At 43.2% G+C, this 60948-nt stretch overlaps 1 protein-coding gene across 1 annotated transcript; it reads right to left on the reverse strand.

The window, feature by feature from the left end:
- Window positions 1-20339: 20339 nt before the first annotated feature.
- KLHL8 (kelch like family member 8) lies at window positions 20340-60689 on the reverse strand. The gene is made up of 10 exons (XM_063425352.1): window positions 60596-60689; window positions 52387-52666; window positions 36888-37436; window positions 36015-36201; window positions 28245-28388; window positions 26822-26933; window positions 25937-26105; window positions 24873-25032; window positions 23809-24010; window positions 20340-21067 (listed from the first exon to the last, which is right to left on the reverse strand). The coding sequence occupies exons 2-10, from the start codon at window positions 52588-52590 to the stop codon at window positions 20944-20946; spliced, it is 1851 nt and encodes a 616-aa protein (XP_063281422.1). The 5' UTR covers window positions 52591-52666; window positions 60596-60689; the 3' UTR covers window positions 20340-20943.
- Between the last annotated feature and the right edge of the window lie 259 nt (window positions 60690-60948).

Below are 60948 nucleotides of genomic sequence, written 5' to 3' on the forward strand. Positions count from 1 at the left end.
ACTATACACACCACATTCAGTCCCGCATCATTGTCAGCGGACTAGGTAGGGCGTGGGCGGGCCCGGGAGGGAGGGGTCGGGGGGGCCCAGACCTTGTGCTTTGTCAGGGGCCCCAAAATTTCTGATGGCAGCCCTGACTGCATGCATGCTATAGAGACGCTACTCTCATACAATCTGCTACTGAAATCTAGGAAAACGTCTAAGTTTCATAATGGGTCATAAGCTTACTTAATAATATAATCAACAGGCTATGCTATCCTTGTTAAATTATAACTACTGTGGTATCAAAAGTTACTGAGTCAAATATAAGGTTTGCGTTTCAGTTTTTTCACATTAAAATTTGCCAGGTTGCCTTTGAGACCGTATGGTAGCCCAGGAATGAAAATTATCCCCATGATGGCATACCATTTGCAATAGTAGACAACCCAGGGTATTGCAAATAGGGTATGTTCAGTTTTTTTTAGTAGCCACTTAGTCACAAACACTGGCCAAAATTTGCGTTCAAATTAGTTTTTTGCATTTTCAAATATTAACACTAACTTTGGCCAGTGTTTGTGACCAAGTGGCTACTAAAAAAGACTGGACATACTCCATTTGCAATACCTGGGGTTGTCTACTTTTGCAAATGGTATGCCATCATGGGGGCAATTCTTATTCCTGGGCTACCATATGGTCTCAAAGGCAACATAACCAATCTGGCGAATTTCAATGTGAAAAAAACTGAAAATATGTAGCAAGCTATATTTGACCCTGTGACTTCCCAAAACACCATAAAACCTGTACATAGGGGGTACTGTTTTACACGTGAGACATCGCTGAATACAAATATGAGTATTGTATTATTGTATTGCAGTAAAAGCAAACAGTATTTTGACATTCAGTTAAAATGTCACGTAGAACTAAAACAATTTAAAAAATTCTTATTTTCTCCCATTTTTTTTTATATTCTTTTCATATTAAATTATGTTCCATACCTAAATATTTGATGTTAAACGAAAGCCCTGTTTCCCCTGAATAAAACGATATATAATAAGTGTGGGTGCATTTAATATGAAAGAGGTGAATTACGGTTGGACAGACATATAGCGCAAATGCCAGGTTTTGTTTACGTTTTTTTGGGATCACAACTTGTACATTTGGCCGCGGTCTTAAGGGGTTAAAAACAAAAAACAAAACAGTGGATATGAGATTTATGTTTTGAAAATGCCCAATGATTTTTAAACACTTCAAATCATTTAGTCAGATTACTGTTTCCTCCCCCCATGCAGACCACCCTACCCTAGTTGATTGGGGAATGCAAATGGGACTGAGAGACTTTGTCTCGTGTCATATCTGTCCTCAGTTTGCCAGTGCTATCTATGTCCCCAAACAGCTTGACGACGGTGTGGCGGTGCCTTCTCTGTCCCCAAACAGCAGGCAGGTTATGAATGAGGAGCAAATATAAAGCCCTAAGTCCTTTTTTATTTGTGTCCAGTATATGAACGGTGTGTTTTTCAATTGTGTTTAAAATGCAATTTCCCTGTTCAGAAATAATAATAGTGCAGTGCTATGGGCGGCCTTGCATAATGATGATTTAACGTGCAGCTTAAATTTATCATTAAAGTGGGCCCTGGCTTTGAAGCCACAGCACAGACGAAAGATGAAAAAGCCCTGACAGCTGCTTATCTGGTTAACCTTGTCATCAATTTAAGAGGTATGAGGGGCTGAAATTCAGAATAGTATTTTTAGTTTTATATGTTTTGTTTTTCTATTTGAAATTGAAATCTGGTTGCAGGGGCAGGTTCTGTGGGTGCAGTTTAGTTTAGGTGCTCATGATCTTTATATATATATATATATATACAGTGGCGTACATACCAGGGTCGCAGGGGTCGCAGCTGCGACCGGGCCCGGCCCACCAGGGGGCCCGGCCGCCCCTGCGACCCGGTATGTACCCACAGGGCCAGCCTCTTCTGCTGGGGGGCCCAGGAGCCGGCCACCTCCGGGCCCCCCGAGGCTGGCCCTGCTGTCACCCGGCTGGCGGGCGCGCGAGGGAGCACTGTCCCCTGGGTGCTCCCTCTTCAGCTCCCTCGCGCACCTCACTGAAACCGGAGCCGGAAGATGACGTCATCTTCCGGCTCCGGTATCAGTACGCGGCGCGCGAGGGAGCTGAAGAGGGAGCACCCAGGGGACAGTGCTCCCTCGCGCGCCCGCCAGCCGGGTGACCAGCAACACCACTGGACCCCAGGGAATCCCCCCAGCTCTCACACAGGTAAGGAGGCTGGGGGGATTAAATAAAAAAAAAAAACAGAAAAAACGTGTGTGTGTGTTTAGTGAGTGTGTTAGTGAGTGTGTGTGTGTGTGTTAGTGAGTGTGTTAGTGAGAGTGGTAGTGAGTGAGTGTGTTAGTGAGAGTGTTAGTGAGAGTGTTAGTGAGAGTGTTAGTGAGTGTGTTAGTGTTAGTGAGTGTGTTAGTGAGTGTGTTAGTGAGTGTGTTAGTGAGTGTGTTAGTGAGTGTGTGAGTGAGTGTGTGAGTGAGAGTGTGAGTGATTGTGTTAGTGAGTGTGTTAGTGTTAGTGAGTGTGTTAGTGTTAGTGAGTGTGTTAATGTGAGTGTGTTAGTGAGTGTGTGAGTGTTAGTGAGTGAGTGAGTGTGTGTGTTAGTGAGTGTGTTAATGTGAGTGTGTTAGTGAGTGTGTTAGTGTTAGTGAGTGTGTTAGTGTTAGTTTGTGTTAGTGTGTTTGTGTGTGTGTTAGTGAGAGAGTGTGTTAGTGAGTGTGTTAGTGTTAATGTGAGTGTGTTAGTGAGTGTGTTAATGTGAGTGTGTTAGTGTTAGTGAGTGTGTTAGTGAGTGTGTTAGTGAGTGTGTGAGTGTTAGTGAGTGAGTGAGTGTGTGTGTTAGTGAGTGTGTTAATGTGAGTGTGTTAGTGTTAGTGAGTGTGTTAGTGAGTGTGTTAGTGTTAGTGAGTGTGTTAGTGTTAGTTTGTGTTAGTGTGTGTGTGTTAGTGAGAGAGTGTGTTAGTGAGTGTGTTAGTGTTAATGTGAGTGTGTTAGTGTTAATGTGAGTGTGTTAGTGTTAGTGAGTGTGTTAGTGAGTGTGTTAGTGAGTGTGTTAATGTGAGTGTGTTAGTGAGTGTGTGAGTGTTAGTGAGTGTGTGAGTGTTAGTGAGTGAGTGTGTTAGTGTTAGTGAGTGTGTTAGTGAGTGTGTTAGTGTGTGTTAGTGAGAGAGTGTGTTAGTGTGAGTGTGTTAGTGTGAGTGTGTTAGTGAGTGTGTTAGTGAGTGTGTTAGTGAGTGTGTTAGTGAGTGTGTTAGTGTGAGTGATTGTGTTAGTGACTGTGAGTGATTGTGTTAGTGAGTGTGTTAGTGAGTGTGTTAGTGTGTGTTAGTGAGTGTGTTAGTGTTAATTTGTGTTAGTTTGTGTGTGTGTTAGTGAGTGAGTGAGTGTGTGTTAGTGAGTGTGTGTTAGTGAGTGTGTGTTAGTGAGTGTGTGTTAGTGAGTGTGTTAGTGTGAGTGATTGTGTTAGTGAGTGTGTTAGTTTTAGAGTGTGTTAGTGTGTGTGTCTGTTACTGAGTATGTCAGTAAATGTGTGCGTCTGTTCATGAGAGTGTGTGTGTGTGTGTCTAAAGCACTTGCCTTTCTCCAGCGCCGGGCTCCCTTGGCGCTGGGGATCTCTCCGTCCCGATCCGCCTCTCAGCTCCGAATGCACATGCGTGGCAAGAGCCACGCGCGCATTCAAACCGCCCATATAGGAAAGCATTACTCAATGCTTTCCTATGGACGTTCAGCGTCTTCTCACTGTGATTTTCACAGTGAGAATCGCAGAAAATCCTCTAGCGGCTGTCAATGAGACAGCCACTAGAGATGGATTAACCCTCAGTGAAACATAGCAGTTTCTCTGAAACTGCTGTTTTCAGCTGCAGGGTTAAAACTAGAGAGACCTGGCACCCAGACCACTTCATTGAGCTGATTTGATCTGGGTGTCTGTAGTGGTCCTTTAAGTGTATGTGTTTATGCATGCACTGGCGTACATACCGCGGTCGCACGGGTCGCAGCCCTGCGACCAGGTGCCCGCCCGCCATGTGTTGCGGCCCCAGCCCGCGCAGAGTAAGCGGGGGGGGCCACAGATCAGTTTTCGCACCGGGGCCCCATGGGTTGTGTGTACGCCACTGTATATATATATATATATATATATATATATATATATATATATATATACATACATACACACACACAAAAACACTTTATAATTACTCCTCCCTCCCACACTTTTGTCACTGGCCCCCCATAAATATGAATGCACTGCTCACCTCCATGTGTAGTGTGGCTGAGTGAACCGTGGTACTCGATCGGTGTGCCTTGTGCTCCGGCCCTGAAATTATGCCTGCCCCCCGGGAAATTTCACAGTATCCCACTGGGCAAGTCCGGCCCTGCGCATCAGCAGGGGTTTATAGGGCTGTGACCTCCATGACCATGGTAGTTCTGCCACTGCTACCACATATTTAATATGGTGATATATATATATATATATATATATATTATATATAGTACTCTAATGCAGTGTGCTGTGTGTTCCAGCACATGGTTTCTGAGAGCAGTGCCGGATGTGCTGCCCTTGCCACGTCCCAACCTGTATGTATGTTTGTTTTTAACAGTCTTGTGCTGCTCCATTGCTCCACCCTCACTCCCTCAGCAGCAATACATTGTTGGGGGAGGTGGGGGGCTGTGGAATCGAGACACATTGGGGGATGTGCTGCGGGACTGAGACACATTGGGGGGTGGGAACTGGGGGATTGAGACACATTGGGGAGGGCAGCTGGGGGGGATTGAGTCATTGGGAAGGGGCACTGGGGGAATGAGACACATTGGGGAGGGGAGCTGGGGGAGTGAGAGACACATTGGAGAGGGGAGCTGGGGGTATGAGAATATAGGGTAATGAGCTGGGGGAATGAGACATATAGGGGGAGGAGCTGGGGGAATGAGGGGAATTTGTAAAAGACAGACATTAGCTAGGTGTGACAAAGAAACAGAGGGGCGGCCGCGGTAGGGAGAAAAATAATTAATAGGGAATTAATAGGGAAGGGGAAAAAGACACAAAAAGGAGTAAGAAATTCAAGAGAGGGATTAAAAAACACACAAGTGAAGATGCATTTTTTTTGAGGGGGGTGCAAAATGCATCTTTTCCTGTTTAGCCAAAAATCCTTGCACTGGCCCCGGACTCTCCAGTGTTAAAAAAACAAAAAAGGGGGCGTGGCCTGACCGCACATGGAGTAGGACGCACGAGACTCGAGCTCCTAGGCCCCAACCCGCAAAAGCCTCGCCACATAGCGATAACTGCCGAAAATCATGGGGAAAATTAAACGCCCAGCCACCCCAGGCCTGACCCCGGCTACACAGCCCAGGCAACAACCCGGCCCTATGGACGATTTCGTCTCCACACCCCGCGGCCTACACGGTACCCGTGACCGCGGCAGCCCGGCGCCTACCTCCCCCGGCACCGAGAGCATGGCAGGCTCGACGCCGGACCCCAGAGAAGCAGGGGCACTCACCCAAATCTCAGCGGAACTGGCTGCCATCTCCACGGCCATGCTCACCCGCAAAGACAAGGCCGAAATGGTGACTGAACTTCGGGCGGCCATCAGGGGGGAAGTAGCCGCGGTGAGGAGCGACCTCGCGGCCCTGGAACAGCGAGTAGACGACCTAGAAGTCGACCGTATGCAGGCTGAGCAACACCGCCAAGCAACGGAGCTGGCAGCCACGAGACAGGGCAATCTCACCCTAGACCTCAGGAGACAGGTGGAAGATCTTGAAAACAGGGGACGCCGAAACAACATTCGAATCCGAGGCATCCCAGAAACGGACGGAGAGAACCCTCATGAAATACTAACAAACCTGTTCTCCCAGCTCTTAGGTGCTGAAGCACCGCCAGATTATGGCATTGAGCGAGCACACCGAGCCCTGCGCACCCCTAGGCGAGATGGCCTAACCAGGGATGTGATATGCTGCCTCCGCTCTTTCACGCTCAAGGAATCCATCATGAGAGCAGCCAGAGCACAGCACGACATCTCGTACATGGATACCAGGGTGTCGCTGTACCAAGATCTCTCCACACTAACACTGGACGCCTGCCGAGCCCTACGGCCAATTACGCGCCTCCTTCAAGAGAAGCGGATCCTTTACAAATGGGGGTTCCCGTTCAGTTTGCAAGCAAAGATAGATAACCACTGGCATATCATCCGCTGGCCCAACGACATACCGCATTTCCTACGAGCAACTGGCCTCCCGAACGTCACCGTTCCGAACTGGATATTCGAAGGCCCTCCAGCAAGAGCAACAGGCCCTAACGTGCCCAACCGCAACTTCCAAGAGACACAAGGCCGAGAAACGCAACGGCTCAGAGGCGGCCCGGTAGGCCCGGAAGAATAGAAGCAACCGTTAACCCGCAGCCCACCTGCTAGAACACCGACCCGGCCCAAGACCATACAACAACTACACGAGACTCCGGTGGTATGTACTTTTTGTTGGCACACACTCATAGCCCCCACTCTGACACCACACGGTCACAGGGCCGCGGGACTATGAAACCAGGCCGCGATAAGATACAATGGGACCCGCAGACCGCATCCATGCCCAGGGGTTGCAGGGGTGGGGGACTTGAACCGAGACCCCGGATGAGTTTCCTGATCGTTACACCTGCCGGATCGAACCGGGCCCAGATAGACACACTGAGGGCCAAGGGGTCGGTACACACTTGCCTGTCACATACGCGGGGGGAACGTAATTTTTGGGAGGGGGACGGGTGGACAACCAGGCGGGGATGTACAACTAGCTTTGGGTGGAGGGACCGGGGGATGGGGCCTCACGCCCAACACGGCCTGGGCTGCCGGACTGCGACCATACACAGGCCAACAACGAGGGGACTGGGCGGGTGGAAGGGTGGGATGAGTTAAATCACAGATAGGCTGAAATGTTTTACCACACGAATCACACTGAGAGTTATTGCCTATGATATGCAATGATAAACGTGCGGTGGGCATGGGCTGATCCAGCGCACAGATGGCGCCCCTCGCCCGCAGCAGCCGCGACCGCCCGACCAGACCCCTAAAAGGGCGGTGGGGGGGACGGTTGGGGCGATTGAGGGGCGTAATAGGATGCAACGTGGGGAACGGTGGGTGGGTTTCGCTACTAGTGTACTGTGTATTTACTATGTATTATATAGATCAAGTTGATGCCGCACTGAGATACGCCACAGCGATACAGGCTACAGAGGCCGAGATCGGCCTAAAATGTTTCACGACACTAATTAAGCAATGGCTGAAGGATGTAAACAAAAGGTAGACGTTGGAAAGCCTGACACATGAGAGACGCCCCGCGCCCGCCACAGCCGACGCCACCCGGCCGTTCCTCCAAGGAGCGGGGGGGTGGCGGGCTGGGGCGACCGGGGGGCGGAATTGGTAGCAGCAGGGAGAATGTTGGTTATGTATTGCTATTGATGTACTGTATGCTTACAATGAATCATGCAAATCACACAACTGCAGCTTTGCGACACGCTAAAGTGAAGCACGCCCATGTAGGCCGAGACTAGACCGAAATGTAATGCCGCACATATTTAGTTGCAAATCCCCACCTGCGACAAAAGAAAGTAGTAGCTGGCGGAATACTGGCAGACCCTACACATAGTGGGCGCCCCCCGCTATCAACAGCCGATACCACACGACCGCCTGACCGTACCATCAGGGGGACGGGAGAGTGGTCGGTTGGGGCAATCGGGGGCGGCCGGGGAAACGGTGGTGGAAATGTCAGTAGAGCAATGCTAGTGGTTTACTGCTTATTGCATAAGTACTACGCAGGTCACGAAACCAAAGCTCCCCGACACATTGCAGTGTCGCATGACCATACCCACCCACGTAGGACACCACCCACCCACATAAAACCAACTTTGGCTAGGACATAACCCACATGAGGCAGGACACGCACCAAAGGCATCACCCTGCCCCTGAACACCCGACATGCAGACGCGGCGAGCGCCCACCCCACGCTGCCATCCGCATTTGGCGACACCTGAAGAAAACACGCCTGACTTATGCACCCTCCCCGACTACGCATGCTGTACTCCGACTTGGCACCTCCCCCAGGGCCCACAGTGACCACCCTACGACCAGACCGTGCCCGACTGGCGAGGAGGAGGCCACGGACAATACAATAGGGAAACAGTCAGAACCCAGACCCCCTCCTGAATCCCACTCGTCAGAACCAGCCATGAAGGGTAATACACAAACCCCAGACTGACCGGACCCCCCCCCCGAGCAGGGCGACCCCACGCAACACCCTCCTACAGAAGGAGGTAGCGCAATCCCCTCCAAAACACACCCCAGCCACAAACAGGGACATGACCCGCGGGTTGGGAGCCAATGGAGGCAGAGACACAAACACTCACAACAGTACCTACCTTATTGTGACGGGAAGCCACTTGGCACCCCTCGCAACAGATCTCCCCTGTAGATAAGAGCGGGGTTCACTGGACAAGGACACCAATACCCAGTTGAACATACACACCCACTCCGAGATCGTAATTGCCTGTAAAAAACACCTACCCAATTACACCCCCCCCTTTTTCTCAGTTCTATCCCCTAACCAACCCCCCCTTTTAAATTTTTTTCCCCCTACCCACTCCTGGCCTCGGGCCGCGTCTCCACCCCCCCCCCGTGTGAACAAAATGGATCTTCGACCGGCAAGTCTTAAGTACTGGACCAATAACATCCGCGGTCTAAACTCCCCTGAAAGAAGAGCGCACCTTCTTAGAAGACTGTGGTCAGAGAGGGTAAGCATAGCGTTCCTGCAGGAGACGCACCTCAAGGGCGTGGGGGCCCCGAAAATAGGGAACAATCGCTTTCCCCAAACCTACTACTCGAACCACCCAGACGCGAAGAAGGCCGGCGTTGCGATTCTTATCTCTCAAACAGTCCCGTTCCGCTGCACTGCGCAACAATCAGACCCAGGAGGAAGGTACCTGTTTCTCAAAGGCACCATAGCTGACCACGCATACACATTCGCTACTCTTTATAGCCCAAACAAAAAACAACATACGTTCCTGAGCAAGACGCTGGCCAAGCTAGAAAAGTTCAGGGAGGGACTTCTCGTGGTGGCTGGGGACCTTAACACCCCGTTAGACCCAAGCCTAGACACCTCAAGGGGAACCAGCACACTCCCCTCGCATTGCATCAGAGCGTCACTGCGCTTGCTACACAGGCTAGGTTTGGTAGACTGCTGGAGAGCGATACACCCAGATGTCCGAGACTACTCTTATTACTCGGCTGTACACAATCTTTACAGCCGTATAGATTATATTTTTATTTCCCAAGGCTATTTGGCAACCCTATTAGAATCGCAAATAGGACTGATTGATCACACGGACCATGCACCGGTATGTGCCATTACGACTTCCCCGCTCTGGAAGCCGGGCGAACGCCACTGGAAACTAAATGAAAGCCTGCTGAACGACACAAGATTCGTTGAAAAAGCTGCCCACACACTCCGACGCTACTTTGACACGAACGACACACCTGACATTGACCCACTGACTCTTTGGGAGGCCCACAAGTGTGTCATACGCGGACATTTTATATCAGAATGCACCCAACTCAAGAGGGACAGGACGAAACACATGACCGAACTAACTACACGCATTGCCACACTGGAACAAACACACAAACGCACACTAGAAGATGCCACATACTTACAACTCACGGAGACTCGTAGGGAGCTAAGTGACATCCTAACAAAGGGGCTCCACCTCACCTTTCGGAAGTCAGCCCGATTTTACTACGAACACTCGAATAAAAGTGGGCGCCTGCTAGCCAAACTGCTGAAGGAAAAACGTCTAAGGCAACATATCCATATGATACGAAACAAGAACCAAGTCGTCACTAGGCTCCCAGTGGGCATCCAGGAAGCCTTCCGCGACTACTACGCCGACCTCTATGATCAAACCCAAAATAAGGAAGGAACGGCGGCCTCACGACACCGGAAAAACATTGCGGACTATCTGAACCAGCATGTAGCCCGTAAGATACCCCTTGAGCTGGCAACCAAACTAGAGCAACCCCTGACACTGGAGGAACTGGCAGCGGCCTTGAAACAATCTAAACCCCACAAGGCGCCAGGCCCGGATGGTCTCTCGCTTACATATATCACTACCTTTAAAGACATCCTGCTCCCAAGGATCCTGACGGGGCTCAATTCCATAAGCTCGGGCGGACATTTCCCCACCGACACTCTCGCCGCAACAGTGACGGTCATCCCAAAAGAAGGCAAGGACCCGGCCTGTTGCGCCAGCTATCAACCAATCTCACTCCTGAATGCAGATCTGAAGCTCTTCGCGAAGGCGCTAGCTCTTCGGCTCATGCAGACCCTCCCGGACCTGGTCCATCCTGACCAGGTGGGTTTCATACCGGGCCGCGAAGCAAGGGACAATACCATCAGAGCCCTCAACATCATACATCAAGCGCGGCATACCGGGAGGGAGGTGATGCTCCTGTCCACCGATGCCGAAAAGGCTTTTGACCGGGTGGACTGGACATATCTAGCAGAAGTCCTACGACACATGGGCTTCGGCCCTACCTTGCGGACCTGGATCGCAGCGCTCTATACCAATCCAACGGCGCGCATATGCATCAACGGGGCCCTGACAAAACCGTTCCCTATCCACAACGGCACCAGACAGGGCTGCCCCCTATCCCCCCTTCTGTTTGCCCTCTCTCTCGAACCCTTTCTGGAGGCGGTCAGACGGGATGGGGGAATCACGGGGCACTCCCTGGGGGGAGCCGACCACCGTGTAGCAGCCTATGCAGACGACATGCTGTTTTTTATAGAACAACCGCGAACCTCCATTCCGAACCTACTAGAAGCCTTCCGAACATATAACACGGTGTCCAATCTAAAACTCAATTTAAGCAAATCCGAAGCTATGCCGGTGACGACCTCCCCCACGCAGCTACGCCAACTTATCACACAATTCCCGTTTAAACTCTGCGAAGACAAGCTCCGATACCTCAGAGTCTGGCTAACGAACGACCTCACCCACCTGTACCGAACGAACTACCTCCCGCTTCTAACAACGCTGCAAAAGGACCTTCACAAATGGACAACGCAATACCTATCATGGTTCGGCCGCATCAGTGCGGTCAAGATGAACCTCCTACCCCGCCTCTTATATCTGTTCCAAACTATCCCGGCCCCAATACCTAAAGCATACTTCCAATCAACAAACACGGCGATCAGGAAATTTGTATGGAACCATAAACCAACTAGAATCCGCAGATCGACCCTAGAGCAACCCAAAGGCGAAGGGGGAGCAGGACTCCCCTCACTACACTCATACTATCAAGCCACCCATCTCCAACGACTAGTTGACTGGCACGCCAAACCGAGCCCAAAACTGTGGGTGCAAATGGAAACATTCCAGGCCCAAGGGAAAATTCCATCCAGACTGTGGCACGGGAGCTCAACTTACGCTGAGATCCGGACGAGCAACCCGATGATAGACGCCACTCTACGCGTGTGGTGCTCCATAAGATTCACCAGACGACTAACGACCTCACCTAGCCCACTCACCCCCATCACACACAATCCTGATCTAGCAGGAGGACTACACCCCGCCTCCCTGAAGAACTTTCAAGCCTCGGACTGGGAATATATGCACAAGTGGAGCACCGCACACACACTCAGACCACTAGCAGAACTGCTCAACCATCGCAGAGCAACCCAGTTGGACAACTTCCACTACCACCAGATCAAAAGCTACTACACGACACTTACAGGAAAAGGACATATACACAGACCACTGACGAGCTTGGAACACACATGCACAACCAGACAGCACCTCCCCCATGGGGTGTCACAACTATATGCAACTCTCCAAACTAACGACGGCAGATCCCCATTGGGTTTCACGACTAAATGGGAGCGGGACACAGGGACCACACTTACAGACCAGGAATGGGGCAAAATATTCCTGCTCACGCACAAGGGATCCATTTCCTCAAAGTACCAAGAGACTAATTACAAACTACTAACGCACTGGTACAGGACCCCTGACACTCTACGACACATACATGACTCAATCTCCGGCAGCTGCTGGAGATGCGAGGGGGACGTCGGCACCGGAATTCATATCTGGTGGTCGTGCCCGCTCATAGCTCCATACTGGCGGATGATACACAGTAAGGTCAATGACATAACTGGAGCCGACATACCATTCCAGCCACTGGCGATGCTCCTTAACCACACAACACTTCCCATTACAGTCTTCAAGAGAAGTCTAACGATACAACTGCTCACGGCTGCGAAATCACTCATCCCGACCCTCTGGAAGCAGACGAGCACGCCTACCTTCCAGCAATGGGTGGCCAGAGTAGAAGAAATATACAATTTGGAAATTATGACTGCTTCCCTGCAGGGACGCTCTGACAAATGCGCTCAAACATGGTACCCTTGGATGGAGTTTGTCAACAGGGGGGCTGGAGACGGGCCCGGGTCCACACAATGACCCAACCTAGCTACCACCGTGACCGACAGTAGTCACGACCATCTTGTTCTAACAATTCACACCCCACAGACCTAACGTAGCCACTCACCCTTCACGAACGTACCCACCTCCCAACACCTGATACCACTGGAAAACATACAGGAGTACGTGAATTACCCTCTACAAGATTAAGACACCAGACATAACACTGACACTACCGAAAGACTCAGTGATACCGGAGCGCAAGAGAGACGCTAAACCACATACGTGCACTCCGACCAACTGAATCTAAGACAAGCAGGGACAGGTAGTAGGGGGCAACGAACACAACCATGGGGGGGAATAGAGCCCGATCTAGAGGCCAAACGGCCCCAAATCACCAAGCACAATCACTAGACATAAGCATTAATGACGAAAGGACCGCCCCGCACAACAGGCAGACTAATATAAGCGCATAGGCAGACAGCGAGGGCGGACGCCCCTAAGATAACCGAGCAGGGAGACACCCAAGACGCATCCAAAGCCACCTAGAACCGCAAAGACCACAACCGACTTGCCCATACACTAGAACAAAAGCATAGACCCACACGCCCACGCGCAAGAAACTGCAAGGCAAGCAGCCCACACGCTGCAACCTACTTAGATTGAGAGCAATGCAACTGCTAAGATGGGCAGACAGCTGCATTCCAGCTTAAAGATGCATAGAGCTACATAGCCAGAAGGCCAACCTGACCCCGGTAAAACGGGCTGATTACCCCCCCCCCCAATAAAAAAATATCAGCGTGAGAATAGCCACACAACGCCCATGCAACCTAACGCACTATGTCACTGCCTGTCCCCTGCGGACACAGTACCTGTTCAGACGAAAGTTCGAGTGAAAAGTTCCAATTTACTATATACCTGTATTCGATTGTTTAGACAGAAAATACTTAAAATGTATCAATGCAATATTTACAGTTTGACTTTGTTACCTTGTATCGTTGCTGGGGAAGCGTAAATGTACAACATAAAAAGATAAATTGAAGATAAAGTTTGTCAAAGAAATAACAGATGAACGAAGAATGTTAAAAACAAACAATAAGAATAGGAGTGGGAAAAATGAAAGCAAACGTAAGGTGGGCTGTATTTCACAGTTGTTTTATAGATAGAACTGTGTCATAAATGCGATTTTTATATGGTTCTTGAATGTACCCTGTTACATGTCACTAACACAAAGCTACCATAATCTTCTTTCTGTAACTTCCTTTTTTCCTGTTTTTGAAAATGCAAAATAAAGATTGTCAAAAAAAAACAAAAAAACATTTTGCTCCCCCCCTAAATATAGCAAAATCTTACCTATATTGCAATCATCTGCTGCTGGCTCTGCCCCTATCTCCCTGCTTGGCTGGCATAATCAGAAGTGGTGTTCTGAGCAAATACCAATGGTTTCACATTGGAGTGGCTGAGCTGGTCAAGAAGGCAGATCACGGGCAGACCCAGCACACGGCAAATACCACCCTGGCCAAACAGGATCTCCTCATAGATATACAGTGGAACCTCGGTTAACGAATGCCTCGGTAAACGAAAAATTCGGTTTACGTATAAAAATCCATTTAAAAAAATGCCTCGGTTTACGTATTTTTTTCGCAATACGAAACAAGTGTCCCAGTTTATAGCTCCGCCCCCTGCATACTGAAGTGTGGGTAGCACGTGAGTGTGTAGTGTGGAGGTGTTGGAGAGGTTTTGGAGCCATTTGCAGCAAGTTGAGGAGCCTTGTGGAGCCTTTTGGAGCCATTTTCAGCAAGTTGTGGAGCCTTTTGAAGCCACTTGCAGCAAGTTGTGGAGCCTTTTGGAGCCATTTGCAGCAAGTTGTGGAGCCTTTTGGAGCCATTTGCAGCAAGTTGTGGAGCCTTGTGGAGCCATTTTCAGCAAGTTTTGGAGCCTTTTGGAGCAATTTGCAGCAGGTTTTGGAGCCTTTTTGGTGCATCTCAAGAAGTGGAAAGGTAGGGAGCTGAGCTTAGTTGTTTGCATGCCTTTTACTGTGTGTTGATGTGTGATGTTTTAAAACATAAAGTTGGATGTTTGAAATGTTATTGCTTGATTAATCATGTCCCTGTACAGTATTTATGCCTTTAAAGTGCACTTTATAAAGAGTTTTGAACAGATAAAATACTTTATTTGACTTTTTTCTCACCTCCGGAACGCATTAATTGGTTTTCAATGCATTCCTATGGGAAACCGTGTTTCGATTTACGAATTTTTCGCAATACGAAACGTCCCGGAGAACGCATTAAATTCGTAAACCGAGGTCCCACTGTATATTGAATAAATTAATATCTTTGAGGAAAGTTTAGTGTCTGCATGCAGAGGGAGGAGATACTGAATGGCAGTGTTGCAGTTATACTCACCAGAACAACTACATTAAGCTGTAGTGTTTAATGGTTCACACCATCCAGTAATACATTCAAAATCTTCAGAGCAAGCGATATATCGGTACAGAAATACATATCGCTGGCTCTGAGGATTGGGAGTATATTACTGTACTGTGTGAAGCATTTGAGAGATACATATTACGCTATGAGATGTGTTTTTTCTTATAGACATAATGTTACCCTCCAGACATAAACAGGTGTAATATTTGGAGTTGTGTGTAGAGTTGAGCGGACACCTGGATGTTCGGGTCCGGCGGAACTTCGAAAAAAAGTCCAGGTTCGGGCTCGAACCCAAACTTTTGTGCATTCTTTCCTAATCTGTCCCTGAAAGCGGCAGCATCCTCTCCCTACACTAATAAGAGCTCATGTGACGTGCGACGCTACTTGACTCCAGTTTATATATATATATATATATATATATTATATGCGCTGGGTCACATGCTGCACTGGCCAAGCACAGCCATGCCATTAGTAGGCATGGCTGTGATGGCTTCAAAGGGCACACAAGTCAAACGCTTGTTGATTGGCTGCCCAGCAGCCTTTCAAAACGCGCCATTAAATCGCCGAACACCAAACTCCAACCCAAACATACAGTGATATGTCCGTGTTCGGGTCCGGGGTCCAAAAAACTTAATGTTCGGTGCAGTCTGGGTTTGCTCAACTCTAGTTGTGTGTGCTTTCCCTTCAGTTTTAGTATTTATTTTTTTAGTTTAAATAATATTTAATCTTTAATTTTCTTAATTTTATGTACGTAGACAGCAATAATCAAACACAAAAGTGTGCATAGCAACCAAATTTCGCAAAAACAATTCCAGTCAAAGTACAAAATATACAAAAAGACAATCAACAAACTGACATAAGACATACCTAACACCACAAGATGAACAAACTGTATCTTCTATTACTTATTATAGTGCTGGGCTGAACCCTAAAATGGGGATCCTGGAGAACATTCAATCTTGAAGTCACTGCTCGATAAGATAATACCTCAAACAATGTTTCCATGCATGAAGGAGAGAGTGATGAGACAGAAAATTCTCTATACCGGTTGTATTTGGGTTAGCCATACACTCATCAAATCATGGGGCGGAGCCAGCGCCAGAGACCGCAAGACGCACACTACCACAGCTCCGTCTGCTTAACCCGCAATTGACCGAAATTGGACACGAAAACGGCATATTGCCCGACTATAAACAGCTCCACAGGAGCCTTAAAGCATGGGGAAGAAAACCAAAAAGTCTCGAGCGGACCCCGGCCCGGGCTCCCAGGATATTGGGACTGTCATGTGCTCGGCCATGCGGCCTGACATCCCCAAGATGGCGCGAGCTGAGGCCTACTCCTCTCCCTCGTCGGACGACGACGGCCTGATGAGCGACTTACCTGCTCCTACTCGGATGAAGCCCACGGCACACATGGATCTGGGGGACACTGCCCCGGCCACAAAAGCCGACATAAAGCACCTGATGAAGGACATTCAAGCTATGTTCCAGGCCGATATGGCGCAGGTACGTGGGGAGGTCTCCACACTTACAAACAAAGTAAACGCGGTAGAAGCAACTGTCCAAACCATTGGAACAACACAAATGGCCGCAGATACTGCCATGCATTCCCTGCAGCAGCAATGTACCTTACTAACGGCACAAGTAGCAGACATAGAAGACAGGTCTAAAGCACGCAATTTGAGAATCCGGGGAATCCCCGAAAATATCACTGAGGCTGAGCTGCCACATTACTGCAGACGGCTCATAGCCACCCTCCTCTTGCCTAAACAAGTAAAACAGCTGGGAATTGACTCCTGCTTTCGTCTACCCAAAGCCAGCAAAGCACCAAAAGACACCCCGAGCGATGTCTTACTTAAACTTGTGAGAGACTCTGACCGAGGGGTGATCATGGGGGCGGCTAGAGGCTCTCCAACAATCCCCTTTGAAGGGGCTCACCTGGCATTCTTCAGGGATTACTCCAGACACACACTTACATGGAGGAGATCCTTTAAACAAATCACGCAGCAGCTCCGGGACAACTCCATACCATACAAGTGGGGACCCCATCGCCTGATAGCGGAGAAAGGAGGCAAGAAGCACCCTCTTTTTCACGTCTCGGATGCTCTGACTTTCCTCGAAGCTCTCGGGGTGCCGACTACAGCTCCACAAGCAGCTCCACAAGCAGCGCAAAGCCAAACCTGGAATATGGCCGATAGACCTTTTTGTACCAAGGGGACTTAAACCGAACACTTCCGAACCTCCTGCCTGAAGCTGATGGCAGTTGCTCAACTGGGACTCTGTGGTTATACATTTATGTTTAGTTTATATTACTCGGTATCTATAGTTACACTGCCGGGATGTCCATTTAATTTTACGTTTGCATTTACTTTGTGTTTTATGATTTGTATATATCTTTCAACTGGCTCCGTAAGCGTAAAACCAGACACCTAGCCTAAATTGCACCCCCCCACACCATTTAACGGGTCGTACGAAGCTCCCATCCATGCTGGTGCAAACCATTACTAGCACGCCCCGAGGCAGACCTAATACAGCCTGCTTTTATACCAGCTATCATGACACACATCTTAGGTCACTGACCGCTCCTTAGGCTGAGCAACACCTCTTAAATACAAGCGCCTTAGGTAACTATTCTAAAAGCCCTACACCGCCAGAAATCAGGGCGCATCCCGCTCTTACCAAGCACCCTCCAGTACTAGTAACACGCGCTGTGGCGCAGACATGAGGGAATTTAGCAAACGAACCCCAAAATACTCACAAAAAAGGGGTTAACATGATGCATGTGTTGTTGTACTATAACCTGAAACCGTATTATTGTCTGTTCAACGTCTCTTTAACTTCAACTGAAATGCTTTGTTAATATCAACCCGCAAAAATAAAGAATTTAAAAAAAAAAAAAATCATAATGCCCTCTCCCATTTTTAGTTGGTAATAAAATTGTTCCTTAACCATAGGCCAGATGGGAGTGACCGCTAATTTCCAGTATCTTGCCATCATGATCTTTGCCGCTAATATTATATGCGTAACTAATGGTGTCAAACTTACAAAAAATTTTTGACTATAGCTGTAATAAAGCAAGGTCCGCACCCAAAACAAAGTAGATATTAGTTAAAGGATCACTATAGAGTCAGGAACACAACATGTTTAAAACCACCATCGAAATCCCCGCCTATGTAAAAAGTCCTTAATCCTTAAAGATTTTTGTCTAGATTATATTCTTCATTCAATATAGAAAAATATTTTACCTTGTCAATATTCATTAGATTATTTATATCTACAAGGCCAGTTTAAGTCCAATTTTTTATATTTAAATGTTCCATATTTTTAGATATGCAACCGAGTGGCAGGCACTGGATTAGTTTATTTTGAATCAGTAAACCTTTTTTACATTTCCCCCATTGTGTTTTCAAGAGCTATACTCTCAATTTTCGTTTTCGGGGCGCCTTTCTGTTTGCTCATTATTTGCCAGAAAAGCACTCAAGTTTATTTTGTCTTGTTCTGTCTGGATCAGAGATTGTTTGATCTTATACCATAAGTTTGTGAATTGCACAGTGATTTATTCATGGTCGAGATAGCAGCACCACATATTGTACTGTTGAGCACCGTTATTTATATTCAGTTGTTTTTTTTTGTGTTTGTGAACAATGCCCAGTTTGAGAGAACCTCAGATGCTCATGATGCTCCAACAAATGATTTCTGAAATACCCCATGTAACCCCTAGCAAAGCATCTGAATAAAACATCCTGTGTATTATAGTCTTACAATCTCATACATACATGCTCAGCTTGCTTCGTGTAGCCTACTTGTAACGCAAAGGATAAAAATTCAATTCCTGCAAGGAAAGGGTTTTTCCACTGCTTATTTTTCCAGCATTGCGTATCTGCTGAAAATGTGTTTCACAATTCCATCAGTGTATATCTGCTAACAGAGTGTCCCTCAATACCAGCACTAAGTGGGACTGTTTAAGCATTCAGACAATTGACTGGCTTCCAGCTAGAGTTTATATATTTTCATGCCCTGTATCCACAAGCCTTTTTTCAAATTGGATTTTTTCTTTGCCAACAATTTTAATTATTTCATATTTTAGCATAAATGTTTCAGAACAGTTATTGCTTGCAGAAACAGTAACAGAGTAGCAGATTAGTGCATAGTGAGCAATACATAATTATTTAATCCTTCAGTGACAAATGCATGCCATTCATATTGTTTTGCAACAAGCTGGTCATATCTGTGGCATTAAAAGGGGTAAACCAAAAAGTTTTTTTTTAAAAATGTTATTCTTACTTTGCTGCAAACGGTTCATCGGTAAGACTGGGGCCCCAAGGAGAGCGTGATACCTGGGTCTCTCTGGTATCAGCAGGGGTCTGATGTTGCATGCTATTTGTAGGTCTAAAAACCATGCATGCTATATATTCATACACAAAAAAAAAACCACACCACTTGCATAGGAGATTACACTAAACCTTTAATTAAAATGAAAAAACCTCAAGCACTCACTGTGAATTTCAGGCAGATTTAATGGACACAGCAACGTTTCGACCTGTTCCCAGGTCTTTATCAAGCTTGATCAAGACCTGGGAACAGGTTGAAACGTTGCTGTGTGAGTGAGGTTTTTTTCATGTTGACATCTGTTTTATGCGGTATGCTGACCCATAATCAGTAAGCACCCTTTTTTTTATTTGAGTGCAACCCTCTTTTCTTCTTCTGGTAAACCTTTAATTTAGACAGATTAGAATCACGGTCATGTCCCAATAATTTTATTATTATTTTTAGTTACCCTTTATATTCAACGTGCATATATTTAATTGAGAACCGAGGGACAAGTTTAAATTCACGCTGTTGCATTTAGTACTGACCTGAAATGCATCCATCTTTGTTCCCTGTCAATCAATGTTGTATGCTCCGCCTTTTGCATGGGTCAGTCAGTATAAAGAGAGGACAACAAACAACAACGTTTCAGTTTCTCCTCTTTCAGGCCTGGATTAAACTGGATTGAGACATTAGATGCAAGATCTTTTATAATTACATTTTCAATGTTTTGTTTTTTTAATGGTGAAATATTTAGAGGAATGGCGGTTCCCCTTTAAGCTCCTATTTTTGTACAGTTTTGGGATCTTTATATTCAGTCATGTAGCAATCACATCTGGAAAGGAAAATGTACTAAAATTATTCTGAAAACAAGACTCTTCCACTCCAGTTCGGTGTATAAATACTTTGTATTTTTATTTGTTAAACAGACATTTTATTAAAATTTAAACTTCAAAAAGTAAAACATTGTGGTTTGTATAGCAATTTTCTAAACATGATACAGAATTTCACATAAACGAGATAGGAATCAACAATAAATACAACCTATATACATTTTTAAATCTCAAACATATGGATTTACAGACTGACAAAAAAAATATATACACATTTTAAGCATCAATTGTGAAGCTTTATGCAAAAACATTTGGCACTTCAATAAATTAAAACAAAACAAAAAAACAACAACTTAAAATTAGGTTTATACTTCCTATGAACAGAAAACAAATTCATTTTACAAATATGCACCAATAATGCTATGTGAACACATAATATCCACGCATTATCACAAAAGAACATGTGTCAAGAGAGCAACCTTCATTTAGCTTTTTAAACAACAAGGTCTCCAGATGGAAAAATATAGATTATAAATTATTTGACGCTTACTTAGTGATACGATAAGGATGGTCTTTCCTACCCCCTGCAAGCTAAATTCAGTAAAATACCAAAATAGCAGATCTGTGATGCTTAAAATATGTCTGTATCTTTCCTCATGTTCTTTTAACTGTTTAAATCCCAAAGGCAATTTCAGGCAGGAGGAGGGTTAGAAGCAGTCATAGACCCAATATGACCAACAATTCCCCTTTCAGCTCCAAAAACAAACAAGAAAACTTGTATTAGATTGTTTTTTGTCAAGGCAAACCAAAACACAAAACCCATTGACCTTGATTTTCAGTTCCATGTACAGCATCTTCACTGGAGGATCAGTTAGTGGTTTGGGAGTGTGGATCACATACAGTCGGCAACATTGCTGGATCCCTGGCCAACATCTCTAATTTGTGTACATATGCAAGCGCACACAGAGACACCAGCCCCAGCTCTGCAATGAGCTACGGAACCCACAATTTCCCATCTGCACAAAAAAGGAAGAAAAAGTGAGTAGACAGGGTAAATCAAACAACTGGTTGTATACACACTAAACTTGGAAAGCAATAAAGATGCATCCCTCAGATAAAATATGCAAGCAATCCATACTTTTACAGAATGTTTTATTAATTATCACTACTTGTTTTACATGGTTAAAGAGTCTCTGCAAATTATGTAATTTACTCCAGATGGTGACAAAGCCCCCCAGCAGTGACTTTGCCATTCGATTTCTGGTTGCTGAGGGGTGCAGGGGAAGGAGAGTTATACTTGCTTAAAGCGGTTTCATGTGGCTGCTGCTATAAGCCCACATCAGTATTGTATTCTCACGCATGTGCGAGAGTACAACACGGTTTATGGAAGAACCTGCAGTCTCATGGGATCCACCATAGACCACAGTATTTGTATCCCCTCAGCCATCCCTGGTGACACTTCGGGCTTAAACAAAAAAAAAAAAAAAAGATAGTTCCACTTTTTGTCAGATGTTGGGAAAAAACTAAGTATTAGTCTCAGTATGCTTTTCTTTTGAATGTGTTGGAATTTCAGTGAAATTACTTCACAGTCAATGTGAGTACTGTATTCCATAAATATTTTATCTTAAAGGGACACTGTAGGCACCCATATCACGTCAGCTAATTGAAGTGGTCTGGGTGCAGTGTCCCTTTTGCACTTAGTTTACAAAGCAGCACTAAGTCTGCCTACAGTGGCTGTCTACCAGACAACAACTAGAGGGCTTTTTGAATCGAAACAGACCCAGCATCAGATTTTTCCCCCATAGGAAAGTATTGATTCAATGCTTTCCCATGGTAAGGTCTAATGCGCCCTTTGCGCCTGCTCATTGTGGGACGCTCATGCGGTTTAATTATCCTTTGTTTTAAGACACCAGACTGAGTTAAACTGCTAGGCCTGCAGTGAGGAGAAGACAGCTCAGGCAGTAGCAATACAAGCAGAATACTGCATGTCTGGAGTTATAGCTGTGCGGTAAAGCCAAATACAGCTTGTACAGTGACATTAGAGCACCCCTTCATACTAAATGAATAAAATAAAAAAATTTAATTACTGAATTTCCTTCAAAAACATGACAGGGTACTGTATATTACTGACAGTATTTATCCTAGTGACAACAGACAACTGTACATATCTATACTCTTTAAATTGCTCTGTGACCATTCTCATAATACTTCCCAGCATTTCACCTTTAAAATCGGTACTAGATCAAGTCAAAACTACAATATACAATTTCCTGTGTTACTAATGCCCTCATCTATGGGAACTAGGGAATCGACCGATTATCTGTTTTTCCGATATCGGAACGATATTCCGATTTTTTTGGTAAGTATCGGGCGATAAAACCGATAATGAGGTGCGCCAGCGCATCCGTAAGGCGGCACAAGCGGCCGCCTTAGGGCGCGCTAGATTGGAGTGACCGGCAGGTGGTGGGTGCACAGCACTACCTCCTGACAGGCACACTGTGTAGCGTGGCCGAGCGGAGCAGTGTGTACCGCGGTACAGGAACTTATGTTTCCTGTACCTGGCCGGACTGAAAGGAAGTGCTCACTGAGAGAGCACTTCCAGTCAGTCCGGCCGGGTACAGGAGACAAGACAGGGGGAAGTTACACTTTGGGAGGGGGAGGATGAAAGAATGCTATAGGACATGGGAGGAAAGAAAGCAATGGGGGAGAACACTAAGGGACAGTGGAGGGGGCGGACGACGGGATATTAAGGTACAGGGAAGGAAAAAGGAACACTGGGGTGGGGAGGGGCACTAAAAGATAAGGGAGAGGAACATTAAGGGGAATGGGGGGGGAGGGGTCGGAGGTGGGAGTTCCTACCATACATATTTACACAAAAACACACTGCATCTACTACCCACACTGCATCCACTGCACACATGCATAAATGTTTTGAAAACAATAAAAAAAAAATCAACAAAAAATCTGACTGACAGATTTGTATTTTGGGCATTTACCACTAAATAAAAATAAATAATTTTTCTCAAAACGGTAAATGTACAGAATATCGGTAAGCTATCGACCTGAAAGTTCACAGATTATCGGTATCGGCTCTAAAAAATCAATATCGGTCGATCCATCCCTAAGGTGAGCCCCTGTTTACGCTGCTCACAGCTTAGGGCAATTAGGTAATATTGCCATCACCCGTTCATAATTATGTCTGCCCTTTTTTAAGGATGTTAATCACGGAGTATATCTGATTGCATTGTGCTAGGAGCAGGAATTCTCTGTTCTCAAAATTTCATCAGACATAAATATAGATATATTTATATTTTATTGCCTGAGGACCCTGTGAGTTGTTGTTGGGTGTTGGTTAAAGGGGTACTCTTTGTAAAGATACACTCCAAGCACTAGAACAACTTTTTTTACAACCAGATTCCTCTGCTTCACTATGGGCGGCAGAGGTGGACTAGCCAGGAGAAATTTCACAAAAACTGACACAGATTAGTTGATGGTACCCTTAGTCTTTACACTGTAAACTAAACAACTCATTGTAGCGATTATGATGCAGAATGCTCCTTGAAGTAAGAGAATTTAGCATATAGTGAGTAGTAGTAGTTTGTTTCAGATTCTGTGTATCTGCAATAAGATTGAGAAAATTGCTCTAGCATCATGTATCAAAACATCCAAGCACCCCTGCAGAGAGGAAACCTGCAGCATTGCTTTTCAGTATATTTCAGAAGAACAAACATGTATAATAGGTACAGTGCACAATTACCTGTTCATTGAGGGGTCGTAAGATTCTACTGTGTTCAGATAAGCATTTCCATTATGACCACCTACTGAATAGATTTTCCCCATTAGTGTTGCTATGCCAACTCCGCCCCTAGGGGTAGTGAGCTCTGCAACATATTCCCACTTGTTCGTGCGAGGATCGTATCGTTCTACAGAACTCAGTGGAGAATTGTCATCAAAGCCCCCTGCGTGGAAACACAAACAACTGTCAAACAATCCAACATGAAACAACGGAGATTCTGTCCTCAAGAAAATAAAAAAATTCAAAACTATTACCAGTGAGATTCCCAAGTCAAACAACATGACGGAAAACATGGGTTTTTATTTTTGACATTTTGTTTTATGCATGGTAGTTAACTAATCAGACAATTTTAGGCCCAAGTACAAGTGACAGCAGAAAGCCTTAGGCTTAGTATATTTTGAATATACGTGGGAGAGAAGTGCTAAACAAGTTACTATTCACAATCGAGGTATTTAAATGCAACAATAAGGCTATGTACTCCAAATTTTCATCAGCTTGCACCATGATGGGGGCCCTTTATCTCTTATTGGCAAACTAAGAGGACATTGCTTTCCACGTTTGAAGCTGGAATAGCAGGCACAGTAATCCTCCCACCCAGGTACTCTGTAAAATGCGGATCTTTGGAAAAGGGAATACAGACACAATGGCTCTTACAAAAATTTGAACTAATGATCGCTAGCATTTTGCACTACAGTCGTTGTAGAATCTTCTATGACTCTTGGCCAGGCTGAATGTTACAAACAGCAGCAGTAGAATAAGATTTTGCTGCACACAATGCTCCATCTGTTCCTTACAGATGCACCAAGGTGCAGCATTACATGCAAGAGTCATGACTTGACCAGTGCATATATTTTAATGTTTCCTATATTTTAAGTTTGATGGCTGACAGGGATTCATTCTTCATTAACAACTTGGAGTCTGAAGTTCTACTACCCTGTGATAGTGGGTGTAAATCTGTGAATGCAAAGACTAGGCACCAGTTAAGGGTGCTTGGAGCATACCGTACACACAACTTCTTTACTTACCTACTACATAGAGGCAGCCGTGTAGTTCACTCACTCCATTTCCAGCCCTCCTCTGGCCCATTTCCTTGACGTGAATCCACTTGTCTAGATGTGGGTCATACTTCTCCACACTCGAGAGGGAAGCAACTCCATCATTTCCTCCCACAGCATACACATGGTTCTGAAATACAAAAATCTGCAAAATAAGAGCCCCCAGCCATTCCACCAGTAGCTAACCATAAATATTATAGACCGCTGAAAGAAATGGTTTACATTAAATAATTCAGTTTGCCACTGACTGGAAGAACTTTTTACCTGCCCACATACATTCAGAGATACATCTGGGTGATTGATTTGGATCTCTATACATTTGTGCTGTTCAATGAATTCCTGAACAACTGGACACATTAATAAGACATAGTATCTGATTGGCAATATTGTTCACAACCCTGGAGACACTTCTGTAGTGAATGATACTGCATGTAATCATGGTGCTAAGAAAAATAGCAATAAAACAAAAAGGTGACTCTCCCCCCCCCCCCCCCCCCATCTTCCTAGTCTTTGTTGCTATACTGCAAATGGCTGCTGCCTTCTAAAAATAAATCCGTTTGACATGATTGGTTTGTGAAATCATTAGGATGTGTATGGAAGGTACAGCAACAATTATGGATGCTCAGTCATTGTAACCTAAATCTACATGAACACAATTTTGCCAACCAGGTATTGCAGGCCAAGGATCGAATTGCACCGTTCTCGGCTTCCCTTTATGTAACGAGTCACGCACACTATAATTGTTTGTTTAAAGAAGAAAATCCGGATACCTGAAACCCGTAAGAAGGTTTGCATTCTGGTAAAACACGGACTACATTTCCATTAAATCTAACACTACGTTTCTAGAGATACACATATGAAAAGGGTCAGACTGTGTGTGCTCAGGGAGGCAAAATGGTCGTCCCCCATAAAGTCTAGCATAGGTTCGGTATTTACTGTATAAACACACAAAAAAAAAAAAAACATCAGGAAGGCCTGGTACAACTAAAAGTAAAAAAACATTACCACAATGGAAGTTATGTTGAATAACTTACCACAAGAGCAATTGACCCAACTCCCCCTCGAGGAGTGATCATTGGAGCCACTGTACCCCAGCGATCAGACTCTATGTCGTATCGCTCCACGTCATTGAAGCATGTGTTATCATCCAGACCACCAATTGCATAAATTGGGCCACCAAGTGATGACAGTGCAATTCCTCTCCTAATTAGAGTCAGAAGATTTATAAAGAAATATAATTGAGTACTTAACCTAAACTTTTAATTCCTAAAGAATATTTAATTTCGGAGGTCTTTTGATATACCGCATATAACAGCAATACCTTATTTATATTTGCAAAGTTTCCAATGCCACATATTCTGAAATGAACAGTGAGCACATTCTTAAAGTAATACAGTGTTTACAGTGTAGTTTACAGTGTAGTTTACAGTGTAGTTTACAGTGTAAGTTTACAGTGTTCTTTCCCTAAATTAGAGTTGTGCACATAACGATCATCAAGGGTTTGGGTACTGCACCAGCTTGTTTTAAATGCCGTAGCATTAAAAAGGCTACTTACTACTGCTCTAGAATAAATGGGGAGTGACCGAGCTAAAACATATTTTTCGCAACTGAATATAACTCATCATGAGTAGGCGAGAGGGTGGCAGACAAAATGCTATGATTAATAAATAGAAAGACTTTCAGTACAGCTACAGGAAAATTGCACAGTCTAAATCACAGAGCACTATTAGTGTGATAGTAACAATATCCAAAACAGACAAATTAACGTCCATATATGTTAAATGGATTAGAGCCGGCATGTATAAATGATACTAAAAATCGTATAAAGTGACAAAAGGGACACGACAGTCTCCTAAAGCACTTGAAATGTGTTATTTTTCAAGATACTACTGACAATTTGAACACACTGCTTTAATTACCTCTTTGTATTCATTGACGCCTTCATCATCCATTTATTAGTAAGAGGATCAAACACCTCCATGCTACCTAAATGCTCATTTCCATCATGGCCTCCTACAGCGTAGACTTTACCTAAATATATAAAAAAAAAAAAAAATTAATAATAATGAAAACAATAAATGTTACTTTGGAAAAGCTAGTATCACATTGGTTATTCCTTTCATGGAAATTTTATGTGAAAAAAACAAAACACCAAAACAGCTTTACTGTACATCAATCACCCAATAGGCTTGCATACAGATTAAGTCAATCAGATTACACATTTTCAAATGCAGTACCCATTGCATTGCTGCATGCTAGGTACCAGAAGGTCTACAGACTACAACCCTTCTGATCACATGGTCAATCATAAATAAATGCAAGGATATGCATTTGGGAAATTAAAATAAACAGCTAATTTATCCAATAAATAATTTAGATGGGTATTGGTAATTTAATTGGACTTCCCATAAACCCAAGTTAAAGAATTGGCGTCATTGTCTGGGTGACTCATGTTGATTTAACTCTGGGAGAACCATATTTAAAAAATAAATTTAAAAAAAAAAAGCCACATTGAAGAATAACATTTGATAGATAGGCATCTTGTTTTGTGAACCACAGACTGACAATTTGTCCTCTTAACTATGTTCAAGAATATTAGAATGATGTGGTTCTCGCCAGTTTCAACAGGAACTGTAGACAGCTTTGTTCTGAAAAGATGGAGGCACCACAGAGGGAGGTATTTTGTATGTTTGTTTCTTACTTCTTTCCCTCTCTTTAAGTGGCATGTCACCTTAAAGGACCACTCTAGTGCCAGGAAAACACTCGTTTTCCTGGCACTAGAGTGCCCTGAGGGTGCCCCCACCCTCAGGGACCCACTCCCGCCAGGCTCTGGGGGGAGGAAGGGGTTAAACTTACCTCTTTCTCCAGCGGCGGGCGGGGAGCTTTCCTCCTCCTCTCCTTCTTCCTTGCGACGTCATCGCTGAATGCGCATGCGCGGCAAGAGCCACGCTCGCATTCAGCCGGTCGCATAGGAAAGCATTTACAATGCTTTCCTATGGATGCTTGCGTGCTCTCACTGTGATTTTCACAGTGAGAAGCACGCAAGCGCCTCTAGCGGCTGTCAATGAGACAGCCACTAGAGGTTTTGGAGGCTGGATTAACCCTCAGTATAACTGCTATGTTTATAAAAAAAAGGGTTAATCCTAGAGGGACCTGGCACCCAGACCACCTCATTAAGCTGAAGTGGTCTGGGTGCCTAGAGTGGTCCTTTAAGGGATGTTTGCAAATAATTACAAGACCCTATAACTGATGTTCTAACCCAATTTTCCCAGGTGTACCACATGACACAGAATGTTTTAATTATCCAGATAGCTTATATTTTTTCTTTTAATTCCTACTGACCTCCAACAGAGATTACACCAACATGTCGTCTCCGGCTGTTCATCTCAGGGCCAAAGAACCAGATGTTTCTTGTTAAAGAGAAGCATTCAATACTGCGAAATGGGTCTCCTGAGCCTCCACGTCCTCCCACACAAAACAGAACACCTGCAGAGGACAGGTACAATATGTAAAACAACCAGACTGTAAAGAGAGGTCAAGGAACTATACCAGACAGGGGAATTATTAAACAAACTGCAAAGGTTAAAAGAACACTTTTTTTTTTTTAATTCTTTATTTTTGCAGTGCAAGGAAAAACCATAAACACTTCTAGATACAGGACTACAAAGATACTGAACTTTTTTTTTTCTTTTATTACATGCAAAAAAGGTACATATAATAATTAGAGAAAATAAGAACATACTAGGAACGTTAGGTGAGTAAGATTTAAAATAAGCATGGTCAATGGAAATGCTGCTGAGTATACCAGGAGTATGGGTTATAAAAGCAACGACCAAACCTCTAGGAGTAAAAGATTATTAGCCAATTCCTCTTTTCTGGGCCAGCAACAGTCCCACATGTAGCCACTGAAAATCACAGGACCTCCAGGCATCCACCATGTGGTTTGCCACTGTATTGCATATTAGTTTTGTGAAATAAGTGCCTGCTCGGCAAGCTAGAGTTTCAGCCATGGCCTCGGTGGCCCCAGACTGGAGATCGCTGGAGTTTCAAAGGTAAGGTCAGATCTTGTCTTAAATACAGGTGGACCAGGACTGGGAGATGTTCGCAATTTAGGCCTCTGCACTTCCGCCGTATCAGAGCATCGCAGGATCCTTCCTGGAGACGTTGCTGCAGAGTCACTCCGGCATGGCGGGCAGTATACAAGCTGTGTCCCCCTCTGTGAGAAGCAGCTGTGAAGATCTGTTCTAGGCTTCTGAGTGTGTCGTTAGGGTAAGCAGAGGGAACAGAGTTGGCCTCAGATGCCAGCAGTGCAGTGAGAAGGTAAGATAAGGCTGAAGGAGTGTTATTTTGTTCACAAGAGGTTTCCAAAACAGGGATGCCTGGATAAATGGTGTGAAATCAGGTATATTCAGTAAAATGTAAAGAAAACCATGTCAGTTCAGAGTGGCTGCAGCCATGTACAGCCATGGCAGCAAAGCCCTGCCCCTCGGTAAGAAGATTATTTAAAGGGACACTAAGCACCATAACCACTACAGCTTAATGTAGTATTTATGATGCAAAGAGATGGCCCTGCAGCCTCAGCAGTGTAAACCATACCTTTTATGGAAAAAAAAAAAAGTGTTTACATTGCTTCCCAAGGCTACCTCTAGTGCATGTAACTCAGGTAGCAAGTCACTCAGACAGCAACTAGAGGTGCTTCCTGTTGTGCCTGCAATTTATGCAGGACATATGTTCGACATCTTTATGTTCAGCCTGAAGGCACTGAATGCTCCCCAAAGAGTAGACGCTGATTTGCAGTGTGGCAATTGCCACGTATGTGAACTAGCTACCGAATGCTTTTGATTAGTAATGAGGATGACCACAACCAGCGAGGAATGGATATGGGAGCGCATTGGCATAAAAGGCAAATTACTTTGGGGGGTGACACAAATTTAAATAGCTAGTATAACACGTCTGTATTCCTAATGTTAGATTGTTCTTTCAAAGAAGTCTTATGAGACTTATTAAGAACTTAAATAATTTATATTACTTGAGAAAATAAGAGAGAAGCACACATAGTGCAGTGTTGCAGAATTTAATCACTTGCACACCTCATTGTAACAGCACCCAAATATTTGCTGGCAGAAATCATTTCTATACATGATCAAATGTCAACTTTTGTCTGGTAACTGGTTGATTAACTGGTCTGGACAGCATGCACATGCCCCACACACTAATAAAAGAGAGGATGATCCACAGGCGACACCCAGTAAACCCTGAGACACAACAACGGCCACATCACCTAAATCCAATCTGCTGCCAGAAAAAACAAACTACAACAACGGACAGATACACCATTCAAAACCTCAAGAAAACACTGACACATGCCCTGACCTACAACATGGACAACGACCCTAACTTTCAACGTGAATATGACGAAAAACAAGCTGTAACTGAACCTTGAAATAAGTATAATCTTATCTCAACAATATCAGAGATCACATATAATAAGCCTCTGCAAAGGCACATGGCAAAATGCTACTAATATACCGATTCTGTATTCTATGTTACTTGTCAACCATACATCGCAACCCCTGCGTGGACACACTGTACCTCATGCTGAACTCAATAAAAACAGATTCAATACAAAGGACAGCATGCCATCTCCCGTGACAGTAAAAATTAGATTGAGGGAAGGGAAAATCGTAGCAAAATGCTAACATACTAGCAAAAAGTAACAAAAATTACAGTTCTAAAGGGGGGTATTGCATAAAGGGAAAATCTAATTGCTGTATTTTTTCCCTTTATTGTTTTTCTGAGAAACAAAGGACTGTTTTTACACAACGATCTCACCAACAAAGTTGTGATACACTGAAGTTACTGGCACAGGTTAGGATTTCCAACTAAATATGATTGTTCTTTTTATAGAGAAATTAAGACATCAGTGTCATCTGAAAAACACCCACTAGGTGGCACTAACTATGAACTTGCCTAGTGGTTCCCATCCTTTATTTCCATATAAACTGTATCCCTCATAGTAGCAAAATGTTTGTAATTAATAAAGTTGCTGTTATTTCATATGTATATATTTTTCTTTACCCAATCTACCCTTTTTCTCTTGCCCTAGGGATGGGTGTGCGCGCAAATCTGTGTTTAACAAGCTATAAACTATCCATTGACTTCAGTCGGAATGGGTTTTTAATAACTCCCCCCCCCCCCCCCATAACTTTCTCAAGAGATATAGCCATCTATCTATATACATACATACCTCAAGAAAGTTATGGTGGGAAAAGTGAATTAAAACCCCCAAATACATATATATTATACAGTGCAGATACACACATGAAGATACCACACAGATACAAACGCTGACAAACATACAGTTGCACAGACACACTGATACATATACAGACATACAATGACACATACACAGTTACACAGATACAAACAAATAATGACACACACACCTCCAGTTTCCAACCTTTAGGGTGCAGGAGACTTCTACTGGCAGGGGATACTGGGAGTTAGGAGCTTGCTCTCCCGGTTCTCCCCCCTATCTTGCTCCGGCACGGGTCGGTCAATGTTAGCTGTGAAGAGGTGACAGGTTATCACTTCCTCCCAGCGCTGTCATCACTGGTTACGCTGTTAATACAATGCAGTGCACGACCATGCCACTGATAACACGTCTATCAAGTGGCCCTAAGTGCATTACAGTTTCTTTTTTGCATAGCCCTGGGGAGAAATATAGTGATATATTTCCTGGCTTTGGAGGCTGTCCCTCGCTCCAGAACAGCATCCCAGATTGTTTGTGGGTGATACAGTATAACACCCACCCTACTTTGCTGTCCCCTGTCTGTGGACACTTCCTCAAGAACGTCAGTCATCACAACTGAAACCAAGATGCTGGCTTCAAGAACGCAGCAGTGTGTCTCTTTAAACAAGTTAGTAATTTCTATGGTTTACCTTTATTATCTTAAAAGCTGCCGAACAATAATATAAAAAAAATCACAACAACTGTGAACAAAGACCGTTTAATGCTTTTGATAATTGTAATAAAAAGCACAAGCATGTTGCTCACTCTCCATTTGAGGGGCAAGAATGGTAATAATAAAGTGAGAAAAACGTCAGACCAGAGCAGGAACTAACCAAAGGGCAAGCTACTGAGTTTTCTGAGCTTTTTCTTGTTCTCAAATTCTTGGTTTTTGCTCTTTAATGCATTAGCTTCCCGAAGTGTTAAAGATGTATATAAAAAATTAAATAGAAAAATTAATCTAGATGTGGACCCTATGAGCTTAGAGGGGTATCAGCTAAACATGGTTCCCAAAATAAGCTGAAATGATAACCTGGGGTTGCTGTATCTCTCGTGCAGAGAGAGCTTGCCAGCATTTTTGATCTGGAGATCTCTCTGATAAGCAAATGGTGAAGGTTCTCTACACAATGGCATAAGTGAAGAAAAATGGTTTTGAGAACTGAGCGAGGACAAAGCGAAGGGCAAGCTATTGAGTTTCCTGAGCATGTGCCCGTTCTCAGAGCTCTCACATTCTGCATCAATGGCAATACTGCACATTAGAATGCTGATAAAAGCATTTTCACATAGCAAAGTTTGTAATGCTGAAGGTCATGTACATTGTATGGAAAAATGCCCTCTTTTGAAATACAGTGTCAAATCTTTTCTAAAACAACTGAGCTAATCCCAGTTTTATTGGCAGCACTGAGGTTTATTGGCATTTGTGAACAACGGTTCATTTAGTCTACATTATGCAGAGCAAGAATATTCTACTACTGTAAGTCACATTCTGTGTAGGTTATGTTACGGTCATATAACATTTGATCATATTTATTAAAGGTAAACTGTGTCCAAAGTGCACATTTTTTAATGCATAGAATCGATTGTCGCAAAAATACATTAAAACATGCTTTTACTAAAAATTGCACAAACAAATTCTACAAACTAAAAACGTATCTCCCATTAGCTGCACAACTGGCCCCGTAAAGGGACAAACCCGTTTTCTTGGCACTAGAGAATCCTACAGTGCCCCCCTCTCTCCTGCCCCCCATACCACGTTGCTGAAGGGGTTAAAACCCCTTCAGTGACTTACCTAAATCCAGTGCTGATGTCCTCGGCGCTGGGTCAGGCTCTACCCACGCTCCTCCCCCGCCAGCGAGGGGAGACCTAACGCGCATGCGCAGCGCGCACTGAACTTCCCCATGGGGATTCCGGCGACGCTGGAGGTGCTCATGCATAGCGTGAGGACGTCCAGCGACGGTTAAGCAACCAAAAAGTCATTTAAGAAACTGGAAGGCCCTCTAGTGGCTGTCTGGTATAAAAACTGCAATAATTACACTAGGAGGGTTAAGGGTGATGGGAGTTGGCACCCAGTCCAATGGGCAGAAGTGGTCTGGGTGCCTGGAGTGTCCCTTTAAACTAATTAAGACCAGCCCCCTTTTTGCTCAGCAGTTACTTCATTGCAAATGCTGGGTATTACCCAATTAAATGACTATTAAAGAGAGGCATTGAGGACAGATCTCAAACCTACAGTCCTCCTAGAAATGTGTGGTTTTATTGATATTTAGGGATTCATTTAAATAAAAACAGAAACTCAAACAAACATACTTCTTGGCTGCATTAGCCAAGTATTCATTTCAATGTGACCATTAAAATGGTGATTTGCCAAATAAAGCTATTGTGGAGTAAAAGTCTTATAAGGCTCAGCTAATCACTGGATGAAACAGATTGGAGTTATATTCCACATAAGCATCTTAGCTTACATCAGATGTATTTTAACTCCAGCCAGATTAAGCAAGAATCTCACTGACAACTGGGTAGCGGGGAGCTTACACAATGTATGCAATTGAATTTGCCAAGGGCAGCCTATCTAACCCCTTAAGGACATATCTTCAGAGGCTTGTCTTGCACTTCAGGACACAAGCAATTTTTGCATTATTTGCAGTTTGTCTTCACCCGCAATTTGCATCTTTCCCATTTATTGCACCAACATATGTTAGATACCGTTTTTTTTTAAAGAACAAAAAAAAAACAAAAAAACACAAAAAACTTTTTTTTCGTAGTTTTGGCAAAAAACCATGTGCATAAGTAGTACAGTTTAAGAAAAGTAATTCAAAATAAATTCATTTAGTTGTCCTGATTCACAGAGTATACTATATGTCTAGTCTTATAGTTACAGGTCACAAAATTCAAGGTGTAAAATAAAATTTCCATGTGGAGCAATTTTTTTTAAATTTTGAATGTTTCTCTTGTAAGCTTAGCAGCCATCACAGAAATCAAAATTGCCACACAAAGTACATATTTATACAAAAATCAGACAGCACAAGCTATTTACCTGAGAGTATTTTGACACTTTATGTAGGCCTTTAATAGCCAATTTCTGCTAAATATTGTAGTAAAATTGTGTGTATTTTTTAAATGTGTATTTCATAAACTTGATGTTTGCCCCATACCATTTATGAAATTAGACACTCCAGGGTAACTCGTATAGCGTATATTGTGCCTTAACAAGACAACATTTTGTTTTTCATCAGTTTATGTCAAACTTTTGCGGCAAAATTTTTTTTTGTCGCATTTGTTACATACACATTAAGTTTTTTGTAATTCTGGCCATTTGTCAAATCTGATATGTGCCACTATGATCAAACCCCCTCAAATTATGCTCAGCAAACTCTTCTGATTAAAAATATACTCCCATGTAAGCCTTTGTTACTATCCTGTGAAGCTACAGTGTCGTAAGAGTTCTGACCATTTCAGTTTCTACAATTAGAATTTTGATAGATGAATTTGGGGGCATTGTAGCAGTTTGCCAGTTAAAATTACCACATAAATCTATACCATTTGTGAAAATAGACACCACGTGAATGGTCATTTGGTATATTTTGAGCATTATTATACAGCCAATTTCAGTTTCTTTCAAATGTTATTGTATTACTTTATTTTTGTAATTTTGTAGAGACACATTGCAATTTAGTGGTTTATTTTGTAAACTTAATATGTACTACTGTAATAAAAAGCACTAAATTGTGCTCAGCTATATGTCAATCACTGAGAGACACAGGAAACTGTGTTTCGAACCCAGCACCCTGGAAAGCATGAAACTAAAATAAAATAAAAATTATATCTATATATCTATATAATTTTTATTTTATTTTCGTTTCATGCTTTCCAGGGTGCTGGGTTCGAAACACAGTTTACTGTGTCTCTCAGTGATTGACATATATATTTATTATTTTAATTTTTTAAGTGGCATAGTGGAGAAAGGGGTGTATTGATGAAGAAAGATTATAGAGTAATATGAATGGTGCAGGGAAAGGACACAAATAGGGGAAGTTAAAGGACAGTGGTGAGGAAGAGTGCGGCCTAAACAGGGCGAGAAAAAGGACATAAGCAGGGAGGTGAAATGGGGGAGTTAGGGGGAGAGAGGGTAAATTTACATTGATAGAGGGACAGAGGGTAAATGCACAAGGGACATATGGATGATGCCAAAAAATTAAAAAATAATTAAACAAGTTTGTTGTCACAGAAGTAGTGCAGCCACTAATGTAAAAGGATTACCCATTTACACAAAGACCAAATAAGTAGGAGGAGGAGGACACACATGCCGTACAAGTTGATTACAGATGTCTATTACAATTACAAAGAAACGTTAATGAGTACTAGGGTCACCTTGGTATAAGGTACGTTCACCTGACAGCAGTATTGGCAAAAATCAGAATGACCCCTAATGCCTCAACAGGATACGTTGCTTTGAGGTATTAATATTTAGCCGTTTGCCCACACCAAGTCCATGGAGTTATATACAAACTTGGTAAAAGGGCCTACTCAAATAGTAGATATACAGGTAATACAAGCGGATTATGTCACTCAACTGATTTACAAAATAACCTTTAAGAATTAATCTAGCAAAATTCAACAGTTATTTTAAATTGAGAAGTTATTTTCATACTATGGCTACTATGTAGACCCCCTACATAGTAGCCATAGTATGAAAATAACTTCTCAATTTAAAATAACTGTTGAATTTTGCTAGATTAATTCTTAAAGGTTATTCCCTGAGAAGTCTATTGCTTTAAAATCCAGTATAACAACATATACCTCTATATATGTAACTTAAGTCTAATTACCAGCAGTTTGTTTCCTTGGTGTGGTACGTATAGTATACTTAAATTCCGGTACGGCTCGATTGCTCAGGTGGAGATGATAATTCCTTGCCTCATCCAGTAAGTCTCTACATTTTAAATTCTGCTTGATGATATCTTCTTTGGCAACGACTGTCATCAGAAAGTCAATAGGTAACAAGGGCAGTCTCACCTAAAGAAAAGATTGAACACAATGTTTACAAGTTCTGTAATGCTACCAAAGAGAATTAACTTCCTTCATTTTAATGGGGGGAAAAGGTGGGGGGACAGGAGGAGAACCGTGGCACTTTTATTTAAAGGGGCCAAGCACCACAACCACATGTGCTCTTTGTATTTCAATATAATGTCATTATCAGACGATAATGCAATCTTGACTGGTTCATTTAACCCCTTAAGGACACATGACATGTGTGACATGACATGATTCCCTTTTATTCCAGAAGTTTGGTCCTTAAGGGGTTAAACCTAACAAAATTGTTGTATATTTTTTTTGCTTTATTCCACGACTGGAAGCTATAGCCATTTCCCCCCACCCTCCCCCTTTCTCAGTTATGAAAATCTTCACTTGTCCAATATTCAGCCCTCATATGACCTACTTTCAACCCATTGTACAGAGCTACGGAATCTGATGGCGCTATATAAATAATAAAATAATAATAATCTATTAGTCCCATTTGTTATTGATAATTAACGGATGTAAATCAAATTTAATACAATTTACAAGTGACAAACTACAAAAAAAATAAAAAATAAAAACAAATTATGTCAAGTCAGGAAAAGGTAATCTAAAAAATAACGTTCGATTGACAAGCAGTCAAAAGCACAAACAGCATACATGCCCGGTATCTGCTTCCCCACCTGAGACAATATTCCATCCAGCCATGCATCATGGTGCTGAGGATTTGCATGAAGCCACTTGATAGCTGCATTGTAAACCTGCTTTTCAGTCTCGATATTGAGATCCCCGGAAGACAGTAATTTGAAAAGATGCTGAGGTGACATATTGACAAAGTCCTCACAATCCACCACCTCTGGAAAATGGTCACTGGCATAGCGATCAGCCATATCCATGAGATCCACGCGATTATGGCTTTCAGCAAAGGCCCTGACAGCCAGGCAGTTGGATGGATGAAAATGTAGCTTCATATATTCACAGCAAGCCTTGGCAACTAACTCTACTTGCAGGATACAGGCTGCATACAGGAGAGGTTGGACGTTGTCCACTGTCAAGGTCACTCGGGAAGAGTAGGCAAACTTTACCAGGTCTTCTATGGCATCACCATCAAAGTCAAGGATCTCAATCAGTGTCTGCTTAGCCTCTGCCATATCAGAAAGAAACATAGCCCGGAAATACGGTATGACACAGGCCAACACAAGTTTGTGGCATGGAATCAGCTTTGAACCAACCTAAAATGCAAAGATTGATAGAAGATATTAGTATATATAGGCCTTTTCATATTAGATAAAGTTACCAAACATCCTGGGTCAAAAATGGACACTGTTCTAATTTGAACAGCGGGTGCTGATGTTAGAGTAACAAAAGCCTATGCAGTAGATATTCAGATGTCATGAGTTCAATATACAAGCAATGCTATAGCCACTAATGTTAAAAGATGATTGGCTGGGCCTGACCGTCATACTGACTGGTCGAATGAAAGAGCAGCTCCTGAAGTTTTGGTACTTTTAAGCTCACAATCCTGGATATTATACTTACCTTCACACCAGAAAGCAGAAGTCGATAGTGCAAAGAGGTGCTGGTTCCAAGACTGAGTTTGAAACCTGGATTTTGGACCCTTGGAGGAGTCTGTGACTGAGGCCTACTCAGGCAGTGAGAGGGCTGGACAGCCACCATCCTGCCCAACTGTAATAAGTCAACTCTTTGGCACTATATGGTGCAGGCCCTGTCTAATCCCTGTACGTGGTGTCTGTTATAGGCTAAATTCTGACTTTGGGACAGTGTCCTGTCTCCGCTGCCTGGGGTCTGGGACAGCCTCTTTAGCATATTGTATGTTCAAATGCCAATTCTTCCAAGATTACCCTTATATCATCACCTCTCCTAGTTTTCCTATGGGGCCCAGGGGTCTTTAATTACTTTTGCATGCTATACACACTTAATTTGCTGACTAAATGTTTATTCCTGACTGTTCTGCAATCAACAATCTTAAAATGTACAGTTGCAATCACTCACTTATTGTGATAACACTACAATCACCGTTTATACATACCTTACCATACTCTTATTGTGCTAATGCTAGGTTTTCCTATTACTGAGTTTTATTTGCACTGGATTTCTTATTTGGAACTGTGCGACCAAAAATAAAAAAATATACATAACAAATGTTAAAAGATGACAGATTAACAGGCAAACACAACACAATATCAAAAACAGGCCACTTGGATAATGTGAAGTAAAGTAAAAAAAAACAAAAAAAACACTGCCAATACTTAAATTAACCCAAACAGAATTATCTGAAAGGTGCATTCAATTAAAATAGAAGCATTAAAAGAAACACCACATTGACTATAACCACTACAAGCCTGGTGCTGATCCACGAAAGTAATCAACCCGTTTTAGTGGGGTTTTCACAACTTGGGTCTCATGGGGACTTGCGACACATTCAAACTTTTTCTATAAGAGAAGGGGCCAGGCCTATTTGCAGAGAGGGACTGCATGAGCCTGTTTAACCCCTTAAGGACCAAACTTCTGGAATAAAAGGGAATCATGACATGTCACACGTCATGTGTCCTTCAGGGGTTAAAGAGACACTATAGTCACCAGAACAACTATAGCTTATTGAATTTGTTCTGATGAGTAGAATCATTACCTTCAGGCTTTTTTGCTGTAAACACAGTCTTTTCAGAGAAAATGCAGTGTTTACATTACAGCCTAGTGATAACTTCACTGGCCACTCCTCAGATGGCTGTTAGAGATCCTTCCTGGGTCATGGCTGCCTAAAATGCATCCAAACATTCAATATATCCTCCCTCTGCATGCAGACACTGAACTTTCCTCATAGAGATTCATTGATTCAATTCATCTCTATGAGGAGATGCTGATTGTCCAGGGCTGTGTTTGAATTGTGCTTGCTCTGCCCCTGACCTGCCTCCTTGTCAGTCTCAGCCAATCCTATGGAGAAGCACTGTGATTGGATCAGGCCACCACTTCTAATGAGGTCAGCAGACAGCTTGCTTTTCTGAGGTAAACAGCATGCAGAGTTACAGCTTCAGGCTTAAATACAAGTAAGATTTTGTTATATTTAGGGAGGCATAGGGGTGCTGGATGGTGGGTTTAACACTATAGGGTCAGGAATACATGTTTGTGTTCCTGACCCTATAGTGTTCCTTAACTCTGTAAAGCAATCCAGATTCTCCTGCTGGAGAAGATCACATACAGGGGATGCAGACATTCACTAAGCAAGGCCAGTTTAAATTATTAAAACTGTACAACAAAAACAAAAAGTTTGACTACTTAAAGTGGGACAGTCTTAGAGCACTCCTGGGACTATAACCACTATTTCCAACTGGAAGGTACATAGTGTAGTGCTCAGCCAATGAGCGAGCAGTGTTAACTGAGCTATTGACTTGAATCTGCTCCACAACCAATCACTGTCCTCTTAGCATGTGTATAGTATTTAAAAACAGGAGAACATTAATTGCCTGTGTGGAGGAGTCCATGTCAGCAACTCTGTTCACATTAGCTTCTCATTGGCTTGGTACATACCTTGATCACTTCCAGTAAGTAAATAATAATAAAGGAGACATGGCTCGGAGGGCAAGGTTATGCTACAGAAAGCATCAACTTCTTTTATTATTTTTTTTAGCAATACTAAAGAGATTTTGAATGTGGAGATAAACACATCACGAATATGAAGCCAATAACCAAATGCACTTAAGTTGGGTTGGTTACTAGAGTATTCCTTAAAGGAACACTACAAAACACCTTTTTTACAAAAAGAGTGCAGAAAATTGCATTTTTATAAATTAAAGGTTAGTCCAAACAACAACAAAAAATGGGTGTTTACTTCCGTTCCACAGCTGAGTTCAAATACTCCCCTCATCTAGATCCTTGGTGGCTATCATTGGCCATTACTGGAGAGGAAAGTATGTCAGAGAGGACGGACTGAGGAGAGCACAAGTGCAGCATGGGAGGGAAGACACTGGCTGTCTTGAGCAATCATGCTGTGAATGTTAATGTCAGACGACAATTTTAAACAGAATTGACATTAGCCAGCCCGGCAGCAAGGGGTGGTGACAGCTAAAAGGTAAATCACTGTATTTGCAGTGTTTCAAAGCTAAATGCTATACATACAGACTACAGGCACCACACCGACTTCAAATCACTGCAGATTTAATGGTGGTTGGAGTAACCCATTAACATTAATTAACTCTTAAATGGCAGAGAAATGTGCAGTGAGAATGCAGGGCCATGGTCTATATACTAAAGCTTCTTAATTAATTTGAAGTAGTTTTGGTGCTTAGAGCAAGCGTTTAAAGAAAACATTTCCTAATCTTTACCTAGGTTTTTATTAAACTCACAATAGATCTTAGAACAACTTGTTTTTATAAGTTTACCAGTTGACTGAACAGGAATGCCTATTACAGAGAAACATCTATTACTGTTTCAAATAGGATTAGGTAATGCAATTTTTACAGGTATGCTACATCACATTACCCAGGCTTCAAAGTGCGTTTGGCAGTCATAAAATTGTTTTCTCTCCATCTAAACACTCACATAATCAATGCACCGTTATACACACTGCTTTATGCCACAGTATGCACCTTACACAGCTTGTATTATCCGCAACTTACACAAATAGATTTTCCTTTTCTTACGGAAAAGTCAGGCAGGTTAGGTGTGCCTAATCTGAGAAATAGCTTAATACATAACCACCCCAACATGAGGAAAGAGACACAAAACCCATTCAACAAATGTAAAAGGTTTTTATGGTTGTGGCGCCTGCAGAAATACAAAAAGTAAAAAAAAAAAAGTTAAAGGGACACTATAGTCAACATATAAAAGCAAGAAAGACAGGTCCCCCAGCCTTCTTTCTTGCTTTTATATGAACTTGCCATAAAAAAAAAAACCCAAGTAAGTTTTAATAATAAAACTTACCTCCGTTCCAGCGCCGAGCTCCCCGCTAGGCCACACCCCCTTTTTCGTCAAATGACGAAATCGCAGGGCCCAATAGGACGCTTCTCTTTGAGATGCGTCATCGCGATTTGGTGCGCATGTGCGGCTTCACTCTGCACCAAATTGCGTTTTTCATAGAGCGGCATTGAATGCAGCCCTATGAAGAAACTCAGCGCTCAACCGCGCATGTGCGCAGAATGCGCGTTCGCGAGCTGAGCTGTCTGACTGACAGCTCAGCTCGCTTTCTATACCCGCCCCCTCCACAGCCAAACTGTGTGTTTGCATGTTTGCATAGAAACACTATATATAGAGATCTCTATATATAGTGTTTCTATGCAAACACACAAGTAGTAGAAAATTATAGACATACACACACTCTTTCTCCATCCATATCCATATCTATCCCCATCATCCATATCCATCCCTCCCCATCATCCACTCACCCTCAGTCACCCACCCACACTCACTAAATAAGTTTACTTACAGTTTGAATCCTCCCCTCCTCCTCGGTCTCCGGCCACTCCCACACAGACAGGATACTCGTGCACAGTGCTGCCAGAGCTGCCCTGAGCTCTGCTGACAGCAGATCTGAGTGGATTGAGGCGTTTTATGCCTCAATCAACTCGGAAGTCCCTCTGGTGGCAGTCTGAGTGACTGCAACGAGGTGTCCCTAGCTTTGAATGTAAAGAAAATACAGAAAATACAGTGTTTACATGAGAGAGGCTGCAGGGAGCTATAGTTCTCACCTGAACAACCTCATTAAGCTGAAGTTGTTCAAGTGACTACAGTGTCCCTTTAATCAAAGAGTTTGCACAACCACATAACACAAGAGAAACTTTCAAAATTAATAACATTACCTGCCATTCTAAAAAAAGTGATCACATGATAACTTGTCCATGTGGTTGAGTATATATAGGACCGCACTACTCGCTCACTTCAAGTGAGGATACAAGAACACATTACGAATGTGACGAATGGCTTCATTAAACATAGCGTATCCCTTCATTTAAAAACAGTGACCACACTAAACTGTAATTTTTAGGAATTCAAAAAGTTTAAATTAATTGGAGAGGCGAGGATGTAATTAGGAAGATGGGACAATCCGAGATGAATTGGATCTTCAATCTAAATACCTTAAAACCACACGGTTTAAATAATGATTTGGAACTCTGCCACTTTCTGAAGCTGATATGTTATATATATTTTTTTAAAAAAATATTATTAGTATAAATGGTTAATATTTAATATATGTTTATACATTTATTTTTAAGGTGTTGGAAATGTTATAAATTATACTCATGACTTTCTTGTATTAGATTGAAATGGATTAATGACACAATTGATTAAGTAATGTCAGGATGCTCTATTATAACAGCTGGCCTTTGATCCTGATTTGTATCTTCTTCTTGTTTCCCCTCCTGCACTGGATATCCTGTTAACACATTGTCTTTATGACTATTGGGAAGTGATGTGTAATCAAGTAACACCTTTTGACCAGCTAATACCAAATGTGCTTTAAGTTCTTTGAATATGCAATTGACAGGACATGACTGTATTATGTAAAGACAACCCCTTTTGGATGTGTACAGAATTCTGTTATAAGATCTGTGTTTTCCCCATTAAATTTAGGAGCAGTATTTTGTCATACACTTGTGTGACGGAGTACTGCCCTCCGAGCTCGTATTTCTGCTGTGTCCATTCCTTGTCTTCATACCTGAGAGAAAACATTGCTGTCTGCTGAATTTAAACCACAACATAGATATAAAATCAAATGGACACTATTCAAATGAGCTATGGGCATTATTATTATATTTATTATGATATTAGACTGCCTTTATAACGACATTTTAAACTATTATTACACTAAACAAGTAGGGTCACGAGTAACTATCTAATGATAAATATATTTCTACTGATGACTCTCCTTTGTTATTTATTTTTTATGTAATGAACTTTTATTATCGAGATTAAGACTCATTGCCAGACAAGTTGCCGGTATGTAACATGGACACTGGCAGTTATGCTACGGCTTTTCCCCTGACGAAATGAGTAAGCACTGCTCGCATCAAAAATGGAGATCTGATTGACGCGGGAGTGATGTTAAAAACACTCCAATACGTCACTTCCGCATACGTAAATTAGGAGGATTAATTACAGCTGTGCGGCAACACACCTCCCCACATCGCCTCTGTGATTGGACGATAAACGGATACGACGACCTATCACACGGCAGCCTTCAGGTATAAAAACAGGAAGCGTTTTGAAAGCAAAGAACCGATTAAGAGAGCCCATCAAAGCCTACAGTCTGAAGCTCTACCGGGTGCAAAGCTGCAGACTGTGAACTAGTTGTCAGAGAGCTAGGGCCAATAATCAGAGAGTTGCCACGGGATACCATGGAAATGCTCTGACACGTCAATTGCCGGAATTCGTGAGACAACTACCTTATGGTCTGCAACTCTGCACACAGCAGAGCTGCACACCAGACCACCAGGAAATTGATTACAGTCCGCCTACCTGCCCAAGAGGAAGGCAAATGCATAAGTGTTGGGGTGAGGGGGTGGAACACAGAAACAGCTTCCCCACACATTGTCACCCATCCCACACACACTTTCATCCCCTTCAATCTACCAAACTTACATTAACCCACTCACCTACCTAAATCCTGTCACAATCATCACCCCAACCATGCCATACTCACCCAGTCACATAACCCCCCTAATCCGGTCACACTTTGCTCCGCTGACCATGTCATACTCCCACCACCAAACCTGCCACACTCATTAATAATATCACAATCACCACAACCCTACCACACTCACCCTGTTACATTACCCCCCCCCCCCATCCTGTCCTACAAAATAAAAAGTGTAAATGTTTGTGTCCTTTGTGTGTAATTATTATGTGCATACTATATTTTCATTTTGTGGCTTTTATACTTCAGATTAATAGTTCATACATCCCTCCTTAAATGCACAATATTCACATTATGTCATATTTGCTTTCTCTCAAATATAGGATTAATTTACCTATTAGCTTCATGTTTTATTTGGAATTTAAATCAATAATTAGAAACGCAGCAAGAACGGGGCGGGGCCTGACTGCTAAGCTGAGAGGACGCCAGCTTCAGAAACTCCCTAAGCAATCAACAAACAAAGCAGATTCTCACCGCCAAACGTGAGGTGACACTGACAGGAACACAATGACACCACCCAAGCGACATTATGAGCATTATTCACTCAACAAGTGTCAGAGGCCTACCCGCATGGCAGGCGGGGGAGGGAAGTCTGCTTTCCCGCCGCCGCGACAAACTGCATATCTGAACAAGGACCCTCGTCTCCCTCCTCAGGGCCAGTGGGGGTCATCACGGTCTGCCCACACATAGCAAGCATATACCTCAGTAACGCTCGAGGGCGCAACTCAGACAGGCGGGAGCCATGAGGCCGAGCAAAGATGGCCGACGATACCGCGGTCCACAAAGAGCGACTGACTCCCGCAATGGGCAACACACTGGGGTGCTGCTGGAAAGGTCCCAACTGAGCAAAGCAACAACCGCACCAGTTAGGACTACTGGCCCACCCGGTATCAGAGCCGCACTGGGTTCGACCCCAACTTTCCACCCACACCTGCGGAGGAGGGAAAGACATATGCGGAAGCGGTGGAATGAGACCCTACACATACCCCCATCGGGGAAGGACTCTGCTCCAAAAAGGCACAGAGTCTGAAGAAAAAGAAAAAAAAAAGTACAGGCTCCTGGAAAGTCCCAAGGCTGGAGAGGTGTCTAAGCCAGACAGCGATGAGAAGAACACGCATAGGCACGGGGTGCCGAAGTTCGGCTAGGGAAAAATCACAGACGTCCATCCCGGACCTACAGCCAAGGCCTCCAGACTGGGCATCGGCTAGGCGTGTGTGGACTGACTTGCCAAGTTACTTATATTCTTAGCCCACGTACATACCGTGGAAACTCTTTATTTAATTTACTGTTTGTTTGCTAGCTAACTCCTCATTTAACGTAATACATTGGAAAAACACTGATCTAGAGGACACCTTTAAATCAACTTAAGTAGATGTCCTACCGTGGGGTTGGCGAAACTGGCGCCTGCCAGGGGCGCAGGCCGAGGGGGGGGTGCAAAAATCAAGTGTCAGTATGACAGGTGATTTTTGCGCCCCCGGCACCCCAGGGAGCTCCTCCCCCTCCTTCGGTTCTGTGTAGGAGCGCCAGGTGTCACGTGACTACCCGGCGCTCAGTGTGACAGCGCGCCGCCAGCGAGAGGGCACCTACCTTCCCTGCTCTAAGAGGTAAAATGGCCATCAGAGAGGGACATGGGATGGGGGTCAGAAAGACAGGGTAGGGGTGTATGTGGGACAGAATAAAGGAGAGGGGAACAGAAATACAGTGGATGGGGACATGGGGGACAGAAATACAGTGGATGGGGACATGGGGGACAGACATGGGAGGGAGGCATGGGGACATATGAGGGGGACAGAGACATGGAGGGGGCAGAGAGACATGGGAGGAGGACATGGTGGGGACAGAGAGACATGGGAGGGGGGCATGAGGAGAGAGAGAGAGAGAGAGAGAGAGAGAGAGACATGGTAGGGGGCCATGGGGGGGGGAGAGAGAGAGAGAGAGAGAGAGAGAGAGAGAGAGAGAGACATGGTAGGGGGCCATGGGGGGGAGAGAGAGAGAGAGAGAGAGAGAGAGACATGGTAGGGGGCCATGGGGGGGGGAGAGAGAGAGAGACATGGTAGGGGGCCATGGGGGGAGCGAGAGAGAGACATGGTAGGGGGCCATGGGAGAGAGAGAGAGAGAGAGACATGGTAGGGGGCCATGGGAGAGAGAGAGAGAGAGAGAGACATGGTAGGGGGCCATGGGAGAGAGAGAGAGAGAGAGAGAGAGAGAGAGACATGGTAGGGGGCCATGGGAGAGAGAGAGAGAGAGACATGGTAGGGGGCCATGGGAGAGAGAGAGACATGGTAGGGATCCATGGGAGAGAGAGAGAGAGAGAGACATGGTAGAGATCCATGGGAGAGAGAGAGACATGGTAGAGATCCATGGGAGAGAGAGAGAGAGAGAGAGAGAGACATGGTAGAGATCCATGGGAGAGAGAGAGAGAGAGAGAGAGAGACATGGTAGAGATCCATGGGAGAGAGAGAGAGAGAGAGAGAGAGACATGGTAGAGATCCATGGGAGAGAGAGAGAGAGAGAGCGAGACATGGGAGGGGGGCATGAGGGAGAGAGCGAGACATGGGAGGGGGGCATGAGGGAGAGAGCGAGACATGGGAGGGGGGCATGAGGGAGAGAGCGAGACATGGGAGGGGGGCATGAGGGAGAGAGCGAGACATGGGAGGGGGGCATGAGGGAGAGAGCGAGACATGGGAGGGGGGCATGAGGGAGAGAGCGAGACATGGGAGGGGGGCATGAGGGAGAGAGCGAGACATGGGAAGGGGGCATGAGGGAGAGAGACATGGGAGGGGGGCATGAGGGAGAGAGACATGGGAGGGGGGCATGAGGGAGAGAGACATGGGAGGGGGGCATGAGGGAGAGAGCGAGACATGGGAGGGGGGCATGAGGGAGAGAGCGAGACATGGGAGGGGGGCATGAGGGAGAGAGCGAGACATGGGAGGGGGGCATGAGGGAGAGAGCGAGACATGGGAGGGGGGCATGAGGGAGAGAGCGAGACATGGGAGGGGGGCATGAGGGAGAGAGCGAGACATGGGAGGGGGGCATGAGGGAGAGAGAGAGACATGGGAAGGGGGCATGAGGGAGAGAGAGAGACATGGGAAGGGGGCATGGGGGAGAGAGACATGGGAAGGGGGCATGGGGGAGAGAGACATGGGAAGGGGGCATGGGGGAGAGAGACATGGGACGGGGGCATGGGGGAGAGAGACATGGGACGGGGGCATGGGGGAGAGAGACATGGGACGGGGGCATGGGGGAGAGAGACATGGGAAGGGGCATGGGGGAGAGAGACATGGGAAGGGGGCATGGGGGAGAGAGACATGGGAAGGGGGCATGGGGGAGAGAGACATGGGAAGGGGGCATGGGGGAGAGAGACATGGGAGGGGGGCATGGGGGAGAGAGACGTGGGAGGGGGGCATGGGGGAGAGAGACGTGGGAGGGGGGCATGGGGGAGAGACACGGATGGGTGGGGGACATGGGGAAGAGTGACACGGATGGGTGGGTGACATGAGGCGGGAGAGAAAGATGGGTGGGTGACATGAGGCGGGAGAGAAAGATGGGTGGGTGACATGAGGCGGGAGAGAAAGATGGGTGGGTGACATGAGGCGGGAGAGAGACACGGGTGGGTGGGGTACATGAGGGGGAGAGAGACACGGGTGGGTGGGGTACATGAGGGGGAGAGAGACGGATGGGTGGGGGACATGAGGGGGAGGGAGCAGGGCAGTCTATAACATGGGGCAAACGGGGAAGCTGCCCTGGGCCCAGTTACTCCTGGGGGCCCATTGGCCCCCTACTGATAGAACACCCGTTAGCCCACCTGCGTGTCTGTGTGTGTGTCTATATTTTTCAGTGTGTGTAAGTGTGCATCTAGGAAAAAATCATGGGTTTAGTTTTAGTTGTTTTTTATTTTTTATTTTTTTTAAACACCTAATCTAAGCATTATGTTTTTCCTAGATTAGGTGTTTAAAAAAAATAAAAAAAATCTGTCAGCATCAAAGGATTTTCTCTTTTTTATTGTGTAAATTGGCTCCGAGCAGCGCCCTATTTATGCATGTTTAGGTGAGTGCAGCCAGCCCCCTGGTCTTGGCACTAATATGGTGTGATGTGCCTGTGTTAGGCCAGCAATACGATGACAAGCATTCCACTCGCCCATCACCAAAGTGTAAATATATATTTATGATTTAAAGCTGATAACAGATTCATTAGAGCAGTGGTTCCCAAACCAGTCCTCGTGGCCTACCAACAGTCCAGGATTTATGTATTTCCCAGTTTTATTCCAATGGAGATACGAACAAAACCTGGACTGTTGATAGATCTGGAGGACTGGTTTGGGAAATGCAGCATTAGAGCAAACCCTATCATTGGCACTATTGGGAAAGCATTGTATAAGAAGATTTGCAATTTCATGTGCACTAGATGGAGTTCTCCTTGTAGCGGTTTCATATAGAGAGAAGGGGCTTTGGGTGACTGGCAGGACTCAGGAACTTTCAATTCCTCTTTATTCACTTTTTATGGGACATGGAGGATGAGGAAACAAAATATAATGCTAGATTTATTTCTTTAGCTTCCCTTTACATGGTGGAAAACGTTGATCAAAAAAAAGTAGGTTTTTGTTTTTTCATGATAAGGGGGGGGAGGGGCGCGGATATGGTTCATTGTAAAGGGCGCTGGAGACCCTAGATATGCCTCTGGTCCAACAATATAAGTAGCTCAACATACATCTCTCATCCACACACTCTAAAGCTGTAGTTAAAGGGACACTCCAGGCACCCAGACCACGTCTGCTCATTGGAGTGGTCTGGGTACCAACTCCCACTACCCTTAACCCTTTTTTTTTATAAACTGCAATAATTACCTTGCAGGGTTAAGTCCTCCCCTAGTGGCTGTCTACTAGACAGCCACTAGAGGTCACTTCCTGCATCATAGCACAGATTATCTGTGCTAGAGCGTCGCTGGACGTCCTCACGCTGTGTGAGGACCTCCAGCGTCGCTCTATTCCCCATAGGAAAGCATTGAAATTCATTTTCAATGCTTTCCTATGGGGTGCGCCAATGCGCATGCACAGCATTGCCGCGCATGCGAATTGGGACTCCTCGGCCGGTGGGCGGGATCAGTCTCGCCCACCTGCCGACGGAGGAAGAAGGTGGAGCGGCGGGGGAGGAGCAGGCAGCGACGTGGGACATGTCGCTGCCTCAGGTAAGTGACTGAAGGGGTTTTCACCCCTTCAGTAACCGGGTATTGGGGGGTGGGAGGGAGAGGGACCCTCCAGTGCCAGGAAAACGGATTGTTTTCCTGGCACTGGAGATTCCCTTTAACAGGAATCCCATGTCCACACATAGCGGACTTTGTCCTGGATCAAATGATTCCCTGAAGAAAACCATCATGAAGACTCCTGGCACCAGACTCAACAACACCTGAAACTTATGAAGGAACACCACAAATACCTAAAGCACTTTATAGCTTCCTGAAGTGCATGTTGGAAAAGGTCGTCCCTTTTTTCTATTTTACAAAAAGTGCAGATTTCAATATAAAATGGGAATTTTATATATAAGCCTGGTTACACCCCCTGCTGCTGTCAGACAATTGGTCCTTTTACTTCCTGGTTTGGTTAGCTCAGTGGAGCTAAAACTCGAGAGGCAACAATTGCCCAGAGCACCTGCCTTGCAAAGACTTCTCATTGAAGTCATTGGGAAGTCTGATTGGACAGCCACAGAAAGCCTGGGCTGGGTAAAAGGGGAGGGATTGCAGAGGCAGTAGACAAGAGTTTTCCCCAAGATGGAAAAAAATGTCTAAATGCATGCATGTTTAAAATGGGGATAGAATTACTTAATAGTGATTGTTTTTATTTAGGCAGTGGAGTAGTAATTTATTATTTATCTATTTGCCTGAGCACTCTCATAGTGGCTGTACTGACATCGTACTAGACTAATGAAATAAAAATATAATTACAGACCGTTGAATGTGCAGAGGTGTTGACATTGAAGTCCCTGTTGATTTATTCGGCATCTTACAATCTTACAAGTGCTTTCCTTTCTTTATCTAAACCTCATTTTTAACTTTTAGGAATCACTGTATTGGTTATATTGTCCCCCACCATCCCTGCAAACTTTGCCTTAAATGCCCCCCAATGAATAGCATCTTTGACATAAAATGAAAGCTGGACTATTAACAGTCCCTGAGGACTACTCCAAGAACCACAGCATTATTTATTTATATCTACTTATATAGTGAAGCAACAATGAATTTTACAGCTCAAGAGATATTAAGTGAAGTCTGCACCTGCCCACACATTAGCACTTAGTACATGGTGTGTTGATCAGTGTACGAGCAGCCACTGTATTCAGGACATGTTTACATCCGCTTATGGAAAGAAGATTAAATGATATTACAAAAATAAAAAAAGAACCGAATTCTGATATATCCTCAACATGATCTGCTTCAGGGTAAGAAATCCAATCACACTTTTTAACAGTCAAAATGCCAACACATGAATAGACGAAAGGACATTTTATCTGCTGAACTCCTGCACGTACAGAGAAGGGGAAAAAAAAAGGGGGGGGTGGGGAGTGGGAGGAGTAAGCAATAGAATGGGTTTGCTGGTTCCATGGTGGTTGTCCCACTTTTAGAACTTTAGACCAAGGTTTAGAACAGAACACTTCTAAATCTGATAAATCTCACCCACTGTATGTATGCATTCTGGGATCATAACGGTATGAATAACACAAACAAGTAAAATTTCTTTACAAGAATTAATTTTACTACAAAGCCTGTCCTTTAAAAAAAAAAAAAAAAAACCACAAAAAAAAACACACACACACACACACACACACACACACACACACACAAAGTCAGGAGACTACCCCAATAGTAAAACTCATTAGGAAGTGTGGCTATAGGCAGCACAAGGCATACTTACCTAGCCTGTCTGTTTCATTCCCTTGAAGGAAGGCTAAAAGCTCTAATGCCTTTGTCTCTCTGTCCTTTCGATGCGTTAATTCCATTTTCCGAGAGTGTAACAAGGTGGGCAGACACTTACAATGCAATATTTGAAGACTTCACATTCTTTTCTGAGCCAGCAATCTGAATTGCTATCCCACTCAGACAGACAACTGAAATCTGGACTACATCAAAGCCATAAACAAAATCGCCGATCTTTTCAGGAGACATATTATTGATGCAGTTACTTAAAAATGTAAGCTTTTTTTTTTGGGGGGGGGGGATTTTAACATCCTAATACCAGAGTTTTTTCCAAGGTAATAATAATATAGCATAGGATAAATTGGGGGTTTGCAAATTTACCTAGAAACCATTATAAAGTCAAGAGCCAAACAAAAATTTTATTTTTCTGGCTTTTACCTTTGCATTAAAGAAACTAAAGTAATACAAATAGCATTTACTAGCAAATCAAAATAAAACAAACATAGTATATTCTACCATTAATTCTACTTTTTTTTCTGTAAATAATAAGGCATTTAACAACAAAACTTTATTGTGGTTAATAATAAAATACAAAATGAACATGGTGCAATTACATCTAAAAGAAAAATATTTAAAAGAAATACTAAGCATGACGACAATGTTAGTCAAATACCACATGTTCACTCACATTGGCATGGGGGCAGGGGGGATAGATAAATATATCAGCTCTATCTGGGCATGGGTGGCTACAAATCCTATTACAGGGGATCTATACTGCATATGTACAAAACAAAGAATGAAAAAAAAAAAAGGGATGGCATGCAGTATAAGCTATAAATAAGCACTCATAATCTCATGTAAGAAGTATAATAAATAGCAATTGTAGATAGTAACTGCCTAATAGAAAGTTGTATAAAATTATATTTTACTTCATATAAAAGAAAAGCATGTGCTTAGAGAAAAGGTCTTCCTAACTTGTACATAGGTTTTTTCCATTCTTAAATAAGGGGCAGTAAATGTGGAAACCCAACATCACACAACCTTTAGTTTTTTTTGCCCAAATATAGCAGTTATACATTAATAAATACAGATGTATACTCTTCTGTCAACATTAACCAGCGTTCCTCAGGTCAGACCAATTTTCCTTCTGACATTATTTAAAAGGCAATTTTCTAAGCACCATAACCAGTATAGTGCACTGTAGTACAGCCAGTTCTCATTCACCGTCCACTTCTGTTCTTAGGACTATCCTGAACTTAGACCAGTTCATTAGCGCTTGGAATCCCGCGTATCTATGTGCGGGGAAAATTCCCCGAACATAGATAGCTTTCTAATGTGCGGAATTCATTCAATCCCCACGCTAGAGAGCTGGTCGCAAGTTCGAGCAGTCAAAAAGCAGGTAGGTCTCAAAGTGAGGACCACCTGTAGTTCTAGTGCATAAAGTCTTTGGGTTATTCCATGTTTATTATGAATTTGTTTGGGTTTGGTAAAAACAGAAGCATTTGCGGTACCCTATGAACCATTGGGCAGCAAAGACAGACGGCAAATAGTGATAAATTGTACAACACTTAAAATTTTGCAACTCTGTAAATGACAGCTGGAATTTAAAATGAAAAATAAATGTTTACCTTAAGGGTGACATCACAGAGCTCTCCCACTTCATAAAAATGAAGAAGTGAACTGTGAAAATCTTTCCATGCCTCATCCGCTTCAAAGACAAAAGATACATCTCCCTCATTGTCAGCGGTCACCGGCTTGTCATGATGGATTTGCCTCCGTCCCTTTGTTTGTTGAGTCTTGGCTTGAGCAGGGAGCATGGATTCCGATGCCATTAGCAACGTGAACAAGCCCAAGAAGAGAACAGGGTCTTCATATTACAGAGAAAAAGCCAATATGAGCAGTCTTCATCTTCATTATAAAAAGGAAGCAAAGAGTGACACTGTATCAGAGACCTTTTACTTCATATAGGTGTTAACATTTCTAGCACATTTTTTGAATCAATGACATTAAACAGATGATGTTCCGTGGTCAGTCCACATACAGAAATCATGGAAGTAGATACAAAAAGCCATGGTCTGATTACTCAAAACCAGTTCTATGGTGACATGTTCTTTCCAAAAACTAGCTACTGCTCACCACTGACTTTCTAGCAGGAGCTTCTTTATTGAAGGGATGCTCCAAGCCATTTTTTTAATGTAGCATGCAAAATAAGCATTCCAAATTTTGAAGGTTATTTACTAAAGTGAGAATTCCATGGAATTCAACGTTCATTCAATATTTACGTTATATTTTGGTCTAAAATTTTAAGCGCTCTTTGAATTTCCGACAATTCTCAATTTAGAGAATAATCTGGGTATGTGCCCTGGAGCCAAACCAAAAAAAAATAAAATAAAAAATTCTATTACAGCAGTCATAATAACTCTTGATTTGAAATGATAGTCGTGTACAGTCTTTAATATGCATGGAACCCAGCTTTATACAAGCTGTACAGCCACCAAAGTCAATTTCAATCTGAATGGTATATAGATGATTCCACCATTGAAGTCCAGGATAGAGACACTTCATATGCACACAAATGTAAAGAGATTCCACCACAAACAGGAGTGACTAATTCTGGTTGAAGTAAACTACGCTGGAAGAGAATTGGGCCATGTTAGAGAGGTGAAAGGCACCTACTTTACAATTTTTATTTGCCGAAGTGTCAATCATTAAACGGTATGGAAGTTATTAATTTAAGACAATATAGTAAATGCTAACCAAGACCACAAACATTAACTGTGCCATAGGGAATAGGAATGCGTGTATGCAGTGTCAAGTTAAGCCCCTGACCACCTTCTTTAAGTGCTTTAGAATTTTCCTATAAAGATAGGGAAATTAGATGCCACCACTTTTAAGACAACTTTATTTCTTAGTAATATCTGTTTCAAGGACGAGGCCTGAAAACGTTGCTATTTATAAGTATGCTTAATCATGATGCATCAAATACAATTTTGTCGGTAAGTCGAATGCATTTTCCCCCCAGAGATATAGCTTATGTAAAATTTGCGCATTGAGTGAAACCTGGACGAAAATTAGTTTCCTGAAAGAGCAAATCAATCTTGACACTAGCCTCATCATAATTGGTTTTGCCACAGGATACTGCCTTGGTATTAATCCATTTTTCTTTTCAATAAGAAGCTCATTTTACATCTCACTCTTGTTACTTTTATATAACAAACTTTAAATTTGCTTCCTTAAAGGGGCTCAGTTGCTTTTCTCCGTTGATTAAACCATTGAAAATCATCTATAACTTCTAATAACCTTTCTTGCCATGCAATGCACTTTATTATTTTAAAAATGTATACTAAGGGTTTAAAGGGACACTATAAGCACCCAGACGACTTCAGCACATTGAAGTGGTCTGGTGCAGTGTCCCAGAGAACATCCAACATCAGTGAAATTCCCATAGGAGGTAATCCCTATGGGGTAGGCCTAATGCTCTCGTGGCACTTGCTGTGCATGCGCGTTAGGTCCCGTCAGATAACGTCAGAGGAGGCAGAGCATGACCCAAGGAATTGGATAATTGAATAAAGGGTTATATAACCCTTTGTGTGCAAGCAGGGGGTAGGGGTGCGCCACGAGGAAGGCGTGGGGAACCAGAGGGTACATATTTGCGTTAGGAATACATATTTGCATAACAAACAGTATAGAATCACAATACAATTCAGTCCTAGCAGAGCCAGCTTTGGAAGAGGAAAAAAACATTTTTATATTTATTCATCAGACTGTGTGCCCTAGATACAACAGCCTACAAAGACCTAGTGGTCAAGTCCAGATCTGGACTTTGAGTTTTGTAGACACCAGCCATGCAATGTTGCACTAGCAAGCCCCTACACAAATCCTGAATGTTGCCTAAACTCTGCAGTACTTTACTAAGTGACTTACAATGCACCTTCAGCTATTTTAATCCACAGAATAGTGGGAGGCTGCAGCCCACAGCTAATGTATGTTAGTGGCCCAGTGGTATACTTCCCAAGTGTCCCTATTTACGTGGGACAATCCTTATTTTTGTTTCAAATAATTTTGCCCCTCTTGTCTATCCGGTTGTCCCGCTTTTCGAGGAACTCCATATTGTAAGTGTGTCTAAATGTGTTTATCTGAGCTCCACAGCAATAATACTCACAGTAATGTCTTTAAGGCACAGTATTTTTTGTTGTTGCAGTTTGGCTATTTTGGCCTTACATTTGAAATCCTGGCAACTCTCACTTTGGTGAATAAACCTGTTGAAGAAATTGATTAATGTGTCACCTAAAAATGTCCCAAAGGTGAAAATTAAATATTATTAGCTTGAATTAGCTTTAGTCTGCTCTTATGCTGTGGATTATGGTCCACCTCCTTTTGATGATGATAATAAAACATTGCCATTAAACTTACCTGTAATTTAGTGTGAACATCCTAATCCTAACGCATATGCACAGCAATCACCGCATTCCATCAATCAGATCCAACTGTTTCACACCTGGCAGTGTCATTAGCCAGCCCAGAAAGTCTTTCTGGGCTGGCTAATGACACTAATGCTGGCTAATGACACTGCCAGAAGTGAAACAACTCTTCGGGCAGCAATGTGCATTAATGCTGTATGTGCAAGTTTCATTTTTAAACTCTGCACATACAGACTACAAGCACCATAACAATTCAAATCACTGAGGTGGTCATGGTACTCGCCAATATGAATTCTGTGCAAGGCTCGCCAATATGAATTCTGTGCAAGTTTGGCATCTGTCATCAGCACACAAAACGCTTGTGACAGATGACCAAGGGCTGTATAGACACTCATCTGTGCTGCCCAAAATCTTCCTGATATCCCTCTCCCTGCAGTGAGGTGAGTGATGTCACCAGATGAGGATCGGGCTGCAGGAAGAACTTGGCCTGGACCTAGGATCACAGATAAACTTATCCTTATTTCTTAATAAAAACTTTTTTTTTTCTTGGAGTAATCCTGTAACGTGGACATTCCTTTAAAGGTTGTATGACAGCCTCTTAGGGAGAGAAAAAATAAATAAATTACGAGCACCATACTGCCTTTTCAGAATGCAACTCTGGAAACAAACTTCCAGAAGACAAACCACACACACACAAGTTTAAAATTCTTGAAAAGATCTGCATTGTTGACACTATAATTAAACCATAATGATTGGCACTGTTTTGTTTGAAACATGTAACATACTTGTTACAAGAAATCTCAACATTTTTTCCCTCTGGAAAACAAACAGACATGGAGACAGAGAGGATCAAATTGATATATAGATAAGCAAATAAAAATGTATGTACTACAATTTGTTTACTTGCAAACAGAAAAGCAATTTTATAATAGGTTAATAAGAGGCTAGAGAGGTCATAGGAATTAACTAGCTTTGAAAGTCTTTTTTTACAATGGGCAACTCGTTTTTAAACCGAATTTCTATTTAAAATCTTGTTTTAATTGTAGCTTTACCATCAAAGCAAGAGCCAGCATATAATAGCACATGATGTTTGCACACCAGGGTTGCAAATAAACTTTCTAGGAGATGAATTCTATCTTTTTTGGAATTGAGTTCTAAATAAAAGTTGTATTTGTAATGCATCTTCTACACTTGGCAGACTAACTGAAGGTACAGCAAGACCTCAGTCATGACAATATTTCTTTCAAAAGGACCAAATCATCTTAACCCCTTAAGGACCAAACTTCTGGAATAAAAGGAAATCATGACATGTCACACGTCATGTGTCCTTAAGGGGTTAAAGGGGATGTATTCCTGGCACTATACCTTCCTCAAACATCCCCCTCCGGTAGTAGTTAATAAACCCGACTTCAACACTAATGTCCCTTGGCGCTCCACCACCTCAGACGTCGGGGTAGGCGCTAATGTGCATGCGTTGCGAGCACATTAGGCCCTCACCATGGGAAGCATTGCTGCAATGCTTTCCTATTGGAATTTAAGTGACGCTGGATATCCTCATGCAGAGTGTGAGAATGTCAGGTGTCAGGCGACCAAAAGGAAGGCAAAGGAAGCAGGAAGTGCCTTTCGTGGTTGTCTGATTGACAGCCACTAGAGGCAGCCTTAGCCCTTCTCAAAAACTGCAATAATTAACATTGCAGGGTTAAGGGGACAGGGACACTGCACCCAGACCACTTCAATAACCTGAAGTGGTATGTGTGCAGTGATCCTGTTATTTTGAACACCTCTAGTGGCTGTCTTCCTCACAGCCTTTAGAGGCACTTGATCCTCCAGAACCAAGTGAAACTGCTTGCAGCATTTAATTGGAGGACTGCTGTGTTTGGTTGCACATGCCTACTTACAATTCATTCCTGCTCTGTACAATGGATTGGAGGAGATAGTGGGTGATCTCAGCATGTATGCTGGAGGCTGCATTGACGTAGTCCCAGATGAGTACATTTATTTTAACATGATTTTACACAGCAAACAGGGGTGATCAGTGATAACATAGGGGAATCTACAGTCCCAAAAGAACTATAATTATTTTTGGGACTATAGGTTCCCTTTAAGATAAGAAAATATCCTATACTAACTATTGTGCCAACATCATTGCTCACAATATTGTGGGCCTCCCTGTACCAAGACCACAAAAGACATACATTTCATATAATGGTCACTGCGTGGATTAAGAAAACAAGAAAAACTCCCCATCAGAAGAAGACACATACAGTACATCTCCAGCATTTAATAGCTGACAGACTTAGAACAATGTGTTGCTCTCAAAACATTACTTTTTGCCTCAAGAGGTGAAGACATGGCAATAGCAAGTTGACTTGTGTAATGTTAGTGTTTTATGTCACCCTAGGTTTCAGCCCTGGAGTGTTCATTTAAGCAATAACAGTAATTAAGATTTCACACACAAAGAAATGGCTAAAGCGATGAAGATCAATGTAAGCAGCCCTGAGATTTGGTAGGTTACGAGGGGGTTTATTCACTAAACATTGAAATAAAGTGAATTGAAAACCAAGTTGCTAAATACAGGCTACAATAGTCAAGCTGTGACTTCAGCCTAGCTGGAAATTTATACAATTTGAGATATTTTAGCCTAAATTTGTAAACTGGTTGTTAATTCACTAAAAATCAGTGTTTATGGAATAAAGCCTTGCATGTATTTTTAAACTTTATGCTAGGTTTCCCATTCCCTGTCTTATAGATATTCAGCTACTAGTCTGAACAGACAAATGTGTATTAAAAGAACCGAGGGGTAAAAGTTTACTCTTCCAGGCTCTGACAAAATGCAACTTGTGAGAGAGCAAGTACAAGCATGGCAATCTGGCTAAAGCTTGAACTACGATTTGACTGGGATGGGGGGTGGGCGGGTTATCAAATTATAGTCAGGCAACTCCACTACCCCTTTCCATGTTCATGTCTTTATATGGCAGTTAAAATTCACCTGCCTAGATAACCACTGTAGTGGTTCTGATGGCAGGAGTACTTTGGCCATCCCATTGCAAGTAGTCACACATTTTTACCACGGTAAGTGGTGCGTCAGTGTAGCTTTTCAATGAACAGTTTTCTTTCCAGAACACATTATCTCATTGGCCCTAGAGTTTTAAATGGAACCTGCCACCACTTATCCGACGCTCTGCTCCCCTACTGATTCGACCACAAGCAGGGCAAACCTTCTCAATGATGGCAGAATGCTGGCATCTGTACAAAGTGATGTCACTCACATCGTTTCTATACTCCCTTATGCATGGAGAGCAGAAGGACCGCCTATGGGAGGTCTCATTTGCTCTCCTTTATTAATCAAAATTTTGGCATACAGTCTATGCCGAATAATTCCTTGATATGTAAAAGAAAACACTATTTTTAAGTAGTGTTTTTTTCCCCTCCCATCTATAGATCTGCTTGCAAAACTGCTACCACTATGTATAAATTAAATTTTAAGCCATTTTAAAAGAGAAAAAGTTGTTTTGGGCATTACCGGTGCCCTTTAAGATACTCAGTTGTTATGTGTTAATAAATCGCAAATTAAAGAAGGATCAAGCTTTCAGAGATGCCAAGTGTTCTTCCACCTTCTATAAATGTTCAAGACAATATCAGACTCATCTAAGTGTTAAAGTCTCAGTGAAAATCCAAGGGCAACTGCAACTCCCCAAAGATAAACATCTCCAAATTGAGACATAAAATGCCACAGGCCTCTTTCTGTTAAATAGATAAACTGTGTCTGCTGGCTACCATAGTTTAATTAAGGACACATGACATGTGTGTCATGTCATGATTCCCTTTTATTGTAGAAGTTTGGTCCTTAAGAGGTTAAAACCCAGTTCTATTTAGGATGTTTTCTAAAAAGTGGGCTTCAGCCTCCTGTGCGATTTCTCCTTCTCAATCACTGTGAGGAAGTGGTCTGAGATCACTTCCTCCCAATTCACTACCATGAGTGAATTGAGAGCAGCCCCTCACCAGCTGCTGCAATAGGACACAGATATCTGAATAAGTCCCACTTGTCAAGCATGCTCTGAGGGAGATCATCAGGTCTCCCCAGCAAGTTTGGATCCAGCAGCCTCGCATGCCATTATTTGCTGCCCCCTCACCTACTATATACCCTTTTTATTTTCCATGTTGAAGAGGATCTAAGTGCGTAGGACATGATTCCCTCTAACAGGATTATTCGAAGTCTAAAGTGAAAATCCAAAGTGAATTTCAAATTTAAAGTCATAACAGTCAAGCTGGAAAAATGATCTAAGTTAGCTATGATTTCCACCTGGCTACTCAAATTTGGCTTGAAATTTAAATTCACTTGGAATTTTCACTTTAGCAAATAACTCTGTAAGTGGCAAATACAAATTATTCCGGGATTTGACAAAAGTTTGTGTGAAACGTAGGAGACAGCACCTTTAAGCATACACTAAATAGCATAAAGTTATTAGCAACATCCACTACAGCAGAACTTCTCACATTCTAAAGATATTTTTATTAACAGTTATTTTAATTGCACTTACAAGCTATATTGACGTGAATATACAACATCATTATACAGACAATTTGAGTTGAAGATTTGGGAGGATTGTTTTTTTAAATACACATGAATTAAAAAAGGGGTAAAAAAAAAAAACAAAACAAAGAAACTACAAAAAAAATAAAATAAATCAAAACCCATAACAAACTGATTATTGGCATTTCTATAGCTGGCGCTATATAAATAATAATAATAATAATATCCCCAAAACTGACACTATTCAGTATCTCACCACAATAGTTTATATTAAATATTTTTCAGGAGTTGGTTGGGGAACATTAACAAATAAAACAAACACAATGACTTTATATTTGTTGTAATGTTTTCATTAGAATACATTGCTTTACTTTAGATTATAACAAATATACAAAACCAGCCACCTGCTGCTTTTTAATTTTATTATTTTTAAAATCAATAATGCAATTGTGAATTGAATGTGATCAAACACACTGTTGTCCTTTTTGATTTGTAATATACATTAGTGAATATCTTTTTTGCTCAACGTTTGTCATCAAACACACAACAAACGGTGAATAAATGGAAATGTAATTCCACCCACAAATGTGTCAAACATTTAGATAGCCCAGCACAGTGTATACAGGGCACATCCTGGAACTCTGGGCTTGCCTGACTAGCACACTGACCATAAAAACTACTTAAAGAGTAAAAAAAAAACTAGTGAGAAATAATGAGCATTGCTCTGAATGTCTGCTATGAACAGACATCATTCTACATAGAATCCTGTGTTCTCTGTCATTCTATAACACATACACACAGACACATTGGAACAGCAAACACAATCACACACATAATGATGGCTGAGTACACAAAATAAAAATTCACAATGAGAATACACACCAAGGAGATGATCAGAATCTCGATGCTCTCTGTCTACAGATTCCCCTCTGCTGCTCTCGCAGGCAGCTGCTTCTACTTCCAGTCCCGCCTCCTTGCTCCGGTTCCACGTTGCTACTGAGCATGCTCGACTCAGTCTACCCTTAACGGGTCGGCCATCTTTGTTTTGGGCGATTCCCAAAATATAAATGACAGGATGTTATTAAATGAACTCAAATTTAAGGAAAACAGACAGGACAGGGAGGAAGGACTGTAGGGATACACAGCCAGGCTGCCCTTTCTGTGCAACTTTTCTGGAGGGACCTGCCCATTGAGCCTCCACCCTCCATGCCATCCCAATTGCCTAGTCCCAAAGT

This window comes from Pelobates fuscus, chromosome 6 (assembly GCF_036172605.1).
Source record: "Pelobates fuscus isolate aPelFus1 chromosome 6, aPelFus1.pri, whole genome shotgun sequence".
Classification (NCBI taxonomy): Eukaryota; Metazoa; Chordata; class Amphibia; order Anura; family Pelobatidae; genus Pelobates; species Pelobates fuscus.

Coding starts and splice junctions, on each gene's coding strand:
- KLHL8 (XM_063425352.1), bottom strand. CDS start 52,590: ATGGCATCGGAATCCATGCTCCCTGCTCAAGCCAAGACTCAACAAACA. Junction 36,202..36,887: donor TGGATGGAATATTGTCTCAG/GTGGGGAAGCAG, acceptor TCTTTTCTTTAG/GTGAGACTGCCCTTGTTACC. Junction 26,106..26,821: donor GCGTCAATGAATACAAAGAG/GTAATTAAAGCA, acceptor GACTCTAATTAG/GAGAGGAATTGCACTGTCAT.